A 72,089-nucleotide genomic window follows, 5' to 3' on the forward strand; every position below is an offset into this window, starting at 1 on the left:
GGCATGACATGCCTATATCTGTGTCTCCCCCTCCTTTTACTCCTCCACCTCTTTTCTTTTCGCATGACTATATGTACTTGTCACTTTTCCATGTGTTAGTTGTGTCTTCTGAGCAGTTTGTCAGCTTTTGGACACCTTTGAAGGTGTTTTCTATGTGTTTCTATGTGTTTTTGTTTGCCTGCCATTGGTTTCAACGGTGTTCGACGAACAGTTCGGCGAACATACGGGTGTTCGACGAACCGAACCGAAATCGAACACTACGGGTTGGCTCAACACTAGTTACGAAAGCAGGCAGCTAAGCATGATAGCACACCCCAGCTGGAGGGGGTTAATGTTGAAACCACTTGGCTAAATTGTATGCAGTGGTTAATAAAGGAAAACAGGGAAATAGACAAGAAAAGGGCGTTAGGAAAAGATAATAGCCGAATAGTGGCTTTATGTAAAACAGTAGAAGTTTTTGATCAGTCCATTGATAGATGTCCTGCAAGTCAGCATGTTAATGTGATCACCCAGGGACAGGCTGTGTTCAGAGCAAGAGTAGAACAGCTGGATGAAACTCTAAAGCAAGCAGAGATAATACAGAAATATGGGTATGAATACTAGGCTTTGCAATTAGTCATTGATTAGATGGGAGATGTAGCAGAGGAGCAGTAGGTTAACGGGGATAAGATTGACGACTGGAGACTTAGGATAGCAGAATGTGATGACAAGACATCTTGAAAGCAGGGAGGAACAGTTTAGGAAAGCGTTTATGGGCCCCAGAAGTTCTCCAGACCCCCCATGGACTTAGACCGCCGTAGCCAGCGGTGAATGACCCTAGGCAGTATCAGCAGTATAATGGGTTAACCCTTTCTCTCAGTAGCCTTCCACTCCAGCAGTTCCTAGCCATTCAGCCCAGAGATCAATGCTATTCAGAGAGGAGATATTCCTCCTTGTCCCTGTTCTTCATTAATGAAGGAGCTGCAGGAGCATGAGGACGTGGGCTCTTACTGATGGTCTCTTTGGGGCAGAGGTGGAGGCTATAGGATGGAAAACTTTCTCAGATGAGGAAACTCCGACTGATGAGGTGCTCCCCCTGTTCTCCTTGCCCTCCTTGCCCCTCTTTCCCTTAGGAGGGAGGGAAGACCTTATGTCAGAGGGACAATAGAGGTTCTGCCGTGGGAAGACATTTTCATCGATACCGGAGCCTCAGTTTCAGTAACAGGATACAAATTGCAGTCACCCCCTGGACTGCCTGAGACTACCACTTTGGTAGGATTTGAGGGCTCCTGTATTCAAGCAGAAAAAAGTCTTCCAGTGAACCTGAGATTTCAGGACACAGGGGGATCGAAGAAAAGGGGTTTGTTTCAACTTTTGGGTAAATCCACAGTTACGGTCCACTATTCGGGGTACCAATGTTTTGGGAGCAATGTTGTTGATTTGTCTAACAAAGTTCTGTGACAAAACAAAGAAGTAATTATTTTTTCCATAATTGTATCTGTGGAGGGGGAGTTGGAGAGTCACAAATTACCCATTGCCAGTCTAGGTTTATGTACTGATGAAAATGTTGAGAATGATGTTCTAAAAAATGAATTGAAACAAAGGTTGCCTGAATTGTGGGTTTCAAAGAAAAGTTATTGTGGATTAATACAAACTCAAGTTAAAGTTGATGGTGAAAAGCAATCACCTTTCCAACACCAGTATTGAATTCCTGAGGACGCAATACTTTACATAAGGGTTGTGATCAGTGAATTGGAAAAACAAGGCGTTGTTGTAAATGGTAATTCACCATGAAACCGTCCCATTTTACCTGTGAAAAATGAAGATGGTAGCTTTGAAAGAGTTGTAGACTTGAGACTTGAAAATAAGTAAACTCCCTCAGCTGCTCACCTTGTTGCACCTGTCCTTGAAGTTATGTCACAACTAAGGCGTGAGTGTAAAGTGTTTTCTTGTTTGGACATTGAAAATGGCTTTTTCTCAGTACCCCTAACACCCAAATCTATACTCCGCTTCGCATTCACCTTTGAGAATGTGCAGTACTTGTTCATGCGGTTGTCCATGGGATTCCACAGTTCCCCTGTCTATTTCCATCAGGCATTGGCTCAGGTTTTAGAACCCTTCAGTTATGGAGACAAAGTCTTACAATATGTGGATGATTTGTTAATTCAAACTGTTAAGGATGTGAATATATTTGTTGAAATAATATATATTAATGCATTTCGATATATTGAAGATATCCAAAATACAAAATGACTTTTACATGCTGTACCATGTCTAGGGACCGCTCCCAGTCCAAAGACAATATGCATTTGCCTGTGTGGACAGCTAATCTGATTGTTCCGTAACTTGCTAATAGATTTTAATAGCTCGGAACCAATAACAGGCTAATAAAGATAATTGCTTCAAACCCAATAAGGTTAACTTGACCACACTGATTAAACATTGAACTAAAAACATGTGACATTTGTATAATCATAATGACTTGGCATATTGGAAACCCAATCCTTTGCTATATACTGTAATCTTCTGTAATAGGCTCAATAAACAGAATTCACTTATGACTCCATCTGGTAGTCATTTGTCTTGATTTCTGGCCTGTGTAAAACTTATACCTTATTTGGCAGAAGACAATTAAGAGCTTCAAACACCTATTGAGTGTGCCCTAACATAACTGTTGATGAATATGAACACAAAGAGACCCTTGAAACTGTGTGTCAAGCCCTGCATGATGCAGGACTCAAAATGAGCCTAGATAAAGTACTATTGATCAAGTCAAAGATTACATTTTTGGGTGTGTCAATTTCAGCAGAAGGAAAAAAACAATGCATGACAGGGTTAATGCTATTCAAGCTGTTTCCATATTAGCTAATATTATTGACCTTAGAAAATTTTTGGGTCTTGTTAATTTTTACAGAGAATTAATGAAGACTTTGCTCATCTGGTTATACCACTCTATGATTTGTTAAAAGAAGTTGATAATGATTACGCCTCTGTGATAATAGAGGTAGAAGCCTTGGAGGCTCTTGAAGGATTGAAGCATACCTTTGCCTGCCACTGCATTGATTAATCCTGACCCTCCCCAGCCCTTTTACATCCCATCCCACACCGGTGATATATCTATTTCCTCAGTGCGTTTACAAAAATTGCCCAAAGATTGTCCTGAAGTGTCCAGTCAATTGTATGCCCTGGGTTACTACTCCAGGTTGCTTACCCCTTTGGAGAAAGGTTTTACTCCGTACATGAAGCACTTACTGGGTGTGCACTAGACTATGAATCAAACAAAACATATAGTCGGACTGGATCCCTTAATTTTACAGACCCCACTGAAAAATACAATGATTCTTAATTTATTAAAGGAGCTCAGGTTATGATTAAAAATTTCAGAAAGACGGGACCTTGGGAAGCTAATTGGGAAGGTTCCTTTGTTGTTAGTCAAATAACTCCCCACAGGTTTAGGAGTGCGCTGTGTTAACAAACCAAGGGACAAAGGAGTTAAAATTGTTCATACTGATCAGTGTAGACTTTTTAATTATCTTACTGAGATTTCTAATAAGGATTGATACGAAGATTTTCATATTTGACTCCCATGACCATGATCCTACTGATGATCTGGGGATTGTGTTTCACACTATACAGAGGGACTCTGATAGTGTGCAGAGGGAGAAGACCCAGAAAATCCAGAAACCTGAGAATGAGAAGAAGCAGTGAAGACAGGGATCAAAAGACTTAATTAGTATGGGACTTATTATTTTAGGACTAATACTTTAATGATTTTTTAATATGTTTTTTGCTTCTTTTTATGGATTTTTGCCCCTCCAGACACAGGTTTATTAAATGATGAATTACCTCGATAATCCTGTCTATAACAGTTCACCTTCGCATATTACATAAATGTAATGTTGTACTTTGGACAGAGTACAAGAGGGGGACTTGTAAGAGAATGAGAAGTCCTAATATTCTGAACAGCCATGTTAAACCTAGCAGCCATCTTGGAAAAACTTTCACTAACTAACCTTTGCAGCTAATGAGATGCAGTTCTGGGTGCTCTAGCCACAATGAAGCCATAAAATCATATCAGATCCATTAGTAGAAATTAGTTGGCATAAACAAAGGTTAATTGGAGCAGCTGCAGGGCATTGTGAAAGTAAATATTACTATTAGTAGAGGGCCAGCAGTCGTCCCTCACTATTGTTAGAGGGCCATCAGCCGGCTATGCTTTGTTGTTCCCATTATTAAGGAGTGGGTCTCCTATACTGTTATTGTGTATGCAGTGACTACAAGGGCTGCCAAAAATTAGGTCACACTCTAATACCCCTTTGAAGAGATGAATAAACGGTGGCCCACCTTATGAAGCTGACCGCTCCATGGTGTCTGGTCATGAGTACCAGACCCTTGGCCGGTTATTGCCTACTCATATAACAAATGTTTTTTAAGAAAGGAGAAGACATGAGTTGTACAGCATGAAGAACATAGTTTTATTAAATACAATATACACACAAGTGCATACAAAGTCATGTCATACAAATTACAATACAGGGGAAGTAAAGTGCATAGTGCCAGGAGTCAGGGGATCTCACGGGGGATGCACCAGCCGGGCTGAATATACATGAGTTATTATGTAAACAGGTTTGGGGTGGGTGTATGGACATACAACCGAAGTGCTAGACTGCTAATGCACATAGTACCAGATTGCAATAAAAAATGCAAGCAGTCTCATGCGTTGCCCAGCCCATCCCACATAAATCAGTGCAACCTCATGTATAAAACTCACCTAGGTTCAGTGTCCGCACAGTCAGCACATCAATGAGACCCCCACACCGCTGGTATAGATGAGAGTAGCACGCCTCGACACGCGTTAAGCAAAGCTCTTTCTCAAGAGGCGCGTATACTAGAGCACCTGCAGGACCTTCTATAAATACGCCCACAACCCCTTATGTGATCATGAGGGGCGGGGACGCCCATTGGAGCGCATCGGCACGTGCGCCATGAGTCCCACCCCCCCCGCCGCTCGCGCCTAAGCCATCATGCCCAAGGGGACGCGTCCAGGGGCGTGCTAGTGAGCATGCCCCCGGAGGCGAGCCGCGGACATTCAGACAGCCAGGCGCAGGCACGGGAGAGCAGGAGACAATTGCGCAAGCGCACAGCTCCCAGGCAAACATACGGGAAAGTAATCATCTCTTGGAGGTATGTTAGATAGAGGGGAGAGGCAATCAAACGGAGTATGCAGAAAACTATGAAAACTATGCAATAAAGAAAGAGGGGGAAACAAGACTCAAGCACCACATCTCATTATATTGACATTGTTCCTAGGGTGCACACTGTCCATATACCATACATCTATGAAGTCAGCATCATAAAGGGGCACAATTGTCGCATCCCAATACTCAATAGAGAACAGAGAAAACAAAGACAATGAGCACTCATCAAACACACAGGGTCTTCAAAAATGCCACCCCAAGAAAAAGGGGGGACATACAGGAGTATCCCTGTGAGATAGGCCAATCCAATACAGGTAATAAGAGATGTGTGAAGATTTCACATAAATGTCAAGTTAGTCCCGATACGGAATTGTGCTTCTCCTGGTCCTCCTTAAAATGAGATATAGCATATTCCAAGGTCTGAAGGTGGGCCAGACTAAGGTACTCAGAAGTTTGTTAGTGTGAAGGCACTATATAACGGAAAAAGTGAAGGGGAATAAAGAAGAGAAAATTAAAAATCATGAAACAACAGAACAACAAACTAAAACAACATCATAACCAGGTAAAAGAACCTATCCGGACGAGGGGGGAGCGGGAGAGCATCACAGGTCCAATTGTTATAGGAACGATGAAAATCCCAGATTCTCATTTAGGCCACGTGGAGCCAAAGTATTCAAGACAGCAGTCCATCGGGCCTCCTTTTGTGTCAGACACTGTTTAGCGTTGCCCCCACGGGAGCCTAAGTGCACCACGTCTATACCACGTTCACGAAGGGTGCATGGATCGCAGTTGTGAACTGCTTTGAAGTGACGTGGTAACGTTTTGAGCTCCCGTGGGTCCATCACTGATTTGGCCGCGCCAATGTCACGTACATGCTTCCGCATTCTAATTCTCATTTCTCTAGTTGTTAATCCTACATATATCTTATTACAGCCACATGTGGCATAGTACACCACATGGGTTGTACTGCATGAGATAAATTTCAAGATTTTAAAAGTACGGGAGCCGTCAGATGAAGTAAAAGACGTACAGCGAGAGATATTGGCGCAGGGGTCCCGTGGGGGCAACGCTAAACAGTGTCTGACATAAGGAGGCCCGATGGATTGCTGTCTTGGATACTTTGGCTCCACGTGGCCTAAATGAGAATCTGGGATTTTCATCGTTCCTATAACGATTGGACCTGTGATGCTCTCCTGCTCTCCCCTCGTCCGGATAGGTTCTTTAACCTGGTTATGATGTTGTTTTAGTTTGTTGTTCTGTTGTTTTATGATTTTTAATTTTCTCTTCTTTATTCCCCTTCATTTTTTCCGTTATATAGTGCCTTCACACTAACAAACTTCTGAGCACCTTACTCTGGCCCACCTTCAGACCTTGGAATATGCTACATCTCATTTTAAGGAGCGCCAGGAGAAGCGCTATTGTGGAACCCCAGGGGTCTGGTTACCACAGTAATAGCAATATTACGTCTGTGAGCAGGTGGGAGGTCTCCTGGTCAGGAATCCTAAGCATGCAACATCTCCTGCCCAGTCCTGGGAGGGGAAGAACTTCCCCTATATAAACTGGGGCTGAGGCGGGGTTAGGGAGAAGAAGAGGAGTCCCAGACAGAGACACAGTCTGGTCTGGAGTGGAGCTGATACAGGGAGAGCAAGATCAGGAGCTCTGTGGGAGCAGTGATAAAAGGGGTCAGAGACTGGAAGCTGTAGAGCTCGTCCTGACTGAAGAGATCTCACCGGACACGGAGTCCGAGGTTGTGGGGACTGAGCCATACCCAGCAGCAGAAACCGACCGGCAGGGGATTTCAGGTCCTCTGGCCAAGAAACCCGAAGGCACGGTCACACGCAAGGGACCAGCACCGCTGTCGTGGAGCGGAGGCTACCAGAAGGCCCCGAGTCACCGGCCATACGGGTGAGCACCACACGGTACACTCAGGGACGTGGGCTACTTTTACCCGCTTCTAGCAAGGTAGCCAGGAAGAGTACAATTAGTGGGGAGGCCTACAACTCCGCCTGGCCAGGGGAGATCCTATCTGCTCACGGACTGACCAGGCCCCGATCGCTAGCCAGTACTCCCGGGAGGGTCTACCTTTGCCACCAGTAAAGACCCTGAACTACACCGCACCGTCTCTGAGTGGTTCCTGGTGCCTGCGAGCAATTCTACTATCCCCATCATCCACATCCGCTGCCCTGAGGCCATACCCCTCCCGTTGGGGGTTATACTATCCACGCTGCACAACCGTACCACCGGCCTCAGCGGTCTGCCCTGCAGCGGCGGTTTCATAACCGCATTCAACGGGTGGCGTAGTCGAACACTATAACATCTTATACTAAACTCCGCTGCTTAGTTTGACACCCTGGGCACGGACCGGGTCACCGCCACGAGGACTACTACCCCCAGCAGATCCGGCTCCGGGTATCCCCCTGCGCAGCAGAAGCAGCACAGGCCCAGGGGGCGCGTCAACTTTGGCGTAGTCGGCAGGATTTCGTGCCCGCAACCACCGGGTACTGCGTGCCTGAAAAAGACTGTTAAACTTACCTGTGGTGAAGATTCCCGCCATCCGACGCCATCTTTTGCCTTCTTCCCGCCATCCGTGGAGTTTTCCCGCCATCCGACGCCATCTTTTGCCTTCTTCCCGCCATCCGTGGAGTTTTCCCGCCGTTGGACGCCATCTCGAGGACGCCGCGCGGGAAGAAGAGGGGCGTGGACTCCGAAAGCGCGCGAGAACTGAAGCCCCGCCTCACGTCCGGACGTTGCGTAAGGTCCTGGAAGGAACCCAGCAGACGCCGACGTCACAGGAGCGCGACGGAAGGCCTCAACCCTGACGATCCACTGCGGAGCCGCGGCCTACGGAATAGGATCATCGCAAGGTAGGCCACGGTCCACTAGGGGGGAGGAGGATGTCGGATACGGAGGAGAGCTTCACTGCCACAGCCACCGCCAGCACCACCGCTGCTGCGGTCATGCCTTTCACCATGCCCTACATCCCGGGGGCAGCCTGGCTACCCCAGTACTCAGGGGAGTCACATACCCTAAATGACTTCAGAGAAAGGCTGGATAGCCTCTTCCAGGTGTACCCCCTCACAGAAGAGCAAAAAGTGAGCATCCTGGTGGCTCAATTAACAGGGGCAGCCCAAAGGGAGGTAAAGTCCTGGCCACTTGGGAGGAGGAGGGCTGTCGCAGAGATACTAGCCCGGCTGAAGGACACCTTTGATACCCGTACCTCAGCCGAGATCAAGCTTAGATTCTACGGGTGCAAGCAGCGAGCACATGAGAATATAAGGGACTATGCACTAAACCTACAAGAGGCCCTGAGAGCCATTAAGCAGGCCGACCCTGACGGCGTAGGGAACGAAGACAAGCTGTTGACTGAACAATTTATAGAGGGTCTACATTGCAATGCCCACCGAACCCAGTTGCGGGCAATGGCCTTACAGGACCCTCATCTGGACTTTGCACAGTTCAAGGACAGAGCCATCCGGGTGCTCCGAGAACCGGCACCAGGTGGCGCTGTGACCCACAAACGCCCTGCTACCACTTACCACCAGGAGACGGCGCCCTTGTCGGCAGGGCCTGTGGGAGCTGATGCGCAGGCTTTAAACAATGACCCGGCTACAGACCTGCACCATCAGGTCCAAGAGCTAACTAAAAGCGTTGCCGCGCTAACCCGAACTGTGCAGTCCTTACAGGTTTCTACTCCAGGGAAGATCCAGCTGGCATCCGGACCGGAGGATATCCCGTGGCGCCGACCAAGGAGGACCCCACCGGCCAGAGGAAGACCCAGCGACCGATACAACGAGGACGGACAACCCATCTGCCGCCGCTGCAATCAACCCGGACATATGGCAAGGTACTGTCCTTTAAACTGGCACAACCTGGGGTAGAGGGCCAACCCCTAGGAATAAGATCACCAGGCCCATCGAACTGGCGTGACAAATACGTGGGAGGACGTCCAGTCTTGCCTGTGGTACTGGATGGCATTCCTATGAGTGCCCTACTTGACACCGGGTCACAGGTCACCACCATCCCGTACGTGCTCTTCAAGCAGTACTGGAATGACTCGGATATAACCCGCTACCCAGACGACGACTTGAGTATCATCGCCAGCAATGGTCAGCCCGTGCCACAGATCGGATTTAAAGAGATGACCATTAAAATCGGTAAAGTCGAACTGGCAGCACAGGGACTGATCATTGTAGACATTGACAAGCGTGAGAGTCACCCAAAGATAACTCTAGGAACTAATGTGATTGAAAATTGTCTTGCAGAGGTGATTCTCATTTTACAGCAGGTTGCCAAGAACGCCAGCTCCGGTCAGCAGCGGGTGCTCCAAAAAGAGATCCGGGCACTGATGCGACGGCAACAAGTGGAACTCTCCGGTGGTGAGATAGGTAGCGTGAGAATGTGTGACCCGTTCCCTATTGCCATGCCCCCAAAAAGTGAGATGATGATTTGGTGCCGGGCAGCTATTGGTCTCAGAGGTAGAGACTACCAAGCAATGGTAGAACCCGTCTACTCAGACAGTAGGCCCACCATTTTGACAGCACGGGGGGTGGTTGATGTACGCCATGGGAGGGTGCCCGTTCGCATAATAAATATCGGGAAGAGGGAAGTGTACCTGCCCCGGTATGCTACGCTAGCCAAATTGTATACCATCAACCAAAATTCTGTACAGTCCGTGGAACCCTTGCCTCCATCTCATCCAGAGGAAGGTAACGGCTCTAAGCAACAAATGGAGGACTGGTGTCAGCAACTGCATTTGGGTACTGACTCCACTCCCTCACACCAGAAACAGGGAGTCTATCGGGTGGTTCGAGAGTACGAGAGAGTGTTTAGTAAACACCCGCTAGACTTCGGGCGAGTAAAGGGGGTAGAACACCACATCCCCACGGGAGACCATCCTCCCATAAAGGAGAGATACCGACCCGTACCCCCTGCACACTACCAACACGCCAAGGGGATGCTTAGAGACATGAAGGAGGCTGGGGTAATCAGGGATAGCTGTAGCCCCTGGGCAGCTCCACTAGTCTTGGTTAAAAAGAAAGACAACACTATGAGAATGTGTGTAGATTACCGGAAAATCAACCGTATCACACACAAAGATGCGTACCCCTTACCAAGGATAGAGGAGTCTTTGGCTGCTTTAAAATCTGCTAACTTCTTCTCCACTTTGGATCTCACTAGCGGGTACTGGCAGGTTCCTGTAGCGGAGGCGGACCGGGAGAAGACCGCATTCACCACCCCGATGGGACTTAGCGAGTTTACCTGCATGCCGTTCGGACTCTGCAACGCACCAAGAACCTTCCAACGATTGATGGAATGCTGTCTGGGACACCGGAACTTTGAGACGGTCCTGCTGTACCTGGACGATGTTATAGTTTATTCCAAAACCTACGAGGACCACCTGAAACACCTGGCGGAAGTGTTTGAAGCCCTGGCAAACTACGGTCTGAAGGTGAAACCGTCGAAGTGTCACCTGCTAAAACCAAAAGTGCAGTACCTGGGACACGTGGTGAGTGCTGACGGAGTGGCCCCCGACCCTGATAAGATCACCGCGATTAAGGAATGGCCAAGACCCTCCAGCGTAAAGGAAGTGCGGCAGTTCCTCGCGTTGGTAGGCTACTACCGAAGATTCATTCCCGGTTTCACCAAAAAGGCAGCTCCTATGCAGGACCTCCTGATAGGCCAGTCCAGGAAGGCCAAGAGCCAGAAGCCGCCCTTCAGATGGGAGAAGCTGGAAGAAGAGTCCTTCCGCCAGCTGAAGATGGCCCTCACGGGGGATGAAATCCTGGCGTACCCTGATTACAGCCAGCCCTTTATCCTCTACACCGACGCAAGTAACATCGGGCTGGGAGCCGTACTGTCCCAGATCCAGCAGGGGAGAGAACGGGTAATTGCTTACGCCAGCCGAAAACTGCGACCCACCGAAAGAAACCCTGAGAATTACAGCTCATTCAAGCTAGAGATCCTGGCAGTGGTGTGGGCAGTCACCGAACGCTTTAAGCACTACCTCGCCTCTTCCCGGTTCACCGTGTACACGGATAACAACCCGTTGACACACCTGGACACTGCAAGACTCGGTGCCCTGGAGCAGAGATGGATGGCCCGCCTGTCCAACTATGAGTTCACGATCAAATACCGGGCAGGACGCTCCAATACCAACGTGGATGCCTTGTCCAGAATGCCAAACCTACCGGACGTAGGGGAAGATCCAGAGGAACTGGAAGAAGTTGAACTCCCCGCGTTTCACCGTCATGGGACTACCCAGTATTCCCACCATGTAAGGGGTAAGCAATCCGCTACGTTCAACCCCTTACCTCATTACAACTGGGCAGAAACGCAAGACAGTGACCCCGCCGTCCGACTGGTGAAGGAGATGCTGACTCAGCCAGATGCCCGCCTTGACCCAGACGCTCCGGAGGAGACCAAGCAACTGTGGGCTGAGAAGAGTCGACTGTTCCTTTACAAGGGGAAGTTGTGCTGCAGAATGGTTAACTCCCGGACGCATGAACTGGTCTGGCAAGTAGTGGTGCCAAGAAGAGACGCGGCAATGGTACTGGAGGCATACCACGACGGAGCTGGGCACTTCGGATGGAAGAAGCTGGAGTTCCTGCTGCGCGGGCGGTTCCACTGGGTAGGGATGAGAGGAACCATCGAGAGGTGGTGCAGAGACTGTGGCCCATGCAACCTAAGAAGGAAGGACCGTGCCAGCCAGAAGACTCCCCTGCAGTCCATCATCACCAGGCAGCCGTTGGAACTGGTAGCCTTGGACCATGTAAAACTGACCCCCAGCAGAAGTGGCTACGTCTATGCGTTAACCATCGTGGATCACTACTCCCGGTTCTTGGTTGTAGTCCCCGTCAAGGATTTAACGGCTCAAACAGCAGCTAGAGCCTTCCAGCAGCACTTCTGCCGTCCACACGGATACCCAGAGCAGGTGTTGACGGACCAAGGACCTGCCTTTGAAGCGGAAGTCTTCCAGGAGTTCTGCACTCTGTATGGCTGCCGGAAGATAAGAACAACACCCTATCATCCGCAAACCAATGGACTCTGCGAGAAGATGAACCAGGTGGTGATAGACCTTCTGAAAACATTGCCCCTGGAAGAACGCAGTCTGTGGCCTGAGAAACTGCCTGATCTTGTGGACCTATACAACCACATCCCTGTAGGTTCTACCAACTGTACCCCGGCTTACCTAATGAGAGCAAGACCTGGTAAGCTGCTTGTTGATATGGATATGGGAGTCCTGACACCCGAGGACACTTCACCAGAAGCAGACTGGGACACAGAGAGGCAGCAGCAGTACCGGAAAGTACAGGAGAGCGTTGAGCGAAGTCTCTGTCAAGCAAGAGAAAGACAGGAGAAGACTTACAACCAGCATGCTCCCGCTGTTCCCCTGGTACCTGGAGAGCAGGTCTTGAAGAGGAAAAGACGGCTCCACAAGTTGGACGACCAGTGGGAGAAGGACCCGTACACCGTACTGCCATCAAGCCATGAAAACCCAAAAATCTGCACAATCAGTAAGGATGGAGGAGAAACCACAGCCATTGTCTCCCGAGATCACCTGAAGAAGTGTCCCGAGCAACTACGAAACCCTGAAGAAGATCACGAAAACCCTCGACCCGCAGAGGAAAGGGAAGAGATGGTCAGTACTGTACTCGGAGACTTCCCTCGGTCTTGGACACAAGTAAATGGCGCTGTTGTGGTACCCGTCCTCACCTTCCTCCAGCCAGCATCCCAAGTGACTACGGAAAAACAGGTAGAGCTGGAAGAGCAGCCGGTCCAGGAGGCAGAAGACCCCACACAAGCAGACCAGGAGAATCGACCCTCTGCTTATAGTGAGCCTGCCGTGCCCCTAGTGAGCCAAAGAGTCCGTAGACAGCTGCCCAGCTTACCTTTGACAGCTCCTACACCCTGTAGCTCAGGACCGGTCAGTAAGCTCCGTAGGTCTACTAGGGCCAATAGAGGCCAGTTGCCCGTACGTTGGAGGATCTAAAGTGTTCAGACTGTTTTATTGGTATTTACCTGTTTACTGTTGCTTGTAAATAATTATGTTTTTTCTAGTTATTTTATAGGTGTCTTTTGTGGATTAACCGGAACTCTGTTGTATATATGTTTGGAGCGTAACCCAGGAACGGACTAAAGACTGTTAAAGACTCGGGGCAGAACAGACCCCTACCTGGTTACGGCTCCCTGTTCTTTGGTGAAATGGACACCCTTTTTGCTTCAAAAATTGCACCCGGTTGCGGACACGCCGTGACCACCCTAATGTGTTTTTCCTTATTGTATTGCTCCTGTTTATACCCTGTTATGTTTTCAAAAATATGTTTAGTCCCGGAGTACTAAATTTTACTAGGGGGGAATGTGGAACCCCAGGGGTCTGGTTACCACAGTAATAGCAATATTACGTCTGTGAGCAGGTGGGAGGTCTCCTGGTCAGGAATCCTAAGCACGCAACATCTCCTGCCCAGTCCTGGGAGGGGAAGAACTTCCCCTATATAAACTGGGGCTGAGGCGGGGTTAGGGAGAAGAAGAGGAGTCCCAGACAGAGACACAGTCTGGTCTGGAGTGGAGCTGATACAGGGAGAGCAAGATCAGGAGCTCTGTGGGAGCAGCGATAAAAGGGGTCAGAGACTGGAAGCTGTAGAGCTCGTACTGACTGAAGACATCTCACCGGACAAGGAGTCCAAGGTGTGTGGACTGAGCCATACCCAGCAGCAGAAACCGACCGGCAGGGGATTTCAGGTCCTCTGGCCAAGAAACCCGAAGGCACGGTCACACGCAAGGGACCAGCACCGCTGTCGTGGAGCGGAGGCTACCAGAAGGCCCCGAGTCACCGGCCATACGGGTGAGCACCACACGGTACACTCAGGGACGTGGGCTACTTTTACCCGCTTCTAGCAAGGTAGCCAGGAAGAGTACAATTAATGGGGAGGCCTACAACTCCGCCTGGCCAGGGGAGATCCTATCTGCTCACGGACTGACCAGGCCCCGATCGCTAGCCAGTACTCCCGGGAGGGTCTACCTTTGCCACCAGTAAAGACCCTGAACTACACCGCACCGTCTCTGAGTGGTTCCTGGTGCCTGCGAGCAATTCTACTATCCCCATCATCCACATCCGCTGCCCTGAGGCCATACCCCTCCCGTTGGGGGTTATACTATCCACGCTGCACAACCGTACCACCGGCCTCAGCGGTCTGCCCTGCAGCGGCGGTTTCATAACCGTATTCAACGGGTGGCGTAGTCGAACACTATAACATCTTATACTAAACTCCGCCGCTTAGTTTGACACCCTGGGCACGGACCGGGTCACCGCCACGAGGACTACTACCTCCAGCAGATCCGGCTCCGGGTATCCCCCTGCGCAGCAGAAGCAGCACAGGCCCAGGGGGCGCGTCACTATTCCGTATCGGGACTAAGTTGACATTTATGTGAAATCTTCACACATCTCTTATTACCTGTATTGGATTGGCCTATCTCACAGGGATACTCCTGTATGTCCCCCCTTTTTCTTGGGGTGGCATTTTGAAGACCCTGTGTGTTTGATGAGTGTTCATTGTCTTTGTTTTCTCTGTTCTATATTGAGTATTGGAATGCAACAATTGTGCCCCTTTATGATGCTGACTTCATAGATGTATGGTATATGGACAGTGTGCACCCTAGGAACAATGTCAATATAATGAGATGTGGTGTTTGAGTCTTGTTTCCCCCTCTTTCTTTATTGCATAGTTTTCTGCATACTCTGTTTGATTGCCTCTCCCCCCTATCTAACATACCTCCAAGAGATGATTACTCTCCCGTATGTTTGCCTGGGAGCTGTGCGCTTGCGCAATGGTCTCCTGCTCTCCCGTGCCCGCGCCTGGCTGTCTCAATGTCCGCGGCTCGCCTCCGGGGGCGTGCTCACTAGCACGCCCCTGGACGCGTCCCCTTGGGCATGACGGCTTAGGCGCGAGCGGCGGGGGGATGGGACTCCGGGCGCACGCGCCGATGCGCTCCAATGGGCGTCCCCGCCCCTCATGATCACAAGAGGAGTTGTGGGCGTATTTATAGAAGGTCCTGCAGGTGCTCCAGTATACGCGCCTCTTGAGAAAGAGCTTTGTGAAATGCACGTCGGGGCGCCCTACTCTCATCTATACCAGCAGTGTGGGGGTCTCATTGATGTGCTGACTGTGCGGGCACTGAACCTAGGTGAGTTTTATACATGAGGTTGCACTGATTTATGTGGGATGGGCTGGGCAACGCATGAGACTGCTTGCATTTTTTATTGCAATCTGGTACTATGTGCATTATCAGTCTAGCACTTCGGTTGTATGTCCATTCACCCACCCCGAACCTGTTTACATAATAACTCATGTACATTCAGCCCGGCTGGTGCATCCCCCGTGAGATCCCCTGACTCCTGGCACTATACACTTTACTTCCCCTGTATTGTAATTTGTATGAAATGACTTTGTATGCACTTGTGTGTATATTGTATTTAATAAAACTATGTTCTTTATGCTGTACAACTCATGTCTTCTCCTTTCTTAAAAAAACATTTGTTATATGAGTAGGCAATAACCGGCCAAGGGTCTGTTACTCATGACGAGACACCATGGACCGGTCAGCTTCATAAGGTGGGCCACTGTTTATTCATTTATGTTCTTCTGTCTTTCCACAGTCTTTGGCCTAATATGGACTTCGTGCGCGAGACACTACTTGGCTCGCACAATTGAATGAATTATCTAATGATGGGGAAGCGGCGGTGCCGGATTTGGATCGGGAGGTGCGTGAGAGCATTACAAGGTTCAAGACTTTACTTAAATGCAGGACCCGTATCTGGTGGAATCATGCTTTCCTAAATAAATATATTGAGAAGGCATTGATCCCCAGGGGCCTGCGGATACAAATTTTCCCTTCCTTTAATATGGATGATGATTCCTTTAAGGATAGATGGGAGGCATTGGTTAATACCTGCTCCCTGGGATTCTTAAATCTCCTCAAAGAACACAATGAGAAATCCCTTTGTGAAATGGAAGCGGAAATTGATTTACTTCAGGGCCAGATCAAGAAAGATTTGACCAACGATGCGATTAAAAAATTGAACAAGGAAATTGATTCTGAATGCCAGAAATGGGTAAAAGAGATACAAATGACCAAGGGCAAAAATTTCCAGCGTGATGTTCAGGATAAACAGGCCCAGAAAATATATAGATGGAGATCTCCTATGGAAAGAGTGGGGCAAAGATCCAGAAACAACTCACACTCACGCTCCAGATCCACATCTGTTGCCTCAGGCACCTCTAATGAGGATTCTGGAATAATTAATGGCTCGCAGCTCCACGCCGGACCATCTAAACAACCACCCGCGCAAACTCAAATCAGACCGAATGGTAGGAGAAAACTTACTACCCCATTTCAGGTGTGTGATTCCCGGGTGGGGGGGGGGGCTCCTTGTTATTAATTTAACGACACATAGTCTTACCGAGACTCAGATGGAGGTCCTAAGTAGGGGCCTGTCGTTCGCACCTACCAATGAATTTGATTACTTCACGGCCCTTAAGGACCTCCATCTGTTTTCTCGAAAATTAATACTTAAAAAACTTCATTCCAGGTCGGGTGGTGACCCTGGACTCATGACGGCGACGGAGAGGGAGGCCCTACGGGATCTGGAGGATCTCCTTCAGGAGCAGACTATTTCCCATACAGGTGGGTCGCTCCAGACAAGGACTCCGAAATCGACGAGATTCCCTCCCTTGTCTATAAGTCCGGCGGTGGAAATTTTCGTGCAGCTTGTCGCGGCAGATTTCAAACAACTCCCTACGTGGAGGAAGTTTGATAATCTGACCTTCGCGCAGCGCACCATTATTATATCAACTTCAATCACTTAATGACACTGTCATTAAACCGGCCGACAAGAGAGGAAATATCGTTTTGTGGCCGTATCTGAAATATGAGAGGGAGGCCTTACGACAGCTGACAGATAGAGACACATACTCTAGGCCAGGGGTCTCAAACTCGGCTGGGTATATGGGCCGCACATGGAAAAAATTAGAATTTGGGGGGCCGCATTCTTTGTTCAATGTGACATTTTTAGTGATACCATTTTTTTTGTATACACCTTTTGAACATTTTTGCCGTGTTTATTTTTTTATGGCTTGAGTCGTTATGGATGTGGCGATAATAAACGTGCACTTTTTTGTGTTTACTTTAGTTTACATATAAAACAGCATTTTTAGTGCCCAATATTTTTTCATGCTTTATTTTATTTTTTATTTTTTTTACAATTTTATTTCCCCCAATTGGCCACATACAGTAATATTGTCTTACAATTAGCATCATATAGTAATAATGGAAAACATCTTGTAGTAATGTTCCCCATCCAAGTCCCCATCTTGTACTAATGTGCCCCATCCAGGTCCCCATCCTGTGGCTATGTGCCCCATCCAGGTCCCCATCCTGTGGCAACGTTCCCCATCCTGGCGCCCATCTTGTACTAATGTGCCTCATCCAGGTCCCCATCTTGTGGCTATGTGCCCCATCCAGGTCCCCATCCTGTGGCAACGTTCCCCATCCTGGCGCCCATCTTGTACTAATGTGCCTCATCCAGGTCCCCATCTTGGGGCTATGTGCCCCATCCAGGTCCCCATCCTGTGGCAATGTTCCCCATCCAGGTCCCCATCTTGTGGCTCTGGTCCCCATCTTGTGGCTCTGTGCCCCATCCAGGTCCCCATCTTGTGGCTCTGTGCCCCATCCAGGTCCCCATCTTGTGGCTATGTGCCCCATCCAGGTCCCCATCCTGTGGCAACGTTCCCCATCCTGGCGCCCATCTTGTACTAATGTGCCTCATCCAGGTCCCCATCCTGTGGCAATGTTCCCCATCCAGGTCCCCATCTTGTGGCTATGTGCCCCATCCAGGTCCCCATCTTGTGGCTATGTGCCCCATCCAGGTCCCCATGTTGTGGCTCTGGTCCCCATCTTGTGGCTCTGTGCCCCATCCAGGTCCCCATCTTGTGGCTATGTGCCCCATCCAGGTCCCCATCTTGTGGCTATGTGCCCCATCCAGGTCCCCATCTTGTGGCTATGTGCCCCATCCAGGTCCCCATCTTGTGGCTCTGGTCCCCATCTTGTGGCTCTGTGCCCCATCCAGGTCCCCATCTTGTGGCTATGTGCCCCATCCAGGTCCACATCTTGAGGCTATGTGCCCCATCCAGGTCCACATCTTGAGGCTCTGTGCCCCATCCAGGTCCCCGTCCTGTGGCTATGTGCCCCATCCAGGTCCCCATCTTGTGGATATGTACCCCATCCAGGTCCCCATCCTGTGGCTATGTGCCCCATCCAGGTCCCCTCTTGTGGCTATGTGCCCCATCCAGTTCCCCATCCTGTGGCTATGTGCCCCATCCAGGTCCCCATCCTGTGGCTATGTGCCCCATCCAGGTCCCCATCCTGTGGCTATATGCCCCATCCAGGTCCCCATCCTGTGGCTATGTGCCCCATCCAGGTCCCCATCCTGTGGCTATGTGCCCCATCCAGGTCCCCATCCTGTGGCTATGTGCCCCATCCAGGTCCCCATCCTGTGGCTATGTGCCCCATCCAGGTCCCCATCCTGTGGCTATGTGCCCCCTGTGCTGTTCTTCACACACATAAAATAGAAAAAAAAAAGATGATTCTCACCTGTCCTCCGTTCCCTCGGCGGCCTTCCTGCAGATGTGGCCCGCAGGCACCACAGAGTCCGACCCCTTGACGATCCCGACCTGGTCCAGGAGGAGCCGCCGACAGAAGCGCTGCATTGCCGCACAGAGACTGTTTCCCAGCACAGCATTTTCAATGTCAGCCGCCGGCCAATCAGAGGCCAGCAGCTGACATCTGCATATGGCAATGATGTCATACTCGCTGCGCCGACACGCAGATATCAGCTGCTGGCCTCTGATTGGCCAGCGGCTGGCATTGGAAATGCAGTGCTGGGAAACAGTCTCTGTGTGGCAATTCAGCGCTGCTGTCGGCGGCTCCTCCTGGACCAGGTCGGGATCGTCAAGGGGTCTGTGCCTGCGGGCCGCATAAAGCAGCCTCAGGGGCCGCATGCGGCCCGCGGTCCGCGTGTTTGAGACCCCTGCTCTAGGCTGTCTCATAACCCTACGGGTTCCTTCTCCGCCGCCCTCCAGGGTATCTTGGCCTGTGCCTGCGAGTGGGGTATTATAAATAAGAGGACTGTGGAGGCTTTAACTGTGCGCTTTCCCAAAACAGCTACTTTTTATTTACTTCCTAAAATCCATAAAGACACCGTCAACCCACCTGGACTCCAATCGTGTCTGGTTTGGGAGGTCTCTGTGGTCCTATCTGTGAATATATTGATAGCCATCTGAGACCACTAGTAGAGATTCTCCCATCATATATTAAAGACACGATGGACGTCCTAACCAGGGTTTACGGTGTCATGCTGGAACCTGGGACACTTATGGTCATGGCCGATGAGGTAAATCTGTACACTTGTATCAGTCATGATCTGGTCCTTGCAGCAGTCCGCCTCTTCCTGGGGACCTCCGACCTGGACAGCCCTTCACGCGAGTTTCTCCTTGAGCTTCTCCACTTCGTCCTCTGTCATAACTATTTCCTTTTCAAAGACACGGTGTATCTGCAGCGACGTGGCACGGCCATGGGGGCGGCCTGTGCGCCTTCGTACGCCAACCTCTTCCTGGGCGCCTGGGAGAGGGAGATTTTTGGCGACAAGGGTGCGCGGGGAGCAGCTCAGGTCGTGACATGGCTCAGATACATTGATGATGTACTGTTGTTTTTGGCGGGGGACGGTTAAAGGAGCTCGATGAGTTCATGCGACAGCTTAACACGAATACGTGGGGCATCAAACTCACATATTCCTGTCATCACCAACGTATGGATTTTCTGGAAGTCACTCTGGAGGTGGACTCACACTCCTCCATCCAGACTGACGTATACAGAAAACCCACTGCGGTCAATTCGTTGGTACACGCTGCCTCTGCTCATAATTCAACGACGATTAGGGCCGTTCCGATCGGACAGTTCCTAAGGGCGAGACGGATATGCTCAACTGACTCTAATTTTGAGAAACAGGCCGCAGATCTGACTGACCAATTCAGACAGAGAAGATACAGTAATCGATCCATCGGCCGTGGCTATGGTAGAGCGCGCAGGACACCCCGCAATCACCTTTTACACCCCGCTCTACGGGCCCGGCCTCAGATCCCTGAGAGGACCCGCTTCATCTCCACATTCAATCATGAGGCGGATCCTCTCCCGACACATTCTTAACACTGAGCCCTCCCTAAGGGATCAGGTGGGGGAATACCCATTGATGACGGCCAGGTGAGCCAGTAATCTTAGGGACCTCCTAGTCTCCAGTCACTACGTCCCTCCTCCATCGAACCCTTTTGGGACACGTGGCCCCATGGGTGGATCTTTTCCTTGTGGTCACTGTGTGGCCTGCGCCAATGTCTCTCGCTGTACGTCTTTTACTTCATCTGACGGCTCCCTCACTTTTAAAATCTTGAAATTTAACTCATGCAGTACAACCCATGTGGTGTACTATGCCACATGTGGCTGTAATAAGATATATGTAGGATTAACAACTAGAGAAATGAGAATTAGAGTGCAGGAGCATGTACGTGACATTGGCGCGGTCAAATCAGTGATGGACCCACGGGAGCTCAAAACGTTACCACGTCACTTCAAAGCAGTTCACAACTGCGATCCATGCACCCTTCGTGTATGTGGTATAGACGTGGTGCACTTAGGCTCCCGTGGGGGCAACGCTAAACAGTGTCTGACACAAAAGGAGGCCCGATGGATTGCTGCCTTGGATACTTTGGCTCCACGTGGCCTAAATGAGAATCTGGGATTTTCATCGTTCCTATAACGATTTTACCTGTGATGCTCTCCCGCTCCCCCCTCGTTCGGATAGGTTCTTTTACCTGGTTATGATGTTGTTTTAGTTTGTTGTTCTGTTGTTTTATGATTTTTAATTTTCTCTTCTTTATTCCCCTTCACTTTTTCCGTTATACTGTGTAGTGCCCTCACACTAACAAACTTCTGAGTACCTTACTCTGGCCCACCTTCAGACCTTGGAATATGCTATATCTCATTTTAAGGAGCACCAGGAGAAGCGCAATTCCGTATCGGTACTAAGTTGACATTTATGTGAAATCTTCACACATCTCTTATTACCTGTATTGGATTGGCCTATCTCACAGGGATACTCCTGTATGTCCCCCCTTTTTCTTGGGGTGGCATTTTGAAGACCCTGTGTGTTTGATGAGTGCTCATTGTCTTTGTTTTCTCTGTTCTATATTGAGTATTGGAATGCAACAATTGTGCCCCTTTATGATGCTGACTTCATAGATGTATGGTATATGGACAGTGTGCACCCTAGGAACAATGTCAATATAATGAGATGTGGTGTTTGAGTCTTGTTTCCCCCTCTTTCTTTATTGCATAGTTTTCTGCATACTCTGTTTGATTGCCTCTCCTCCCCTATCTAACATACCTCCAAGAGATGATTACTCTCCCGTATGTTTGCCTGGGAGCTGTGCGCTTGCGCAATGGTCTCCTGCTCTCCCGTGCCCGCGCCTGGCTGTCTCAATGTCCGCGGCTCGCCTCCGGGGGCGTGCTCACTAGCACGCCCCTGGACGCGTCCCCTTGGGCATGACGGCTTAGGCACGAGTGGTGGGGGGACGGGACTCAGGGCGCACGTGCCGATGCGCTCCAATGGGCGTCCCCGCCCCTCATGATCACATGAGGGGTTGTGGGCGTATTTATAGAAGGTCCTGCAGGTGCTCCAGTATACGCGCCTCTTGAGAAAGAGCTTTGTGAAATGCACGTCGGGGCGCGCTACTCTCATCTATACCAGCGGTGTGGGGGTCTCATTGATGTGCTGACTGTGCGGGCACTGAACCTAGGTGAGTTTTATACATGAGGTTGTACTGATTTATGTGGGATGGGCTGGGCAACGCATGAGACTGCTTGCATTTTTTATTGCAATCTGGTACTATGTGCATTAGCAGTCTAGCACTTCGGGCCTCATTAAAAAAATGTTTCCATTATAAAGGAGTGGGATTCCTATACTGTTATTGCGTATGCAGTGACTGCAAGGGCTCCTAAAAATTAGGATGCACTGCAATATCCCTTTGAAGAGACATAGAGGAGGTCCTCGTTAAAAAAATTGTTACCATTGTTAAGGAGTGGGTCTCCTATACTGGTAAGTGCTAAGTGCATGGGCTGAAAAACATTTACCCATGGGGGATATACATTAACATACTGTATAACATACAGAATGTTAGAGGTAGGCCTCTAAAAAATATTCCTGTGGGCATCATAAACACCCTTGCATCAGTCACCCTGGTGATATGGTGATGGAGGATGAGGAGAAGGAGGAGGACAACAGAAAATATACAAAATCAGGAAGAGTATACCCATATCTGGGTGTGAAGAGGTGATTGGGAATAGACCCCCGCCAAAAAACCACTGGATTTGACTTTATGTTCCGCTGCTATTATCCGGTGGTGTCGAGAAGTCTGGCCCAATCCAGCCCTTGTTCATTTTGATAAGAGTCAGCCTGTCAGCATTTTCAGCTCCACCCCTGGAAGAAGGAAAAAAAACGAAACCTGCTTAGGGACATTAGAGTGAGGCGCTCTGGGCTTTGGGTGAGTGTCATTTTTAAACTATTATAGTATCAACTGAGACACCATTACTTATATGCTAGCTGGGAGATGATCTGATATAGTCTTTTTATCCCCACTGGAGACTACAGCCCCATCAAAGGATATAGATCACTGTATCTGCATTCATATAATTTTTTCACATAGGTGAGGCTGTGTGCAACACTGGGGATACAGATCATCGTGTTCCACTTCTTTTATTATAGTCCACCCTCTCACAGTGATAGCATTGGTTCTGATTTAGCTTTGAGCTATTTATTTCTAAACCTCATTGTATACTATTGGGAAATTTCCCTGTCTGAACATGGCTATTCAGCGTGCTCAACATTTTTTAATCATGTTTTGTATATGGTATAAATTAATAAAATTTGTGATGTTTTTGATCCAACTTTGGAAGTGACAACGACTCCTTTTTTCAGGTTGTTTCTAATATGTATTCTGAGTCGTCTTCATTTATGATGCATAGTGTTGTTCTGGGATTTTGTTCTTTCAGGACCACCAAGGTGTAGAGTGACAGTTCATGCCACGTGTGTGTAGTAGAGAGCAACAAACCATCAGGCGGATTCTTGCAGGATGTGCCAGAGATGAGGAAAGATTGCCATCTGCTGGACAGGCGAAATAAAGTGGAACCAAGTTATGCTAGAAGAGTTGAAGAGGGAACAAATTCAGATGCCGGACCTAATCAGGTTACCTCCAGGAGGGATTTCCTGGATATAAGAGTCCAGCGCGCCAAGACACAGGGAGATTTGGTGCCAGGCTGCAGAGTGGAGCAGATGTGCTCCAGAGGGACCACAGAACCCAGCACGACAAAGCTTGGCACCGCTTGAAAGGCTTCGGACCCCTTACAAAGGTGCCCTGAGCCATGCACATGTTGGCCAGAGTCAGGACCTGCGCCCCACACTGAGTAAGTTCCTGGGACCCGACGCCACCTTTCAAAAGCCGAGGTCTGGATCCCCTTACCCCAAGCGTGAGAGACTACCGTCGACGGTCAAGCCGAGAAGAGCTGAATGAGAAGTCCGACAGGAGAGACACGCCGGAATCGTGCAAGTGAACAGGGCCGTCACATCCAACTCTCACCTACGGTATCATGGACAGTTGGGATTAGGATTTCAGGTGGGAAGGGGGCCGGGTGGTACGTGGGAGGCTAAACAGGATTTGATAAACTTAATCCAGAAGAGGCTTGCGGCCTAGCGGGAATAATTGGTGACCCCCGCTAGGGCCATATAAAGAGGACTCACGTGGTGACTCCCACGACTTGGTGCATCACACTTTTGCAAAGAACTTTACTGTTATTTACTAAAAGATATTGATTATTGTTATTCCAAGTTGCTGTTTATTACCCTTGATACTAACCCCCTGAATTAATAGTTGTTATACATATAAAGTGGTTATATCAACCCCTGACTCTTCCCGCCTTGTGTCTCTGTGCATTGCGTTCTGGCACCTGTGCTACATTTGGCGTAGTCGGCTGGATGCAACATTCAGACACAGAGATGGTGGCCCAGTCCTCTGCCGAGTTCGGCAGGAGGCATATACCCTTGGGGGCTATGCTCAGCAATCTTCCTAAGTTTACAGGGAGCAGCGTGTTACTGTGGGACTGGGTAGAAAGAATGAGAAGTATGCTTCGCATGTATCCCCTGATCCCTCTCGCCCAGGCTGATTTGGCCCTCCTAACCCTTTTGGGGAGGCCCGGCAGACCGTGATGTACCGCCTGCCTGGGAACCGTGATACCATGGATAAAGTGATAAAAAACTTGGAGGACACGCACGGTGATACCACGGATCTGCGGCACTTACGTCACACTTCTAACATGCGTCCCACGGTGGAACGTACTCTGACGTCATTTCCGCTCCTGTGCTGCGACCTTTGGGTTGCGCCGCGTGACACGGAAGTGGCACCATGCGTCCCACGGTGGAACGCACCCTGACGTAATTTCCGCTCCTATGCCGTGACGTTTGGGTCACGTCACGTGACACGGAAATGGCGCCAGTGCTTGTGGACGGCCCCGCACGATCACCTGTTGCGGGGGACCGTAACCACTTGCCTCAATTCCATTGGCCAATGGATTCTATTTAATGACCCCACACCCATGCTCCTATCATCCCTCGTTAAAGCCAGCAAAGGCAAAACGCGCGTCGGGATACGCAGGGTTCAGTGCCAACACACTGGTGGTAAGCATGCTTATCTCATTTCATCCTTTATCTGCTCCCCTTCTTACCATATGAGGGGTTCACTGCTCTAATTGTGGGTATTTTACCTTAATCTATAAATTGTTTTTTCTTTATTTATTTCTGCATATTTGCACTTTACTTGCATTGTCACTTTATCTTTTTACCACTAGGGGAAATATTACAATTATTTATTCCACAATTTTGTGATTTATGTAAATTTTGAAGAGCTTTTCCTCTTTTCATTCATAGTTCCACTTTTTGAGCCTTTGAATATAATTATTTATTGGTATTTAGATCATGCATTTTGCGGTTTTGTCAGCATTTACCCACCATGTGGAAATTTTAAATACATTTTCTTGGGTTTTTCATGTCTCTAAGCATTAATTGCTATTTATAGCATATCGTACATGTCCCCATGATTTTGTGTATTTGTTTATTCATTCATCTATCTTGGCACTTTACCCTATATACAAACACCTGTTGGATCCTGTACCATTCCATATTTGTCTGTCTAATTTTATTCAATAAAGTTTTTTGATTTTCATTATTGTCTGTTGTGCATTCTAGTTGTAGGGGATTGTAGTCGGCAGGATGCAACATTCAGACACAGAGATGGTGGCCCAGTCCTCTGCCGAGTTCGGCAGGAGGCATATACCCTTGGGGGCTATGCTCAGCAATCTTCCTAAGTTTACAGGGAGCAGCGTGTTACTGTGGGACTGGGTAGAAAGAATGAGAAGTATGCTTCGCATGTATCCCCTGATCCCTCTCGCCCAGGCTGATTTGGCCCTCCTAACCCCTGTGGGGAGGCCCGGCAGACCGTGATGTACCGCCTGCCTGGGAACCATGATACCATGGACAAAGTGATAAAAATCTTGGAGGACAAACACGGTGATACCACGGATCTGCGGCACTTACGTCTGCGGTTATTTCAGCCGGTCCAAGGGAAAAATGAGACCATAAACCAATATGTTAATGCATTGCTCGAAGTGTCGGCCCATATTGTAAAGAAGGTTCGAGATGAGAACCAGGCACTAGGACCATTAGATGAAGTGTTGCGCGACCAACTGATTGCTGGCTTGAAGGATCCCTCTCTGAAACAGATTCTAAAGGAGCGATTGTACTTGAGTCCTGATCTGGGCTTCCTGGATGTTGGTGCCGAAGCTAGAGTCCTGGAGAAAGAGGTTCCTGTTCTCAAAGCCGCAGTCCAGAGATATGAAGTGACTATTCCTAAATTCATCCACAAAGAACCCGACTGGGTGTGGGAGATACGGAAAGAGATTCAGGATATATGAGGTGAGCTGCACAATATTAAAGGAACCGCCACTGCCCTCTCCCTGGTGGGCCGCACAGCCCCATGTGGACGGTGGTCAGAGCGAGAGAAGCACTCCTACCGTACTCCACCACGTCTTATACCCAGCCCATCAGAGGAGCGAGGGGCAGAGTGTTGGACCTATGGAGGCCCATCATCTGGGCTGAGTTTAATGGGTGATGCATTCGTTGTTTAATGGACACAGGGTCTCAAGTGACTACTATGCCTGAGGCATTTCCGAAGTTTCTCGCTCCTGGAAAGAACCCACTGTCCGGCTGGTGGCATCTAATTAACTACCTATTCCAGTAGCAGGAGTAGTATGGATGACTGTCTGGGCGTGCGGAAAGGATCTTGATCGAAGAGGGATAGTGTTGACCACGGGGTCTGGAGGCGAAGGACCCATTGTAACCTTGGGCATGAACATGCTGAAAGAGGTCGGGCAGTTCTTAGCCGAGGGATCCAACAAAAATAATTGGACCCGCGCCACTTGTGATCCGGTCAGCAAGAGAGTATTCCAGCATCTCGTGCGAGTCAACCAAATTCAGAAGCTACCTGCTGCCTCCCAGTATCTCGGTAAAGTATCGATACCGTCCGAAGCCACGGTGACACTGTCAGTGGGACAGACTGTACTCGCTATACCTGTACATGCACATGTATCTTTAGAGGGTGTAGATGTCCAATGGAGGGAGAGGAGGCACCCTCCGGACTCTTAATTGCTCGCACTCTAGCCATGGTCTGACAGGGGCGGTTGCCCATATGTTGCATCAACCTAAGCGGGGCAAGTTTGCAGTTATTACCCCAACAAGAGGTGGCTCGAGTTTATATAATGCCAGGGGACCTCCCCAAAGCTGACACTATAGGACTGACACCCATGAAAGGAGAACCATGGACCCTAGAGGTGTCACTCAACAGTCAAGAGAATGGAAGAGAACCACTGGCTGGATGCCATCTCTTAGAGCAAATTGAGGCTAACCTTACTGAGTTTTCCGCAAGCCAAGTCAGACAGGTTGAACTGTTACTACAGCGATACCAGGGGGTGTTTGCCCAGCATGAAGACGACTTTGGGTGCACCCAGGACATTCAGTAGGAAATACCTATAAGGAATATCGCTCCCATTCGAGAGAGGTATCGGCAGATTCCACCTCAGATGTATCAGGAAGTGAAAGAACTGTTGGCTCACATGTTGCAGAATGGCGTGATACACGAAAGTCAGAGCCCCTGGGCAGCCCTATCATGTTGGTCCGGAAGAAGGACGATACTTTAAGGTTTTGTGTACACTACCAGAAGCTCAATGCATGCACTGTGCGGGAGTCCCATCACTCGGAGAATCTCTATCAGCATTGGGAAATGCCAAATTCTTCTCTTCCCTCGACCTAGCTAGTGGCTATTGGCAAGTCCCGGTAGCTGAGAAGGCCTGTCCGAAGATAGCTTTTGTTCTCCTGATGGGCTTGTTCGAGTTCAACTGAATGCCATTCGGGCTAACAAATACGACAGGGACCTTCCAAAGGCTGATGGAAAGATGCTTGGGGGATCTTAACTTTGAAGCTACTTTGATATACTTAGATGATATAATTATCTAATCTGCTACGTTTGAAGCTCACCTCCGCCGATTTGAACGACTTCAGAGACACAGATTGAAAATCAAGCCTTGCAAGTGTCATTTATTCAAGCGGGAGATTGAATATCTGGGACATTCTGTGCCCAGTGCAGGAGTGCACCCCACCGCAGAGAAAGTAGCTGCAGTACAGAAGTGGCCCACATCTACCAACCTGAGAGAGCTGAGGGCATTTCTGGGGCTCGCAGGATACTACCGCCGATTCATGAAAGACTTTGCTAAGATTGTGGTACCACTCAATGAGCTGCTGAGAGGAATGGCGGGGAGAGCTAAGTGACAACCTATTCAGTGGGGCCCATGACAAGAAGAAGCCTTCCGAGCATTGAAGATGGCACTAACGGATGCCCCAATTCTGGCCTACGCTGATTTTTCACAGCCCTTCATGTTGTACACTGACGGAAGCATGCATGGTCTGGGAGCAGTATTGGCACAAGTACAAGAAGGAAGAGAGTGGGTGATCACGTATGCCAGTCGGTCACTGTGGGATATGGAAAAGAAGGCAGACAATTACAGCTCGTCCAAACTGAAGTTACTGGCATTGGTATGGGCCATGACTGAGAAATTTGCAGAGTACTTGTCGGGGTCAGAAGTACAAGTGAGGACAGACAAAAACCCCTTGGCCCACTTAGAGAATGCAAAGTTGGGCGCGTTAGAACAGCGTTGGGTCGCAAGGATGTCTAAGTACCAGTACAAGATCAACAATCGGTCTACGGCCCTGAACACTCATGCAGACGTCTTGTCCCAAGTCATCCAAGCGGGGCTGAAAAGAGATATAGACGAAGAGCTTGAAGGCAACGAGATCCTGGATTTCAGTCAGTTTGCCGCTGCTGTAGTAGACGCCCTGGAGTCCGGAGGAGAGCCCAGACTCACTCAAATTCTAAGCTGATTAAAAGACGAGTGGATACATCTATAGCAGTCTGACCCAGAACTGGTGAAACTGAGAGAATGGGTCGCCCTGGGGGAAAAACCCGACCAGGAGGCAAGGGCTGCTTCGCTCCCAACAACTCTGCAAATCTTGGGCCAGTGGGATAGGCTCTTTCTGAAAGATGGTTTGCTATGCCGAAGAATCCAATTACCTCGGGAGTTCGACATTACCTGGCAAGTATTGGTTCCAGAAGCACCAGTGGTACAGTTGGCCAAGGAAGCTCATGAGAGGGGTGCTCAATTTGGTGTGGAGAAGACCTTCCAGTTGTTACAACGGCTGGTGTATTGGCTCCAACTGCATCAGGAAGTTGAAGGAGTTTGCAGGAAATGTGACCAATGTTAGCTAACGTGGGGCTTCAGAGCCCAGTGTGACAGGCCTCAGCCGCAGGCCTGCGTCGCACCAGAGCTGGACACCGCCTGAGAGGCTCTGGACCCCTTACAGAGGCGCCTTGAGCCCTGTGCATGTTCGTCAGAGTCAGGACCTGCACCCCACACTGCGCAAGATCCCGGGACCCAACGCCGCCTGTCAAGAGCCTAGGTCTGGATCCCCTTACCCCAAGCGTGAGAGACTACAGTCGACGGTCAAGCCGAGAAGAGCTGAGAGAGAAGTCCGACAGGAGAGACACGCCAGCAACCGCGGAGGAATCAGGCAAGTGAACAGGGCCTTCACTTCCAACTCTCACCTACGGTATCGTGGACAGTGGGGATTAGGATTTCAGGTTGGGAGGGGGCCGGTTGGTGCGTGGGAGGCTAAACAGGATTTGTTAAACTTTATCCAGAAGAGACTTGAGGCCTACCGGGAATAACCAGTGACCCCCGCTAGGGCCATACACTGTGTGCGGAATTATTAGGCAAGTTGTATTTTAGAGGATTATTTTTATTATTGATCAACAACTATGTTCTCAATCAACCCAAAAGACTCATAAATATCCAAGCTTAATATTTTTGGAAGTTGGAGTGGGCTTTTTTTCGATTTGACTATCTTAGGAGCATATCTGTTTGTGCAGGTAACTATTACTGTGCAGAATTATTAGGCAACTTAATAAAAACCAAATATAATCCCATCTCACTTGTTTATTTTCACCAGGTAAGCCAATATCAGTGCACAAAATTTAGAAATAAACATTTCTGACATGCAAAAAAAAGACAAAAAAAATTAGTGATCAATATAGCCACCTTTCTTTATGATGACACTCAACAGCCTTCCATCCTTAGATTCTGTCAGTTGCTTGATCTGTTTTCGATCAACATTGCGTGCAGCAGCCACCACAGCCTCCCAGACACTGTTCCGAGAGGTGTACTGTTTTACCTCCCTGTAGATCTCACATTTTATGATGGACCACAGGTTCTCTATTTGGTTCAGATCAGGTGAACAAGGGGGCCATGTCATTATTTTTTCTTCTTTTAGGCCTTTACTGGCCAGCCACGCTGTGGAGTAGTTGTATGCATGTGATGGAGCATTGTCCTGTGTAATGCACACGCACCGGCTGAGCGGCGTGTGCGTGTGATTTCACCCGATCCGACCAGGGTCGCACAACGGCATACGACGCCAGTGCACCAAGGAGGAACCGAGCAGAGGGACCAGGTGCTACTCCAGGACAGACCCCGGACATGGCTGTTGACCCACAGGGGAATACAGGAACAGACAGGTTAGGCTGGCACACAGACTGGTGGGTATAGGCAGGCACGACTGGTATGCAGGCAGGCGGGTATGCAGGCAGGGGGGTACAGGCAAGCACGGCTAGAGTGCAGACAGGGAGGCACTAGTAGGTTGGAACACAGGCGGGATAGCACCCAGTACACACTGGGACTCAGGAACAGAACCACAGATGTGGTGGACAAACACAGCGGAGTGAGACCGCCTAGAGCGGTGAGCGAGAGTAGAGCAGGACGAGGCCGCCTGGAGTGGTGAGCAAGAGTAGAGCAGGACGAGGCCATCTGGAGCGGTGAGCAGGACGAGGCCGCCTGGAGCGGAGAGCAAGAGTAGAGCAGGACGAGGCCGCCTGGAGCGGTGAGCAAGAGTAGAGCAGGACGAGGCCACCTGGAGCGGTGAGCAAGAGTAGAGCAGGACGAGGCCGTCTGGAGTGGTAAGCAAGAGTAGAGCAGGACGAGGCCGCCTGGAGCGGTGAGCAAGAGAAGAGCAGGACAAGGCCGCCTGGAGCGGTGAGCAAGAGTAGAGCAGGACAAGGCCGCCTGGAGCTGTGAGCAAGAGTAGAGCAGGACAAGGCCGCCTGGAGCGGTGAGCAAGAGTAGAACAGGACAAGGCCGCCTGGAGCGGTGAGCAAGAGAAGAGCAGGACAAGGCCGCCTGGAGCGGTGAGCAAGAGAAGAGCAGGATAAGGCCGTCTGGAGCGGTGAGCAAGAGTAGAGCAGGACAAGGCCGCCTTGAGCAGTGAGCAAAGGGTCAGAGCGGAGCGAGACTGCCGGAGCAGTGAGCAAAGGGTCAGAGCGGAGCGAGACTGCCGGAGCAGTGAGCAAAGGGTCAGAGCGGAGCGAGACTGCCGGAGCAGTGAGCAAAGGGTCAGAGCGGAGCGAGACTGCCGGAGCAGTGAGCAAAGGGTCAGAGCGGAGCGAGACTGCCGGAGCAGTGAGCAAAGGGTCAGAGCGGAGCGAGACTGCCGGAGCAGTGAGCAAAGGGTCAGAGCGGAGCGAGACTGCCGAAGCAGTGAGCAAAGGGTCAGAGCAGGCTAGAACCGCCGAAGCGGTGAGCAAAGGCAGAGCAGGCTAGAACCACCGGAGCGGTAAGCAAAGGCAGAGCAGGCTAGAGCCGCCGGAGCGGTGAGCAAGGCAGAGCAGTCTAGAACCGCCGGAGCGGTGAGCAAGGCAGAGCAGGCTAGAACCGCTGGAGCGGTGAGCAAGGCAGAGCAGGCTAGAACCGCCGGAGCGGTGAGCAAGGCAGAGCAGGCTAGAACCGCCGGAACGGTGAGCAAGGCAGAACAGGGGGGACAGGGCTCTGTACACACGGAACAGGCAGGAAGGGAAAGGCAGAACCAGATACCCACAGGGTACTTGCAGTGAAGTAGCGAGTGGACCACAAACTCACAAACGGAAGTACAGTGACAACGAGCAGGAGTTAGGTATGAGTTCAGACTCTGCAGAAAAAGGAAAGGTACGGACATAGAGAAACACAGAAAACAGGCTAGAAGAGTATACAGACAAGAACAGACACAGTAGCAAGATACAGGAGCGGGTCTAGGTATGCATCCCCTAGAAAGCGGGAGGACCAGGCTAGGAGCGTGTTCAGACAGGACAGACAAGATACAGGAGCGGGTCTAGGTATGTGGCCCCTAGAAGGTGGAACGAACAGGCAAGGAGCGTGTTCAGACAGGACTGGAAATACAGCCTACAAGAAAGGCAAGCAAGCAAACACAGAAAGGGACCTGGCATATTCAGAGTGAGAGAGCACACTGAATGAAACACAATGCTCAGGCATGGGTTAATTGTAGCAGCTGGTTTAAATACCAGGTGACAGACAGCAATAGGCTGAGGACGCACAAGGGGTGTACCTGCAGCAGGTACAAAAAGCAGGAAGTGATCGGGCGCCTCCCTTAAGCAGCAGAAACAGAATCAAATAGACAGCATGGAGGGAAGCCAGAGAGACATTCTGGATTGGAGATCAAGTGCGCGCTCTTGCACAGTGGGAGATGGACCACTATGCAAGGACGCCGCCAGGTATGTTACATCCTGCATGAAAATCATGTTTTTCTTGAACGATACCGACTTCTTCCTGTACCACTGCTTGAAGAAGTTGTCTTCCAGAAACTGGCAGTAGATCTGGGAGTTGAGCTTCACTCCATCCTCAACCCGAAAAGGTCCCACAAGTTCATCTTTGATGATACAAGCCCAAAACAGTGCCCCACCTCCACCTTGCTGGCGTCTGAGTCGAAGTGGAGCTCTCTGCCCTTTACAGATCCAGCCTCTGGCCCATCCATCTGGCCCATCAAGAGTCACTCTCATTTCATCAGTCCATAAAACCTTTGAAAAATCAGTCTTAAGATATTTCTTGTCCCATTCTTGACGTTTGATGTTATGTTTCTTGTTCAAAGATGGTCGTTTTTCAGCCATCCTTACCTTGGCCATGTCACTGAATATCGCACACCTTGTGCTTTTTGATACTCCAGTAACATTGCAGCTCTGAAATATGGCAAAACTGGTGGCGAATGGCATCTTGGCAGCTTCATGCTTGATTTTCCTCAATTCATGGGCAGTTATTTTGCGCCTTTTTTGGCCAACACGCTTCTTGCGACCCTGTTGGCTATTTGCCATGAAACGCTTGATTGTTCGGTGATCACGCTTCAAAAGTTTGGAAATTTCAAGACTGCTGCATCCCTCTGCAAGACATCTCACAATTTTGGACTTTTCAGAGCCTGTCAAATCTCTCTTCTGACCCATTTTGCCAAAGGAAAGGAAGTTGCCTAATAATTAAGCACACCTTATATAGGGTCATTAGTCAACATCCCTCCTCATTACAGAGATGCACATCACCAGATTTACTTAATTGGTAGTTGGCTCTCAAGCCTATGCAGCTTGGAGTAGGACAATATGTATAAAAAGTATCAAAGTGATCAAAATACGCATTTGCCTAATAATTCTGCATGCGGTGTATAAAGAGGACTCATGTGGTGACTCACATTTTTGCAAAGAACGTTACTGTTATTCACTGAAGGATATTTATTATTATTCCAAGTTGCTGTTTATTACCCTTGTTACTAACCCCCTTGCATAATAGTTGTTATACATATAAAGTGGTTATTTTGATCCCTGACTGTTCCTGCCTTGTCTCTCTGTGCGTTGCATTTCGGCACCTGTGTTACATGTCCAACTTGGATACCCAATAGTTATAAGGCACAGAGGAATTACGGAGGGCATTGGTACGGTCAGCAAGGTACTCTTTCAGCATCCTCCAAAACATTTTCCTCCTTGTCAGAGTACCCTGCGCATCAGGGCCTGGGCGCTGGGAGGGTCTGAGAAAACAGTCCCACACCTTTGACTGTGTTCCCCTGCCTCTACTGCATCGTGTTTGTGTCTCCCTCACGTGTTTTCCTTAGTTGTCCAACGAACTGTGACCTCTGCCACCAGCGTTTTCAAATGGGAATTTTTTTAATAATTCCTCAACAAGGACCTTCTAGTGCTGCAACATTTTATTAGCTCTCTCCACCATGGGAAGGAGAGATAGAAATTACTGTCGCCCAAAATGTGTACAATGCGAGGGTCACGGGAAAGGCAGCGGAGCATAAAGTCAGCCATGTGTGCCAGACTGCCAACAGCCAAGACTTGAAAAAAAGTTGAAGAAACCAGCTTCCAAAAGTGCAAATATTCATGGAAGCAAATCCACGCAGTTTAAAAATTTCCAAATTACATCGGGGAATCTCACATGGAAAAAACAGAGCTGTGTCACTCTCATGTGACCAAGTATATCGATCTGATTGGTTGTTATTGGATATAATACTATAGTGTGTCATATGCATGTCAGCTTTGACAAAGAACACAGCTCAGTGTTCGAAACGCGTTGTGTTTTTTCCATGTGAGATTCCCCGATGTAATTTGGAAATTTTTAAACTGCGTGGATTTGCTTCAATAAATATTTGCACTTTTGGAAACTGGTTTCTTCAACTTTTTTTCATGCAAACACGTGAGGTCACACGTACCTGTGCTTCCTTCCAAAGCCTACAGCAATCAGGTGAGCTGAATCTACTCTCCTCTTTTTTCAACAGCCAAGACTTCCCTGTCCTGACCAAGGGGACAACTGTCCATGCTCTCCTCCTCCTCATACTCCTCCTGGCCCTCCTCCACGTTCTCCCTCTCCTCAAGCCATCTATGCTGAACAGACGGTATGACTGTTGTGTGGGTAGTACCGTCTGTAGAGCAGGAAACAGCTCCTGTTAATCCTCCTTCTCATTATCACCCAATACGCGTTGAGATGAGATGAGGCTTGGCTGTGTGGCATCACCCTATGTGGTTCCTTGTTCCATCTCATTGTGCTCCGCCTGCAATGCCTCCTCTTTAATTGTGAGCAGCAAGCGTTTCAGTAGACAGAGAAGCGGGATGGTGACGTTAATTATGGCGTCGTCGCTGCTCACCGTCTTGATGGAGTCCTCAAAGTTTTGGAGGGTGGCACAGGTGTCAGACATCCATGCCCACTCATCAGCTCTTATGTGCGGAGGCTGACCTGAATACCAACGGGCATGTTGAAGCTGGTACTCAACAATTGCCTTCTGCTGCTCACAAATCCTTCCTAACATATGCAACGATAAGTTCCAATGCGTGGTGACATCGCACACCAGTCGGTGAACTGGAACAAACGCTGCTGAAGCATGGAGAGTGCGGCGGAAGCTGTAGGTGAATGGACACACACGTGACGTACTTTCACAAGCAGATCAGGCAGAATCGGGTAGGTTTTGAGAAACAGCTGAACCACTAGGTTGAGCACATGGGCCAGGCATGGTACGTGTGCGAGCTTGCCTAGCTTCAAAGCCACCACCAAGTTCCGGCCATTGTCACACATGACAATGCCTGGCTGTAGGTTCAGCAGTGACAGCCACAAATCTGCCTGCTCTGTTACGTCTGTCAGCGGTGTGCGGTTTGTCTCCTAAACATATTAGCTTCAGCATAGCCTGTTGCCAATTGGCTGAGGCTGTGCTGCAGTGCTTCCTGCTTCAGACTGATGTGGTCATTTTGGAGATGGAGGCTGAAGAGAAGGAGGTGCAGGAGCTGTAGAATGCAGGGGCAACCATGATTGACCCAGGGTCTGCAATCCTCGGCGCCAGGAGGATGTGTTCCGTCCCAGGGTCCACTATATTAACCCAGTGTGCCATCAGCGAGATGTACCATCCCTGTCCACAAGCACCAGTCCATGTGTCCGTAGTTAGGTGGACCTTCCCAGTAACTGCTTTGTTGAGTGCACAGGTAATGTTCTGGGACACTTGCTTGTTTAAGGCGGGGATGGCTCACTAGGAGAAATAGTGGCGGCTGGGGACCGAGTACCGAGGAATTGCAGCCACCATGAAGTTGCGGAAAGATTCCATCTCCTTGAGCCTAAAAGGCAACATTTGAAGAGCAAGCAGTCGAGAAATGTGGCAGTTTAGCACTGTGGACTGTGGGGCATTGGCTGCGTATTTGCACTTGCGTTCAAAGGACGGGGGACAACTTCACCCTGCGCTGGGACAAGGACATGGACGTGGTTGCTGATGGTGGTGGTTGCAAGTGTGCAGTGACAGGTGCAGGGCGGGAGGCATCTTTGCCTGCACCATGGACAGGGGATTGACGTGCACGCACAACAACAGAATAGGCAGTGGTGTCACCCACAGACACTGTTTCTGGACCCTGGCCTTCGGCCCAACTAGTCGGGTGCTTTGCTGTCATGTGCCTGAGCATGCTGGTGGTGGTCAGGCTGGTAGTTTTGCTGCCCCTGCTGATGCTGGTATGGCAGATGTTGCAAATGGCCTTTTTGAGTTATCTGGACAGTCTTTAAAAAAGAGCCAGACTCTGGAAGACCTAACAGTTGAACTGGCAACTTCCCTCATGTTGGTGTTCCAGGGAACAGTTGCCCGCCTTGTGTCTGGCCACCTCACTGCTTGTTCCTGCCTGTTGTGGTGCTATGCATCCCTTGCCCTTGGTGCTGCTGTCCTCGCTATGCATGTCACTTTGCCAGGTTGGGTCAGTGACTTCATCGTCCACCACCTCATCTTCCACGTACGCACCCTGGGCCTCCTCCTGACTTGCTGCCAATTGTGTCTCATCATTATCATCATCCATCTCTTGCACTTTCACACTGTCATCTTCGTGTGACCGTGGCTGCTCAAATATTTGGGCATCGCTACATGTGATCTCTCCTTGCTCTGCTTGAAGGCCGGGCGAGAGACCCGAATCTATATGTCGGAAAGTGAACAGCTCTTCGGAGTGTCCAAGTGTGGGATCACTTGTCTCAGGGCATTCGGCATGGTGGGAGGAAGGAGGATCAGGGTGAGGAATATGTGGTCCAGACTCACGGATACTGAGACTGGACCATGTGGAAGACAGGGTGGTGGTGGTGGCAAACTGACTGGAAGCCTTATCTGCTATCCAACCAACAACCTTTTCACATTGCTCTGGCTTCAAGAGTGGTGTTCTGCGGCCCCCTAGAATTTGGGAGAGGAAATTAGTTAGACATGATGTGGGTGTTTGTTGTGCTCCCTCAGCAGGCACAGTTTCATCTTGCCCATAGCCTCTGCCCCTGCGTGCACCATCAGCATCACGTCCACTTCCCCATCCCTTGCTATGTGCCTTGCCCATTTTAACTGGAGTGTAATATTTGGCACGCTACAAAAAATGTGACGATTATTACCGCAGTAATATCGGATCACGTCTGATGACCACAGTTTTAGGCAGTGGCCTTATAGATATGGTATTGGTCAGCGACCAAGTGTAGAAAAGGTTGAACAACACACAACTGGCAGACTTTAACTGGAGTGTAATATTTGTCACGCTACAAAAAATGTGACGATTATTACTGCACTAATATGGGATTACGTCTGATGACCACGGTTTTAGGCAGTGGCCTTATAGATATGGTATTGGTCAGCGACCAAATGTGAATAGGTTGAACAGCACACAACTGGCAGACTTTAACTGGAGTATAATATTTGGCACGCTCCAAAAAATGTCACGATTATTACCGCAGTAATATCGGATCATGTCTGATGACCACGATTTTATTCAGTGGCATTAGAGATATGGTATTGGTCAGTGACGAAGAGTGAATAGGTTGAACAGCACACAACTGGCAGACTTTAATTGGAGTGTAATATTTCGCACGCTCCAAATAATGTCACGATTATTACGGCAGTATTATCGGATCACGCCTGATGATCATGGTTTTGGGCAGTGGTGTTATAGATATGGTATTTGTCAGCGACTAACTGTGAATAGGTTGAACAACACACAATTGGCAGACTTTAAATTAGAGTTTAATATTTGGCACGCTCCCAAAAATGTTACAGCAGTAATATCGGATCACGTCTGATGATGGACAAGTTTCTCTGCTTCCAAAATACAGCAATGCGAATAAAATCAAACAAACCTGGCTGTATTCTGTTAACAAGCAAATGGAGCAGTAAAATGGTGTACTATATTGCTTTTTAAACAAATAATCAGGATTAAGAGCAAAAAAAATTAACCCTGACATCTAGGAATATGGATATCTGTAACAGCAGCAGACAGAACGTGCAATTGACCATATTCTGCTCTATACACTCTCCACAAACTCTGCCTGCCTAACTCCTGTTATCACCAGGAATAATATATGCAGCTGGATTAAACCTTAGAAGAACTGTTGGTTCAGATTTGTATATATTGCTGTGGTGGAATACCTAATACCTCACCAATAAACCGCCAATTCTCTCCCTAGCGCAGCAGCACCTCCCCCTATTCTGCTTGTCTGAAGGGTAGACTGTGACGAGCATAGGGTCACCGGGTCTGATATAGACCCGATGATGCTATGCGGCCAACCAATCACTGTAATGCCAGAACCAACATGGCTGAGGCATTGCAGTGAGTGGCAGGTAATCCCCGCATGTTTATTCACTGTCTAAACAGAGCCAAACATGCGAGGTGGGGGACTGGAGCTCCCACCCGAGCATTCTGGGAGTACTCGCCGAGCATCTCGAACAGTGAGATTCTCGAGCGAGCACCGTGCAGTAGCGAGCACGCTCGCTCATCACTACAATACAGTTGTCAATATGTAGAGAATTATGGGGATAATGACATTAGTTAAAAGGGACATGGGGATTTATGGATTCTAATGGAGTTTGGTGAAAATACTCATAAATATTGACATGTTGTATGACCACTTTTTTTGTTGTTCTGCAACCCCTGGCAAAAATTATGGAATCACCGGGCTCGGAGGATGTTCATTCAGTTGTTTAATGTCGTTGAAAAATACAGCAATGCGAATAAAATCAAACAAATCTGGCTGTATTCTGTTAACAAGCAAATGGAGCAGTAAAATGGTGTACTATATTGCTTTTTAAACAAATAATCAGGATTAAGAGCAAAAAAAATTAACCCTGACATCTAGGAATATGGATATCTGTAACAGCAGCAGACAGAACGTGCAATTGACCATATTCTGCTCTATACACTCTCCACAAACTCTGCCTGCCTAACTCCTGTTATCACCAGGAATAATATATGCAGCTGGATTAAACCTTAGAAGAACTGTTGGTTCAGATTTGTATATATTGCTGTGGTGGAATACCTAATACCTCACCAATAAACTGCCAATTCTCTCCCTAGCGCAACAGCACCTCCCCCTATTCTGCTTGTCTGAAGGGTAGACTGTGACGAGCATAGGGTCACCGGGTCTGATATAGACCCGATGATGCTATGCGGCCAACCAATCACTGTAATGCCAGAACCAACATGGCTGAGGCATTGCAGTGAGTGGCAGGTAATCCCCGCATGTTTATTCACTGTCTAAACAGCGCCAAACATGCGAGGCGGGGGACTGGAGCTCCCACCCGAGCATTCTGGGAGTACTCGCCGAGCATCTCGAACAGTGAGATTCTCGAGCGAGCACCGCGCAGTAGCGAGCACGCTCGCTCATCACTACAATACAGTTGTCAATATGTAGAGAATTATGGGGATAATGACATTAGTTAAAAGGGACATGGGGATTTATGGATTCTAATGGAGTTTGGTGAAAATACTCATAAATATTGACATGTTGTATGACCACTTTTTTTGTTGTTCTACAACCCCTGGCAAAAATTATGGAATCACCGGGCTCGGAGGATGTTCATTCAGTTGTTTAATGTCGTTGAAAAAAAGCAGATCACAGACATGGCACAAAGCTAAAGTCATTTCAAGTGGCAACTTTAGGGCTTTAAGAAACAGTAAAAGAAATCAAGATAAAAATATGGTGCTCAATAAGGGTAAGTTTTTTCAGACCAAGCAGAGGGAAAGAATTATGGAATCACTCAATTCTGAGGAAAAAATTATGGAATCACCTGTTAAATTTTCATTTCCAAAACTAACACCTGCATCAAATTAGATCTGCTCGTTAGTCTGCATCTAAAAAGGAGTGATCACACCTTGGAGAGCTATGGCACCAAGTGGACTGACATGAATCATGGCTCCAACACGAGAGATGTCAATTGAAACAAAGGAGAGGATCATCAAACTCTTAAAAGAAGGTAAATCATCACGCAATGTTGCAAAAGATGTTGGTTGTTCACAGTCAGCTGTGTCTAAAATCTACACCAAATACAAAAACATGGGAAGGTTGTTAAAGGCAAACATACTGGTAGACCAAGGAAGACATCAAAGCGTCAAGACCAGAAACTTAAAACAATATGTCTCCAAAACAGGAAATGCACAACAAAACAAATGAGGAATGAATGGGAGGAAACTGGAGTCAATGTCTGTGACCGAACTGTAAGAAACCGCATAAAGGAAATGGGATTTACATGCAGAAAAGCTGAACATAAGCCATCATTAGCACCTAAACAGAAAGAAACAAAGTTACAATGGGCTAAGGAAAAGCAATCGTGGACTGTGGATGACTGGATGAAATTCATATTCAGTGATGAATTGCGAATCTGCATTGGGCAAGGTGATGATGCTGAAACTTTTGTTTGGTGCCGTTCCAATGAGATTTATAAAGATGGTGCAACAAAATACTAGTGATGTATTGTAATGTTCTTTTGTGTCTTACAGCAAGGAAAGTGAAAAACCTGCAGCACCTGCAAGCAGCTGCAATAGTCAAAGCAAAGCTGAATATGTACAATGCAGACACCTAAATAGGACTTGGTAACATTTCAGGTGCAAAAGCTCATAAAAAAGTTTAAACAGTCCAAAATAACCTTAAGAAAGAAAAATGAGCTGCACTCACCAGTCCTTAAAAGCAGTATCTTTATTCCATGAGGATAAAAAGTCCGGCAAGCAGGGAGAGCGAGGAAGAAAAAAGCAGACAACAGTTGTTTCGCGTGAAGACGCTTCTACAGGTCTGTGTTACACACAAAACATGACATCACATCCTTTATATGCAAATTAATCAAGAACACATGATCAGAAAAATAAAAAAACACAAATCAGAACAGAATCATAAAAACATAGAAAAATCCAGACGATCATTTAAGCCCAATGGACCATTAGCATTCAGGCGAATGATCCATTTAGTTTCGATTTGAAGCAGCAGCTTAAAAATCATACATTTCTTCCATTTCAATTCTGTTGCAGTGTGTCTGTGCAGCTATTCACAATAGGTCTCCATGTAGAATAATATTAGTAAATTACAGGCTTACAATTTAAAGCCATTGTTCTTTGTCAGACATATCACTGAAAAGACTTCTACAATCATACATTTCTTCCATTTTCTTTCCGTTGCAGTGTGTTGGTGAAGCTATTCACACTAAGTCTCAGTGTAGAATAATATTAGTAAATTACAGGCCTACAATTTAAAGCCGTGGTTCTCTATCAGACATATCACTGAAAAGACTTCTAAAATCATACATTTCTTCCATTTTCATTCTGTTGCAGTATGTCGGTGAAGCTATTCACACTCGGTCTCTGTGTAGAATAATATTAGTAAATTACAGGCCTACAATTTAAAGCCATGGTTCTCTGTCAGCCATATCACCGAAAAGATTTAAAAAATCATACATTTCTTGCATTTTCATTCTGCTGCAGTGTGTTGGTGACGCTATTCACACTAGGTCTCAGTGTAGAATAATATTAGTAAATTACAAGCCTACAATTTAAAGCCGTGATTCTCTGTCAGACATATCACTGAAAAGACTTCTAAAATCATACATTTCTTCCATTTTCATTCCTTTGCAGTGTGTCGGTGAAGCTATTCACACTAGGTCTCCGTGTAGAATAATATTAGTAAATTACAGGCCTACAATTTAAAGCCGTGGTTCTCTATCAGACATATCACCGAAAAGACTTCTAAAATCATACATTTCTTACATTTTCATTCCTTTGCAGTGTGTCGGTGAAGCTATTCACACTAGGTCTCCGTGTAGAATAATATTAGTAAATTACAGGCCTACAATTTAAAGCCGTGGTTCTCTGTCAGACATATCACATATAACTGCGCTCCAAAATCAGCCATTTCTCATGAACGTGGAAAATATTGTCCCTCATTTAAAATGGGAAAGGTGCGTGGCAAGGGACGGGGAAGTGGACGTGATGGTGAGAGTGCATGCAGAGGCCGAGGACGTGGCCGTGGGCAAAATGAAATTGTGCCACAACAAACACGAAGATCTTCTCACTCGACCTTCCTGTCCCAATTACTAGGGGACCGCAGAGCACCACTATTGAACACAGAGCAGTGTGAAAAGGTTAATGGTTGGATAGCAGATAATGCTTCCAGTCACTTGGCCACCACCATCTCCACCCTGTCTTCCACACCGTCAAGTCTCAGTAGCCGTGAGTCTGGACCACATATTCCTCACCCTGATCATCCTTCCTACTGACGCGCCCCCTGGGCCATGTTTGAGGAATACCCGGAGCCGGATCTGTTGGGGGTAGTAGTCCTCGTGGCGGTGATCCGGTCCGTGCCCAGGGTGTCAAACTAAGTGGCGTTATTGGTATGATGGTATTAGTGTCCGACTACGCCACCCGTTGAATGCGGCTATGAAGCCGCCGCTGCAGGGCAGTCCGCTGAGGCCGGTGGTACGGATGTGCAGCGTGGATGGTATAACCCCCAACGGGAGGGGTATGGCCTCAGGGCAGAGGATGTGAATGATGTTGGGAGAGATGGTGTGTATATCCCAGCACTGATGGTACCGGTGCGACAAGGAATCACTGAGACTTGCAATTGCAGTTTTCACAGCTTTACTCACAGTTCTTTATCAGGTCCCTTGTGCACAGTTAAGACCACCTGAGCCGTGCTGCGTCCACCAGGTGCGGGACTCGGCCAACTCCCAGGCAGTTCCAGAGCGTGGTCCTGAGCTCCCCTCTCTTCCTTCCTACTGGCCGTCCCCACCAGGGACCCACCTTTGTCCGGCTCCCTCGGGCCTTCTGATGGTGAAACCTTTCCCGGTTTCCCTGACCCTATATGGTATGCCTTCCTGGTGGATGTGGTGAGGGGTCGCACCAAAACTTGACCACGACCTCCGGTTCCTGGCTAAGGATAATTTGCCTCCACCAGCTTGGGATCCGGTACCCTGTTCTGCCAACCCTTCACCCGATATTCCGTGGGATCTTAGGGTTCCCTCTTTCCTTGCGTCTCTGGGCCTTTCCTGGTGTTTCTATTCCTTCTTCCTCTTACTTCTCTCTCTCTCTCTGCCTCAGGCCTCCTCTCCAGGCCTGGCTCTGGAGCTGGGCCCAGACTGAGCCACAGCTCCCTGTCAGCCCTCTCTGGCTGAGCTCCTCTCTGAACAGACCCAGAACTAAGATGGTGCCCACCTTATATACTCCCTTCTGACACCCGAGCCCAGGTGACCAGCACCCAATGGGCTCCTACCTATGCCCAGAGTCCCTCCCCTGTCTGCTCCTACACCACTGGGATATTCCTCCCCCCTCCCCACTCCAGCCAGGGACAGAAGCTGTCGTACCTGCACATCTATCTGGTGGGAGTACCATTGGTCTGTCCCCCGGAAATGGGGTGAGTGTAGTGCATGCAGCTAACTGAGCTATGTTCCACACTCCATCCTTACCCGGGAGTGGAATACCACACCTCTGGTTCGAGGTGCAATACCCCTGTAGCAGCCGAGTCCTCGGGGTGCTACACTACCACCATGCCGAGTGCCCAGAGACAACTGATCCTACACTTGGACACTCAGAAGAGCTGTTCACTTTTCTATTTGTAGATTCGGGGCTCCCTCCCAGCCAGCTTCAAGTGAGTCAAGAGGAGAATGCGTGTAGCGATGCCGAAATATTGGAGAAGCCACGATCCACAAAGACGATGGTGATAAAGTGCAATTACTGTCGTAAGAGGTGAATGATGATGATGAGACACAGTTGCCAGAAAGTCAGGATGAGGACCAGGGTGCGGAAGTGGAAGACAAGGTGGTGGATGATAAAGTAACTGATCCAACCTGGCAGGGGGACACACAGAGCGAGGACATCAGCACACAGGAGGAGGGAGGCGTAGCCCCACAACAGGCAGGAAGAAAGGCGGGAAAGCGTTCCTCGTAACGCCAACACAATGGAAGTTGCCAGTACAACTGTTAGGTCTTCCCGAGCCTGGTTATTTTTTAAAGACTCTGCAGATAACCCCAAAAAGGCCATTTGCACCACCTGCCAGGCCAGCATCAGCAGGGGTAACAAAACTACCAGCCTGACCACCACCAGCATGATCAGGTGACGCACCCCTGGGCCTGTGTCGCGCAGCGTTGCGCACGCGGGGGCTTACCCGGAGCCGGATCTGTTGAGGGTTGTAGTCTCGTGGCGGTGACCCGGTCCGTGCCCAGGGAGTCAGACTAAGTGGCGCTGTATTAGCGGTAGATGTTGTACGACTACGCCACCCGTTGAATGCAGCGAAGGAGCTGCCGCTGCAGGGCAGACCGCTGAGGCCGGTGGTAGGATTGTGCAGCGTGGTAGTATCACCCCCAACGGGAGGGGTATGGCCTCAGGGTAGCAGGAACCACTCGGAGACGGTACGGTGTAGTTCAGGGTCTTTACTGGTGACCAAGATAGACCCTCCCGGAGTACTGCTAGCGATTGGGGCCTGGTCAGTCCTTGAGCAGATGGGATCTCCCCTGGCCAGGCGGAGTTGTAGGCCTCCCAAACTGACTGTACTATTCTGGCTACCTTGCTAGAGGCGGGTATAAGTAGCCCACGTCCCTGAGTGTACCGTGTGGTGCTCACCCGTATGGCCGGTGACTCAGGGCCTTCTAGTGGCGTCCGCTCCACGACGGCGGTGCTGGTCCCACGCGTGTGACCGTGCCTTCGGGTTTCTTGGCCAGAGGACCTGAAATCCCCTGCCGGGCGGTTTCTGCTGCTGGGTAAAGATTAGTCCCCACAGCCTCGGACTCCGGGTCCGGTGATAGCTTCTCAGTCAGGGTGAGCTCTGCAGCTGCCAGCCCCTGACTCCTTATAGCACTGCTCCCACAGAGCTCCTGATGTTCTTTTCCTAGATCTGCTTCTCTTCTCTGTCTCTACTTCTTCTCTACTCACTAACCCTGCCTCAGCCCTAGGTTAATATAGGGGAAGTCCTTCCCCTCCCAGGACTGGGCAGGAGGTGTGGCATGCATAGGATTCCTGACCAAGAGACCTCCCACCTGCTCTCAGACACAACATTGCTGTTACTGTGGAAACCAGACCCCTGGGGTGCCACACAGGCACATGGCAGCAAAGCATCCGACTAAATGGGCCAAACCCCAGGGTCCAGCAACATTGTCTGCGGGTGACAACACTGTCTGTTCTGCTTTGCTCGGACCCAGTCGGACCTTGGGATGGAACACGTACTCCCGACGCCGAGGATTGCGGGCCTTGGGTCAATCAGGGTTGCCTCCACATTCTACAGTTCCTGCACCTCATTCTCCTCCTCCTCTTCAGCCTCCATCTCTGAAATGACCACATCAGTCACAAGCTGGAAGCACTGCAGCACTGCCTCGGCTAAGCGGCAACAGGCTGTGCAGAAGGTAATATGCTTAGGTGACAAAGGACACAATACTGAAGAGTTGTGGACAGCTCTGAAATAGCAGGCAGATCTGTGACTGACACCGCTGACCCTACAGCCAGGCATGGTAGTGTGTGACAATGGCCGGAATCTGGTGGCGGCTCTGAGGCGAGCTCACACACGTACCATGCCTGGCCCATGTGCTTAACCTCGTGGTTCACTGGTTTCTCAAAAGCTACCTGGATCTGCTGGATCTGCTTGTCAAAGTACGCCACCTGTGTGCCCATTTTAGAAAGTCAGCTACAGCTTCCGCCGCCCTTGCCTTGCTTCAGCAGCGTTTGCAGCTTCAAGCTCACCGACTGATCTGTGATGTCCCCACACGTTAGAACTCTACATTGCAGATGTTGGGAAGGATTTGTGAGCAGAAGAGGGCAGTTGTTGACTACCAGCATCAACAAGGCCATTGGTATTCAGGTCAGACTCCACACATAAAACCTCAGGAGTGGACATGGATATACCATCTGTACCATCCTTCATAACTTTGAGGACTCCACCAAGATGGTGAGCGGCGATGATTGTCTATCTTCTGAAATGCTCTCTGCTCTCAATTAAAGAAAATGCATTGAAGGCGGAGCACAGTGAGATGGAACAAGGAACCTTACAGGGTGATTACACACTGCCCAACCTCATCTCATCCCAAACGTGGAATGGGTGACAATGAGGAAGAGGAGGAAGAACAGGAGCTAGTTTCCTGCGCTATAGACGGTACTACCTGCACAACTGTCATACCGTCTGTTCAGCGTGGATGGCCTGAGGACAGGGAGGAGGAGGAAGAGGAGGAGGATGAGGAGAAGAGAATAGTCAGTCGTCCTCATGGTGAGGACATGGAAGTCTTGCCTCTTTGCAGTCTTGCACACATGGCTGAGTTTATGTTACTCTGCATTTCCAGTATCCCTCGCGTTGTCCAAATTTTGGGTGACAGTCATTTCTGGTTGGTGACGCTTCTAGACCCACACTACAGGGAGAACTTTATGTCTCTTGTTCCCTTGCAGGACAGGCCAAATAAAATAGTGCAGTACGAGAAGGCCCTTGCTGTGTAATTATTAAAAAAATTCACATCTGAAAATGCTGGCGGCAGTGATCACAGTTCGTTGGACAACCAAGGAGTACAAGCGAGAGAGACACAAATTCAATCCAGCAGAGGCAGGGGAACACTGTCAAAGTTCTGGGACAGTTTTCTCAGACCCTCCCATCACACAGGCCCTGAGGCGCGGGGTACTCTCACGAGGAGTGCAAAGTTTCGGAAGATGGTAAGGGAGTACCTTGCCGACCATACCAATGTCCTCCGTGATTCCTCTGTGCCTTATAATTATTGGGTATCCAAGCTGGACACATGTCATGAACTGGCTCTCTACTCCTTGGAGGTCCTTGCCTGCCCTGCCTCTAACATTTTGTCAGAGTGGGTTTTTAGTGTTGCCGGTGGAATTATAACCAACAGGCGCATCCGCCTGTCAACTGAAAATGCTGGCAGGCTGACTCTTATAAAAATGAACAAGGGCTGGATTGGGCCAGACTTCTCAACACCACCGAATGATAATTGTGTAACATAAACTCAAATAAAGTGTCTTTTTTTGCTGAGGTCTAACTCTAGTCCCATGCACCTATGTCTTCACACCCAGACACGGGTATACGCTTCCTGATTTTGTCTATTTACTTTTGTCCTCCTCCTTCTCCGCATCCTTATCCTCCACCACCATATCACCACCATATGTATTATATCAACATATCTACGTCTCTTGCAAGGGGCATTGGAGTTCTTCCAAATTTTTGGCAGCTGTTTCTTCACTGCATAGGCAAACAGTATGGGAGACACACTTCCTAATAATGGGAACATTCTTTTCAGGAGGCCCTCCAACCTCTACGTCTCTTGCAAAGGGGCATTGGAATTCCTCCAAATTTTTGGCAGCCGTTGCATTCACTGCATAGGCAAACAGTGTGGGAGACCCACTTCCTAATAATGGGAGTATTTTTTTCAGGAGGCCCTCCGACCTCTAAGTCTCTTGCAAGGGGCATTGGAGTGCCTTCAAATTTTTGACAGCCATTGCAGTCAGTGGATAGGCAAACAGTATGGGAGACCCGCTCCTTTCTAATGGTAATATGTCATTACTGAGGCCCACTGTTAGAACCCTCCTGTTTGTTTTTTCCATCTTGTGTTTTGAGGTCACGTGACCATCTGCCTTTATATTCCAGCTTTTGGTTGTGCTGGACTTCAGTGTTTGACTGTTTCTCTAGCCAGCTGCTTCTGTGCCTTTCTCTGTCAGTTCGCTTGGTCCTTCTGGGACCTCTAGTACCTTTTTGTCAGTTTGTCTTTTTGTGTTCTGCAACAAATTCTCTGTTTAGGAGGTGTCCCATTTTTTGTCCCAGTCCTTAGTTATTTTAGGGACTCCTCCCTTTATGCTATAGGTCTTCGTTCAGACAAGCCGAGGACTAAGGCGGGTCTGTTCGCTAGGAACAGGCAGCCCGCTACATCGTAGGGATTCAGCTTAGTCTTACTGTAGGGACGGCTTTCCCCTTTCTTTCCTTAGTTCATGTTGCAGATCATAACACCCACCTCTGTGTCTTTAAATTGTTATTGGGGTTTTTCCTAAATTTTGGCAGCTGTTGGACTCACTTCATACCCTATAACTGTATAGCAGACCCTCTCGTTTCTAATGGGAACATGTCGTTACTGTGGCCCAGCTCTATGTGTCTTTAAATTGTTAGTGTTTTTTTTCCCAAATTTTGGCAGCCCTTGCGGTCACAGCATGGGCATTACCACTATAGGAGACCCGTTCCTTTATAATGGGTACATTTTTTTACTGAGACCCTCCTCTTCATGGGTATTGGGATGCATCCAAATTTTTGGCAGGCCGTGCAGTCACTGCATGCGCAATAACAGTGTAGGAGACCCACTCGTTAATAATGAGAACAACAAAGCATAGCCGGCTGATGGCTCTCTAACAATAGCGATGGTCGACTGCTGTCCCTTTAACCCCTTTACAACCCAAGCTGGTTTGCATGTTAATGACCAGGCCAATTTTTACAATTCTGACCCCTGTCACTTTATGAGGTAATTACTCTGGAATGCTTCAATGAATCCCCCTGATTCTGAGATTGTTTTTTCATTGCATATTGTAATTTATGATTTTGGTAAAATTTCTTCGATATCACTTGTGTTTATTTGTGAAAAAAACAGAAATTTGGCGAAAATTTTACAATTTTCAAAATTTGAATTTTTATGCCCTTAAATCAGAGAGATATGACACACAAAATAGTTAATAAATAACATTTCCCACATTTCTACTTTACATCAGCACAATTTTGGAACCAACATTTTTTTTATTAGGGAGTTATAGGGGTTAAATGTTGACCAGCAATTTCTCATTTTTCCAACAAAATTTACATAACCATTTTTTTAGGGACCACATCACATTTGAAGTCACTTTGAGGGGTCTTTATGACAGAAAATACCCCAAACTGACACCATTCTAAAAACTGCACCCCTCAAGGTGCTCAAAACCACATTCAAGAACTTTATTAACCCTTCAGGTGCTTCACAGGAAGTTTTGGAATGTGGAAGAAAAAAATTAACATTTAACTTTTTTCACAAAAATTTTACTTTTAACCCAATTTTTTTAATTTTTGCAGGGGTAACAGGAAAAAATGGTCCCAAAATTTGTTGTGCAATTTCCCCTGAGCACGCAGATACCCCATTTGTGGGAAGAACCCACTGTTTGGGAGCACGGCAGGGTTCGGAAGTGAAGGAGCGCCATTTGACTTTTTGAATGTAAAATTTGCTTGAATAATTAGCGGACGCCATGTTTGGGGAGCCCCTGATGTGCCTAAACAGTGGAAACCCCCCACAAGTGACACCATTTTGGAAACTAGACCCCTCTGGGAACTTATCTAAATGTGTGGTGAGCACCCTGAACCCCAAACTGCTTTACAGAAGTTTATAACATGGAGCCGTGAAAATGAAAAAAATCTAACTTTTTTCACAAAAATGATATTTTAGCCCAAAAATTTTATTTTCACAAGGGTAAGAGGAGAAAATGGACCCCAAAAACTTTTGTGCAATTTCTCCTGAGTATGCCAATACCCCATATGTGGGAAAATACAGTGTTTGGGCGCATGGCAGAGTTCAGAATGGAAGGAGCACTGTATGACTTTTTGAACGCAAAATTGTCTGGAATCGAGAGCGGACGCCATGTCGCATTTGGAGAGCCCCTGATGTGCCTAAATAGTGGAAACCCCCCACAAGTGACCCCATTTTGGAAACTACACCCCTCAAGGATTTTATCAAAGGGTATAAACATGCGGGGATCGCTCATGCATGGCAGGCAATCCTTGCGAGTTTTTTTTGGCCGCGAATGCATATAGGTCGGAGACTCAAGCATGTCACTCGAGCACCCGCGATACTCAGTGCATACCCGAGCACTCGATGCAAACTCAAGTAGCGAGCACTTATGCTCAACACTAGTCGCTATATCGTCATCTTTTTTTCTTCTACTTTTGAAAAAAATCCCAACCCTAACCCTAGCCCAACCCTAACCCTAGCCCAACCCTAACCCCAACCCTAGCCCAACCCTAACCCCAACCCTAACCCTAAACCCAACCCTAACCCTAACCCTAGCCCAACCCTAGCCCAAACCTAACCCTAGCCCAACCCTAACCCCAACCCTAACCCCAACCCTAGCCCTAACCGTAGCACAACCTTAGCCCAACCCTAACCCTAGCACAACCCTAGCTCAACCCTAATCCTAACCCTAGCCCAACCCTAACCCTAACCCTAACCCCAACCCTAACCCCAACCCTAACCCTAGCACAACCCTAACCCGAGAGTTTATTTTTTACGCCGTTCCTCTTGCGGTATAAGTGATTAGACAACTTTATTCTTCGGTTCGGTGCGATTACAGTGATACCAGAATCATATCGGGTTTTTATGATTGACAGCTGTCACACACTAAAAGACGCATTTTTTTGTAAAATCTATTTTTTGCATCGCCATATTTTGAGAGCTATAATTTTTCCATATTTTGGCCAACAGATTGTGACAGATTGATTTTTGCGGAATGAGTTGACTTTTTGCGGAATGAGTTGACTTTTTTATCGTTTCCATTTTCAGGCATGTGACATTTTTTGATCGCTCTCTATTCCGATTTTTGGGAGTCAGAATAAACAAAAAACAACAATTCAGGAATTGTTTTCTTTTTTCATTTTTTATGCTGTTCCGCGTGTGGTAAAATTGATAAGGTAGCTTTATTCTTCAGGTCAGTACGTTTACAGCGGTACCACATTTATATTGTTTTTCTATGTTTTGGCGCTTTTACACAATAAAAGCTATTTTATAGAAAAAATTATTTTTTTTGCATCGCTTTATTCTGAAAGGTATAACTTTTTTATTTTTCGGCTGATGGAGCTGTATGGCGGCTTGTTTTTTGAGGGACAAGATGACATTTTCAGCGGTACCATTTTTATTTATATTCGTCTTTTTGATCGCGTGTTATTCCATTTTTTGTTTGGAGGTATAATGATAAAGCATTGTTCTTTGCTTGTTTTTTTTCTTGTTTTTTTTACCGTGTTCACTGAAGGGGCTAACTAGTGGGACAGTTTTATAGGTCAGGTCGTTCCGGACACGGTGATACCAAATATATGTACTTTTATTGTTTTTTTTTCTTTTTTTTCATAATAATATTTATTGATGGGTACATTATAATTTTAGTTTTGGTGGATTTTTTTTATATATATTTATTTATATTTTTACAATTCTTTTTTTTTTTTCACTTTCTGACACTTTTTTTACTTTTATTCTTTCTCTCACTATGGGACTTTCACTTTTTTTATTCTGATTGCCTGTATAGCATCCCTGTGCTATACATGCTGTCAGCGCTGCAGATGCAGAATACTGCAGATGCAGAAGACCAAAATATCTTCCTGCTGTCTGGTGACCCGGATGTTGTCATGATGACATCGGGTCGTCATGGCAACATCCGAGAAGCCGCGGCAGACATCGCTGGACGCCGGCTCGAGAGATGAGTATCCCGATCACCTCCCCTCGCCCCCGCAATGCTATGATCGACTTTGATCGCAGCATTGCGGGGGTTAATGTGCCGGGAGCGGTGCGGGATCACTCCCAGCACATAGCACCGGGTGTCAGCTGTGACAATCAGCTGACACCCGGCGGTGATCATGCCCGCACAGCCTGTGTGCGGGCGCGATCGCAAAGACGTACTAATACGTATCAGGCTCTTAAAGCCCAGGGCGCAGATACGTATTAGTACGTCTTGGGCTTTAAAGGGGTTAAGAATAGTAGGGCCGCATGATGACCCTATAAAAATAGGCTTTGTGACTTTCAGAGTCCCTCCATCATAAATGAAACAGGATGTGTCTAATGATGTGTCACACACCACAAGGCCAGATAAGGTTGTAAAATGTTAAAATTACATTTCCCGGTGAATGCATTTGTCTTAAAAAACAACGTAAAATAAATAAATAAATAAAAAAAACACAGTAGGATATTTGTTTAGTATAAAAACCAGAGTCGCCAATGTAACCTCAATCTAATCACATTGTTCAGCTCCTGCACCTGCTCGTCCAGTTCGGCCTCCATCTCCGAAATGACCACATCAGTCACAAGCTGAAAGCACTGCAGCACTGCCTTGGCCAAGCGGCAACAGGCTGTGCTGAAGATAACATGCTTAATGCTTAGATGACAAACCGTCCACCGCTGAAGAGTTGTTGGAAGCTGTAAGACAGCAGCCTGATCTGTGGCTCTCACCGCTGAACATACAGCCAGGCATGGTCGTGTGTGACAATGGGCAGAACCTGGCGACAGAGAAATGACTGCAGGAGTAGATACGGTTTCCCTCTATGCCAGTCCTTTCACCGAGCTAAAGAATATGTCTGTGGTGAAATACAACTCCCACTGAGAAGCAGTTTCAAACTGAAAAACAGTTTCAAACTGAAAAACATTGGGCCCACCAGAGGATTTGATTCTGTGGGCTCACCTTTCTCCCCCACTCAAGAGTCCCATAGCTGCTGCAAAATTTGCGCTATCATGAACTCTCCTGATGGAGAAGCCAGGGCCCACCCGAGGATTCTCTGGTGGGACAGTCCAACCCTGCCAAGAAGCAGTCCTGGCTAAGAAAAGTGTGTGGGAAGATTCCCGGACACTCTATGGCTCCTTTTTTTACTGGGGTGGAAACCCACGCAAACACGGGGAGAACATACAAAATCCTTGCAGATGTTGTCCTTGCTGGGATTTGAACCCAGGATTCCAGTGCTGCAAGGCTTCAGTGCTAACCACTGAGCCAATGTGCTGCCACTAACCCTCTGATATCTAACAGGCTGGAGAAACTTGCATGTACTGCCACTCTATCTTCAGCTCCTTTGTGAGAAACTAATGTATTTGGGCAGCCACTCAGTCTACCAAATAAAATTCCTGAGAAGGAAATTGGGGATGGCTTTGCTACTGGTACTGGGGCAGTGCTAATACCATGGCGTCATACCATAGTTCACTGGAAATATTACAGGCTGTTAGGAGGCAAGCAGATTCCCATGAAAGAGTACCAGCAGTAATGTTCAGGGACTCTTGCTTGTGGAAGGCGGAGACAATACTGGGAGAAGTGGCGGTGGCTGGAGACCAAGTATGGACACCCGGCCGCCGCCATGAGGTTGTGAAAAGCTTCTGCCTCCACGAGTCTAAAATAGCACATTTCAAGTGCAAGCAGCTGCCCAGAAATCTGACAGTTTACTATTGTGGCCTGTGGGTGGGTGGGTGGCTGGCTGCATACTTGTGCTTGCATTCCAAGTAACAGAAAACTAAGCAGATGGTGGCCTCTATCATCATCATGGCCTTACCTCGGCACTATGAACTCTCCTGAAGGAGAAGCCAGGGCCCACTGGAGGGAGTCTCCGGTTCTCTGGTGGGCCCGTCCAACCCTGCCGAGAAGCAGCCCTGGCTAAGAAAAGTGTGTGGGTGTGGGAAGGTTCCCGGACACTCTATTAATGCTTTTTTAATGTGGATTGGACGTGCTTATGCATGTTATTTCTCAAACCGCATTGCAGATCAGGCCATTGCCCAACTCTGTAGTCATGAAATTAAAGGTGCAAAGAAAGATATTTGTGTGTCGAAGTACCACCGACAAGTGCGAGCTGATGTTGGACGGGCTGCCATTGCTTATGCGACAAGCTGCATTTGAGGACTTCCTAGGAGAAATGACAGCTGGAGTAGATACGGTTTCCCAAGCCCTTTCACCAAGCTAAAGAATATGACTGTGGTGAAATACAACTCTCACCGACAAGCTGTGGACTGGCTCTGTACTGTCCCTGGCCACATTCACCTGTCCACGTGTTTGTGGTTAGGCGGTCCTTCCTAGTAAGTGCCCTGGGGAGGGCACGGGTAATGTTGTAGGACCCGTGCTTGTGGAAGACGGAGATGACACCGGGATAAATAGTGGCTGCTGGGAACCGACTATGGACACCCGGCCCCCACCATAAGGTTGTGGACAGCTTCCGCCTTCACGATCCTAAAAGGCCACATTTCAAGTGCAAGCAGCTGTCAAAAATTTAGCAGTATAGTATTGCAGCCTGTGGGTGGGTGGCTGGCGGCATACTTGCGCTTGCATTCCAAGTAACAGAAAACTAAGCAGATGGTGGCCTCTATCATCATCATGGCCTCATCTTGGCACTATAAACTCTCCCGATGGAGAATCCAGGGTCCACGGGAGAAGTCTCCAGTTCTCTGGAGGGTCCGTCCAACCCTGCCGAGAAGCAGTTCTGCCTAAGAAATGTGTGTGGGAAGGTTCCTGGACACTCTGTGGCTGCTTTTTTTAATGTGGATTGTACGTGCTTAATTGCATGTTATTTCTCAAACTGCATTGCAGATCAGCCCATTGCCCAACTCTGTAGTCATGAAATTAAAGGGCAAAGAAAGATGTTTGTGTGTCGAAGCACCACTGTGAAGTGCGAGCTGATGTTGGACGGGCTGCCATTGCTTATGCGACAAGCTGCATTAGAGGACTTCCTGGGAAAAATGACAGCTGGAGTAGATATGGTTTCCCAAGTCCTTTCACCGAGCTAAAAAATATGGCAGTGATGAAATACAACTCTCACCGACAAGCTGTGGACTGGCTCCGTGTAACATAGTAACATAGTAACATAGTTTTTAAGGTTGAAGGAAGACTAAGTCCATCTAGTTCAACCCATAGCCTAACTTGTTGATCCAGAGGAAGGCAAAAAAGCATCGGCATCTCTGCCTCTGGCCAGGCAGAGACACCGTCCCTCTCACCTCCTCTCTCCCCGCGCTCCCCGCTCTCCTTCTCTTCCTGCTGTCGTTGTGCGCAGTTCCCCAGGCACTGTTCTTTAGCCTCTCTTAAAGGGGCCGTGCGCGCCGTCCTAAGGAGTCCCCGGCCAATAGCCGAGGGTCCTCCCATATATAGGGCACCTCCTCCAAAATGGAGGTGCCCGAGCAAAGTTGTTGCACAGTGTTACTTATCTCTGCTTCAGCCCTCAGGTTCCGCTGCTAGCCTGACTTCTCGTCCTGCCTGCCAGCCTGTTACCTGCCGTGCCTGTCAGTCCGCTCACCTGGGAGCGCTCGCCTGTTACCTGACGGTTACCTTCCGTGCCTGTCAGCCCGCTCACCTGGGAGCGCTCGCCTGTTACCTGCCTGTTACCTTCCGTGCCTGTCAGCCCGCTCACCTGGGAGCGCTCGCCTGTTACCTGCCTGTTACCTTCCGTGCCTGTCAGCCCGCTCACCTGGGAGTGCTCGCCTGTTACCTGCCAGTTACCTGCCGTGTTTGTCAGCCCGCTCACCTGGGAGCACCCGCCTGTTACCTGCCTGTTACTTTCCGTGACTGTCAGCCCGCTCACCTGGGAGCGCTCACCTGTTACCTGCCAGTAACCTTCCGTGTCTGTCAGCCCGCTCACCTGGGAGCGCTCACCTGTTACCTGCCTGTTACCAGACCGTCCATCTAGAGACTTCTGCCTGTCACTTGCCGTTACCACCTGACAGCCTACCCAGAGGCTCCTGCCTGTCATCTGCCGTGGCTACCAGTTCATCCTCCAGGACCACTCGTCAGCCTGCCTGCTGTGTCATCTGCTATACCGGTCAGTCCCAGTCTGACCCGTGGGAGTCACCTGCTCTCTTACAAGGTCGTCCCAAGAGTAGCACCTGGTCCCTCTGCTCGGTCCCTCTCTGGTCACGGAGGCGTTAGCCACCGTACGACCAGGGTCGGTCCGTCTTGATACTTAGTCACGCCCCTCTGGGTCCCTCCTTGCACCACAGCACAGAGGTTCCACCACCCAGGCCCGTAACACTCTGTACCGTCCCTGTCCAAATTCACCTGTCCAAATTCACTTGTCCACGTGTTTGTGGTTAGACGGTCCATCCCAGTAAGTGCCCTAGGGAGGGCACGTGTAATGTTATGGGACCCGTGCTTGTGGAAGATACTGGGAGAAAAAGTGGCGGCTGGGGACCGTGTATGGACACCCGCCGATGTCGCCATGAGGTTTTGTAAAGCTTCTGCCTCCAAGAGCCTAGAAGGCCACATTTCAAGTGCAAGCAGCTGTCCAGAAATCTGGCAGTTTACTATTGCGGCCTGTGGGTGGGTGGCTGGCTGCATACTTGCGCTTGCATCCCAAACAATGGGGTAGGGTCAACTGAACGCTGCGCTGGGACAAGGACGTGGACGGAGATTGTTGCAAGTCTGTATCGACAGAGGCATCTTCGCATGCGCCAAGGATCACTTGTGATGGGCACACTTTTAGGCAGTGTTCTGGGAGTCAGAGATGCTTCCAGGGGTCTTCCCCATGCTGTTCCCATGTCTTTTCAGCACTGTATGCATGTGTCTGATGATGTGTCACACACCACATGGCCAGATAAGGTTGTAAAATGTTAAAATGACATTTCCCAGTGAATGTATTTGTCTTGTTTGAAAGCAATGCAAAAGTGCAAAAACACATCAAAAACGCAACGTGTGAACATAGCCCAAGGTGTGGAGGAGCATTTTTGTTTTTGTTTATTTATTTTGACTTATATACAAGTCATTACCCTGGAAAGGATGTTCCTTAACATTTTTCCCAGAAAAAAAATCCATTTTGGTTTAGTTTTTGCATGTTTTATTGTGAGTCCGTAAAAGTGGCGTAATACCTCTGACAACATTGTTGACAGCAGTGACATGGGCATCCGAAATACTTCCAGGGGTCTTCCCCATGCTGATCCCATGTCATTTGATTCGATTTGTTCCCATCGATTTGGCCAATTTTTAGGCCCTCTGCAGATCGCCGGGGGGAGCAGCTGGAAAAATGCTCGAGTTTCCCATAGGCTTACATTGGGCTCGTTACTCGGTCCGAGCACTCGAGCATTCCAATTTGCTCGACCTGAACAACGAGTACATTTTAGTGCTCGCTCATCACTAGTTATCATGCATACACTCTTTGCCACAATATGTAGTTCCTTTTTCTAACTACAGTGGGGAAAAAAAGTATTAAGTCAGCCACCAGTTGTGCAAGTTCTCCCACTTAAAAAGATGAGAGAGGCCTGTAATTGACATCATAGGTAGACCTCAACTATGACAGACAAAATGAGAAAACAAATCCTGAAAATCACATTGTCTGATTTGGAAAGAATTTTATTTCAAATTTTGGTGGAAAAGAAGTATTTGGTCAATTACAAAAGTTCATCTCAATACTGTGTTATATATCCTTTGCTGGCAATGACAGAGGTCAAACGTTTTCTGTAAGTCTTCACAAGGCTGGCACACAATGTTGCTGGTATGTTGGCCCATTCCTACATGCAGATCTCCTCTAGAGCAGTGATGTTTTGGGGTTGTCGCTGGGCAACACGGACTTTCAACTCTATAGTTTTCTATAGGGTTTAGATCTGGAGACTGGCAAGGCCACTCCAGGACCTTGAAATCCTTCTTACGAAGTCACTCCTTCATTGCCCTGGCGGTGTGCTTGGGATCATTGTCATGCTGAAAGACCTAGCCACGTTTTATCTTCAATGCTCTTGCTGATGGAAGGAGGTTTGCACTCAAAAACTCACGATACATGGCCCCATTCATTCTTTCATGTACATGGATCAGTCGTCCTGGTCCCTTGGCAGAGAAACAGCCCCAAAACATGATGTTGCCACTCCCATGCTTCACAGTAGGTATGGTGTTCTTTGGATGCAACTCAGCATTCTTTCTCCTCCAAACACGATGAGTTGTGTTTCTATCAAACAGTTGTACTTTGGTTTCATCTGACTATTGACATTCTCCCAATATTCTTCTGGGTCATCCAAATGCTCTCTAGCAAACTTCAGACGGGCCCAGACATGTAATGGCTTAAGCAGGGGGACACGTCTGGCACTGCAGGATCTGAGTCCCTGGCGGCGTAGTGTGTTACTGAAGGTAGCCTGTGTAAAGTTGGTCCCAGCTATCTGCAGGTCATTCACTAGGTCCCCCCGTGTGGTTCTGGGATTTTTGCTCACCGTTCTTGAGATGATTTTGACCCCACGGGTTGAGGTCTTGTGTGGAGCCCCAGATCGAGGGAGATTATCAGTGGTCTTGTATTGTATGTCTTTCATTTTCTAATTATTGATCCCATAGTTGATTTCTTCACACCAAGCTGCTTGCCAATTGCAGATTCAGTCTTCCCAGCCTAGTGCAGGGCTGCAATTTTGTTTCTGGTGTCCTCTTTGGTCTTCACCATAGTGGAGTTTGGAGTGTGACTGTTTGAGGTTGGGCACAGGTGTCTTTTATACTGATAACAAGTTCAAACAGGTGCCAGTACTACAGGTAATGAGTGGATCACAGAGGAGCCTCTTAAAGAAGTTGTTACAGGTCTGTGAGAGCCAGAAATATTGCTTGTTTGTAATTGACCAAATACTTATTTTCCATCAAAATTTGAAAAAAATTTCTTTCCAAATCAGACAATGTGATTTTCAGGATTTGTTTTCTCATTTTGTCTCTCATAGTTGAGGTCTACCTATGATGTCAATTACAGGCCTCTCTCATCTTTTTAAATGGGAGAACTTGCACAATTGGTGACTGAGTAAATACGTTTTTCCCCACTGTATATATAAAAAAATCCCTGGTACTGTTGTTTGGGTCAAGTTCATCGCCACAACATCGCCACACCATGGCCAAACCACTGCCAGGTATCCCAGCGTTGTTTTGCTTATCTAGACACCTGCGCGTCAGTGTACTTTGCCTGCCTGCATTCTGAACTGTTCTGTCGCGTATCTCTGAATGAGGCCATGGAGCCAAAAGCAGGAGAATTGGTGCACTTGTTTCTATTACACCTTTTCTCTGATTGTTCCACAACTGGTTTTGGCTCACACTCCTGAGAAAAAATACTGACTGAATACTGACTGAATACTGACCAAATAGTGATAGTGGGGCTGTGGCCTAAACTTCACTCTCTGCTTCAAAGATTTGTCTACAGTGTCTTCTTGGCTCTTCCATCTCTCATAGTGGTTTCCTCCTATTTCTAGCATGTTTATTCCCAAAGGGTATATATTGTGCACAGGTCCTATTCAGAATGTTAATAAATGTCTCCCATTTGCTTTGTGTAGCTTTATGTCTCAGGATATCGTCCCAGTTTATTGCACTAAGATCATCTCTCAACCATTGGAAATTTGCCTTCCTGAAGTTTAGTGTCCTTGTAACCCCTCTACTACACATCTTATTAAAGGTTACATGAAAACGTATTATTTTGTCATCACTATTACCCAAGTGACCCCCAGCTCGTATATTTGATATGCGGTCTGGCCTATTGGTTAATATTAGGTCTAGCAGTGCCCCTCTTCTTGTTGGGTCCTGAACCAGTTGTGAAAGGTAATTGTCTCTCATAGTTGTCAAAAACCTATTACCTTTGCTTGAACTACATGTTTCTGTCCCCCAATGTATTTCAGGGTAGTTGAAGTCTCCCATAATAGTGACTTCTCCTTGAGTCGCTGCTTCATCTATTTGCTTTACGAGGATATCCTCCTCTACTTCCATTATTTTTGGAGACTTATAACAAACCCCTATCAGTAATTTATTATTTTTTCCCCCTCCCCTTATCTCCACCCACAGGATGATTTTACATATAAACACACTCCCCCCCTCGCTTGTTTGTACGGTCTTTTCTGAACAGACTATAGCCCTGTAAATTAACTGCCCAGTCATGGCTCTCGTCCAGCCAAGTCTAAGATATCCCTACCATGTCATAATTATTTTCCAACAAAATGAATTCTAATTCCTCCATTTTGTTGGTGAGGCTTCTGACATTAGTGTACATGCATTTTATGTATCTCTCTGTACCTCTATTCCTTCTTACTTTATTGACTGTTCTAACCCCACCCCCAATTTCTTTATTTGTGCCCAGGTCACTATCTGCACTATCTTCCCCACCTATAAAATGAATACCCTCCCCCCCAATCCCTAGTTTAAACACTCCTCCAACCTTCTAGCCATTTTCTCCCCCAGCACAGCTGCACCCTCCCCATTGAGGTGCAGCCGGTCCCTAGCGTAGAGTCTGTAGCCAACTGAGAAGTCGGCCCAGTTCTCCAGGAACCCAAATCCCTCCTTCCTACACCAGTTCTTGAGCCACTTATTTTTCTTTGTGATAAGGGCAATCTGGGCTAGCACCGGGGCCTGAAACTCCGGGGAGGGGGCATGGCCAGATTGCCCTCATTATAATGTTATGTGCACGCGCCGCCCACATGACAATGTAGCAGACGCGAACACGCAGTGCGCTCTGAGTGCCCGCGTCTGCTGTACTCACATGCAGAGCCCCTGGGATTCCCGGCTGTCGATTACTGCACTGCAGCTCCGTGTGGTGCTCTGTACTGACTCTGACTCCCTGATCGTCTTGTGCTCAGTGCTGCCTTTCAATACTTCCAGTTCCCTCCTGCTGGCAGCTCCTGGTGATGGTAAGAAGCAAATAGCTTCATCCTGTTCTGTGAGAGTGACTTGGGCATGTCACCATGGGGGCCACAGGGTATGTGACCATGGGGGGTCACAAGGTATATGACCACGGGGGGAGGCGCCCAAGGTATGTGACCATGGGGGCTGCAGGGTATGTAACCTAGGGGGGGCTGCAGGGTATGTGACCAAGGGGTGGGGGGCTGCAGGGTATGTGACCAAGGGGGGGCCGCAGGGTATGTGACCATGAGGGGGGCCACAGCATGTGTGACCATGGGGGGGGCGCAGGGTATGTGACTGTGGGGGCTGCTAGTGACTGCATAGTATATTATCTTGGGGGCTACAGATTCATGTTATCCTGTAGGTTTGGGGGCTGCAATGAGCTATGTGGGGGCTCATACTATATATTGGGAGCTATGTGAGGACACATACTGTATGTATATGGCTGTGTGGGGGCTCATGTTGTATGTAGGGGGCTCATACTGTATGTAGGGGACTATGTTGGGGGCTCATACTGTATATTGAGGGACTGTGTGGTGTCATTGTATGTAGGGGACTTTGTGGATCCATACTGTATAAAGGGAGTTATGTGGGCGCTCATACTGTATCTATGGGGCTGTGTGAGGGTTCTTACCGTAACTATGCAGGGGGCTCATACTGTATGTATGGGGCTATGTTGGGGGCTCATACTGTATATTGGGGGACTGTGTGGTGTCATTGTATGTAGGGAACTTTGTGTGGATTCATACTGTATAAAGGGAGTTATGTGGGCGATCATACTGTATCTATGGGGCTGTGTGAGGGTTCTTACCTTAGCTATGTAGGGGCTCATACTGTATATTGGGGGTTATGTGAGGGCTCATACTGTATATTGGGTGCTGTGTGTGGACTCATACTGTATGTGGGAGCTCATACTGTATATAGGAGGCTATGTGGAGGCTCATGCTGTATATTGGGGGGGCTGTGTGGTGTCATATTGTATGTTGGGGGCTATGTGTGGATTTATACTTTATAAATGGACTTATGTGGGAGCTCATACTGTATCTATGGGGCTGTGCAAGAGCTCTTACCGTATGTAGGTAGCTATGTAGGGGCTCATACTGTATGTAGGTGGGCTGTGTGTGGGCTTCTACTGTATGTACAGGGCTATAGGGGGCTCATACTGTACAGGGCTGTGTGTGGGTTCATACTGTATATAGGGGCTATGAGGGGGCTCATATTGTATGTAGGGGGCTGTGTGGGGGCTCATATTGTATATAGAGACTTTGTGGGGGCATATTGCCTGGACATGTAAGCTGTCATTCTCATTGCAGTACGGCTTATGGTCTCCTTTTCTTGTCCTGATTGAAGCAATTCCAATATGGAACCCTGAATGACTAAAGGAGGAGAAAAAGCGTTGGAAGAAGACGCCATTGAGCTAAGTACACAACTGTTCAGGCCATATAGGGTCTATATATACAGTGTTGCATCTGCTGTTAGACATATGCAACACATGCAGGATTGCCTGTTTGTTAAGTGCTGTGGTTGTCAAAACAAAACAAACAAAACATGCAGCCGCAGGGACTCGAATATATACAAGATACTCGGATAACACCCGAGCGTGCCGGGATAAAATGTTATCTGAGCACTTTCGCTCATCACTAATGTCTTTATGTATTGAGTTTTTTAAAAAAAGAGAATTTTTTTAGGGTGTTTTTTTTAATTTTTTTTATGGTTAACATGTATGAAGGCCCCATAGGTTGATTGCTTTGGTTGTTGATTGAGGGGGCTATGTGGGGGCTCGTCATGTATATAGGTTATGTCAACAGATTAATTTTGCTCAATATTAAATGATACAAATAATATTAAAAATACTTATAATTAATATGTTAATATTGAGCAGAATTAATTTCAGACTATTGTTCGGCCTCCACAACAGTCATGGTCTCTCATGTGGCTCCTCAGGAAAATGAATCTCCCACCCCTGCCCTATTATGTATGGCGCTATGTTATATATAGTTCTGTACATAAGGGAAAAATGTGCGCCCCGCGATACGCTCACTACTATTTCTGTCAGCGGGGGGGGTCCACGCCTTCTAAACTGCCCGGGGCCCGTCTATCCACCCCTGATAACAGCTGGCAGGTGCCAGATAGTGATGAGTGAGCATGCTCACTACTGCTCGGTACTCACCCGAGCATCTCACTGCTCGAGATGCTCAGCGCTCGCCGAGTATTTCCGGGGTTGCTCGACAGGAGTTCGGGTCCCCTCCCTGCATGTTTGGCGCTCTTTAGAGTGCCAATCAACATGCAGGGATTGTCTGCCACACATTTTAATGCCGTAGCCATGTTGGTTTTGGCATTACAATGATTGGCTGGCCGCACAGCGTCATCAGACATCTGTGTCATCAGTCTATATCAGACCTGGCGCCGCCATGCTCGTCACAGTCACTCCGGAATCAGACAGTGTAGGGAAAGCTGCTGCTGAGCTAGGGAGAAATTTGCTTGTTTCTAGTTAGTGTAGGTATACCAGACTATATTAGAGACACATATCCATCTCAACTAACAGTCCTTATGATGACTAATCCAGCTGCACAGATATCAGGCAGGCAGTGTATATAGGAAGGCAAGCAGGGTACATAGCAGACTGCAGTGCACATAGCAAGAGGGTCCATTCCAGTTCTGTCCGCTGGTGCTTTTACAGATATTTGTAGAAATAGGTCCAGGTATCAGGGGCCAGGATTTTTTTTTTATCTTAATCCTGATTATTTGCTTAAAAAGCAATCCAGAGAACACTGTTTATCTGTGCCATTTGCTTGTTGGCACTGCAGAATACAGCTAGGTCCTTTCCATATTACAGCGCTAAAAATCCAGCTATTTAAAACTGTGGTTTGTTCGTCACACTGATCATATATAATTGCGCTGAAAATTTTGCCATTTCTAGCCTCCATTTAAATTTTCTTGCAATGTGTCAGTGAACTGATTGACACGAGGCCAGCGCTGTTAAAAATAGTTACCTACAGGCCAGCTATTTAAAACTGTGGTTTGTCCGTCACATGGATCACATATAATTGCGCTGAAAATATTGCCATTTCTAGCTTCCATTTAAATTTTGCTGCAGTGTGTCAGTGAACTTATTGACACGAGGTCAAATAAATGTTAAAATGTTAAAAATAGTTATGTGGCGCCCCTGAGGGTTCAGTCGCCACAGAGGTACTGCACCTCACCCAGAGGTGTGGTGTCTCCTTCTCTCTGGTAAGGAGGGAGTGTTGCCCGGAACCCCGACACCTGCATCCAACACTACACTGCTCCAGGCCGGATGGAAGGGCAACAAGCATGTGCGCAGCTGCTGAGCCCTGTCCCTAGCTGGAGTCGGGGGAACCCAAAGGTAGGGGGAACCAGTAGTGGGTGTGGGTGGAGAAAGCAGTTTAGGGGAGCATTATAGGGTGAGATATATAAAGGGAAGCCATCTTGGGGTGGCAGTTCAGTAGATGAGTATGAGGGAGAAGTCAGTCAGGGAGTAGAGTCTCTTTAGGAGCTCTGCTCCACAAGTATGGCCCAGTCCTAGAGGCCCAGGTGGGGAGCAGAGGAGTAGGCTCCGATCTACAGAAGGGATCCTACGCCCCGCATCTGTCAGAAGACAGAGGGATCGTAGGCCGCAAGAAGGGGACCAGCCCCTGGTCCAGCCGTGTTACTCTAAGTCTCGGCTGGGAAAACCGGAGGCTTCTGGCATATATAGTCAGTTGCTGAAGCCTCATTCTAATGCCCGTGAGGGTCAAGCAGGTCTGGGAACTCCAACAAGACAGGAGGGACTTCAGAGCACCCGAGCGGGATTGAGAGTGGGAAGCGCAGGGCAGGAGGGAGAAAGACCCAGCGTGAAGACGGTCTAGCTAGGAACGCAAGAAAGTGGGGTTTTGTCAGGTACTCCTAATCTGCCTGAAGAAGTGCTGAACCCCTGCCTGGTGAACGCAGCGTGACGTGGGAGGCTGACACCTGTACAGTGCACCAGTGGAACTGTCATAAGAACTGTGAGTAAAAACTCGGATGACTGTATCGCACTGCCTCCGTCCCTTCTTTCATCTGTGCCATCTCTCCCTCCCGGCACTACAATGCCCAGTGCCACCTACACATCCTACTCTGCCCTGGAGCTAGCTCTACCTGTGGAGAGCCGCACCATCCCTGCTGCCGTAACACCAGCTCCAGTGGACTGCTCTGCAGCGGCGGCACCCATTACCTGCAATCCACAGGTGGCGTCACGAACACTCTCCAAATCCCCTATTAATTTACCCCTTTTTGATTGACCGCCCTGGGCCACGGACCGGGCCAGCCACCGTGATATTCCCCATCGGCATCCACAGAGGCCCGGCTGCCGAATACCCCACGGCCCTGGGGGCACGTCAACCTTGGCGTCACGAACAGGATACGTGACCAGCCCGGTATCAGCGGGTATTGGGTGCCTAAAGAACTGTTTTTCTACATTGAATGTGGCGCCCGCCCCAGAAGAACGGGCGCCATTATGTGCGTGATCAAGGACAACAATATGGAGCCTCTCATCGTGGGCCGGGTCCCAGAATGGCGCCAAAAGCACACCCTGCCCCTTGCAACAGTGACTTTCCGCATAGATGTGTCCATTAAGGCAGGGAGGACGTCACAAGGAGTGACCGACAGCAACCAGCTATGGGACCGCCCCCGAAAGGGGAGGGGAGGAAGACAAAAGTAATGGAGACGGGTGTGGTCTTAACCAGTCTAGACAGACCGCTCCCGGCAGCCAGCATGGACGGACGCCAGGATCACGCCTCCGCCTCTGGCCTGCTGCAGTGGCAAGCGACTCCCCTCACCCTGGAGGGAGAAGCTGGAAAGCTGTCCCCGGAGGATGCAGCGTTCCTCCAGCGTGAGATTCTGGAGCTGAGCCAGCAAGTTGAAAGGGCTCAGCAGGAAGCGGTCACCAGGTGGAGGAGCGAACTACTGGAGAAGTTGGCAGCCCGGCGGAGAGCAGCATCGGATGGCAGCAGCGGCACCCCAGCCCCGGCGGAGCCCGCTGAATCCCAGGAGGCCGTGAGCAGCACAGGAGCAGGTAGGAAGGAATCCCCTGTCCCCGACACTGCAAGCGCCGACCTGCTCCTGGGCCTCCTTCACCAGCACTCCCTGTACCCCGCCATGCCTTCTCTGGAGCAGCTGCTCAGCCCGGAACCTCCACCCCGGGTGCTGAACTGGAGGACCTTCCACCTGGTGCCCTCCAGGAACCTCCATTTCCGGGTGCCGAAGCCAGGGGCCTTCTACTTGATGCCCTCCCAGAGCCTCCACCTCCGGCACCCAAGTGGGTGTATGGCGCGCCGACCTTCGACTGGTCCGCCCGGTTCGAGGACCAGCAGCCATGCCCGCTACTCCCGACACCAGCGCCCCCGGTTGACTGCCCCAGCGGAGAGGAGTTTTGCTGGTACAACCGGGGGGGGGACCTGATGGGGTTCCCGCGGGAGACCCAGGCTGAAGCCCTGCGGAGGAAGGAATTCTGCAGGTGGGAGCTCCAGCAGCTGGAGAAGGAGCGGCGCGCACGGCGGGTGCGTTGCGAGCGTATGGAGGCCTGGTACAAGGCCGCAAAGGCTCAAGTTCGTCAGGCGGAGTCAGCCTACCCCAGCCCCTGCGAGGAAGGACTCGTGGTAAAGTTTGACCTGAAGGCTGGGTGGGACTTTATACGGAATCCCGACTTCGAGAGGGACATTTTCGTAAACCGTCGGGATGTGGAGCCCGAGCTGGAACAGGACCATCCCGACCGGAATCTATACCCCGGTGACCGAGTCACCTATACACGTCACCACGGGGAGCGCAGGTGGTATGCCCTACAAGTGTACCGCGTCATCGAGGACACCCCCCGCAGGACATATCTTATGATCCGGCTGGGTCTGGAAAGAATCAAAAGTATCCCAGGCGGGGACCCCACTATTAGTTTAGCAAGTGGGACTGAACAACATGTAAATAGTCAACCGTACGGGTGCTGTAGTTGAAGTTTGCAATAATGTTTTCTTAGAGTATGTGTTTTCATAATTACCCGTCAGGGTATACAGACTCCAGGCTGGGGACTGTGAACAGCCGAAAACTGATTGTGTAAAAAGTTCTGCACTTCTTAAAGTGCTTCCTATTGGTTTTATAAGTGCAATTCAATGACCTCAGAAGAAAAACCTGTTTGGCTTGGCGGAAGACGTGGTCCAGCACCAGGATCACCTATGCCCTGCAGCCACGCCCAGGGCCTATGCTGAGGGTTTGCGGACGGTTCCCTCATGCTGCTGCATTTGCACTTGTTTACCAGGAAAATGTACACCTTGTTAAAGGAACGTTATGAAAAGTGTTTTTTGATGTTTGATAAATATAACCTATAACGTTAAAGTGATGTGCCTCCCATAAAGGGAAGTAAGTTTTATTATCCTATATGCGAATGCATTCTTAAAAATTTGCATGTCTGTAATATCCCTGTTTTACTCTGTTCCAGCCCGGGGACGTGCTGTGTTTTACCAGGGGGGAGTGTGGCGCCCCTGAGGGTTCAGTCGCCACAGAAGTACTGCATCTCACCCAGAGGTGTGGAGTCTCCTTCTCTCAGGTAAGGAGGGAGTGCTGCCCAGAACCCCAACACCTGCATTCAACACTACACTGCTCCAGGCCGGCTGGAAGGGCAACATGCATGTGCGCAGATGCTGAGCCCTGTCCCTGGCTGGAGTATGGGGAACCCAAAGGTAGGGGGAACCAGTAGTGGGTGTGGGTGGAGGCAGCAGTTTAGGGGAGCACTATAGGGTGAGATATATAAAGGGAAGCCATCTTGGCATGGCAGTTCAGTAGATGAGTACGAGGGAGAAGTCAGTCAGGGAGCAGAGTCTATATAGGAGCTCTGCTCCACAAGTAGGGCCCAGTCCTAGAGGCCCAGGTGGGGAGCAGAGGAGAAGTCTCCGATCTACAGAAGGGATCCTACTAGGGGGTACGGCGAGTGTGGGATGGCACCCGTACAGAGGGATCGTAGGCCGCAAGACGGGGACCGGCCCCTGGTCCAGCCGTGTTACTCTAAGTCTCGGCTGGGAAAACCGGAGGCTTCTGGCTTATATAGTCAGTTGCTGAAGCCTCATTCAGCGTGAAGACGGTCTAGCTAGGAACGCAAGAAAGTGGGGTTCTGTCAGGTACTCCTAATCTGCCTGAGGAAGTGCTGAACCCCTGCCTAGTGAACGCAGCGTGACTTGGGAGGCTGACACCTGTACAGTGCACCAGTGGAACTGTCATAAGAACTGTGAGTAAAAACTCGGATGACTGTACCGCACTGCCTCCGTCCCTTCTTTCATCTGTGCCATCTCTCCCTCCCGGCACTACAATGCCCAGCGCCACCTACACATCCTACTCTGCCCTGGATCTATCTCTACCTGTGGAGAGCCGCACCATCCCTGCTGCCGTAACACCAGCTCCAGAGGACTGCTCCGCAGCGGCGGCACCCTTTAGCCGCAATCCACGGGTGGCGTCACGAACACTTTCCAAATCCCCTATCATATTACCCCTTTTTGATTGACCGCCCTGGGCCACGGACCGTGCCAGCCACCGTGATATCACCCATCGGCATCCACAGAGGCCCGGCTGCCGAGTGCCCCACGGCCCTGCAGGCCAGCTATTTAAAACTGTAGTTTGTCCATCACACGGATCATGTATAAGTTCGCTCCAAATTCAGCCATTTGTAGTGAGCATGGAAGATATTGTCCTCCATTTAAAATGGGCAATGCACATGGCAAGGGATGGGGAACTGGATGTGATGGTGATGGTGATGGTGCATGCAGAGGCCGAGGCCGTGGGCAAGCTGAAATTGTGCCACAACAAACACCCACATCTTCTCGCTCGACCTTCCTGTCCCAATTAATAGGGGACCGCAGAACACCACTATTGAACACAGAGCAATGTCAAAAGGTTATTGGTTGGATAGCAGATAATGCTTCCAGTCACTTAGCCAGCACCACCACCACCTCCATGTCTTCCACACGGTCAAGTCTCAGTAGCCGTGAGTCTGGACCGCATATTCTTCACCCGATCCTCCTTCCTCCCACCATGCCGAGTGCCCAGAGACAACTGATCCCACACTTGAACTCTCCGAAGAGCTGTTGACTTTTCCATTTATAGATTCAGGGCTCTCGCCTGGTCCACTTGAAGCGGGGCAAAAAGAGATCGCATGTAGCCATGCCCGAATATTTGAGCAGCCACGGTCATACGAAGGCGGCGGTGGGAAATTGTCACAAGAGGTGGACGATGATGAGACACAATTGCCAGAAAGTCAGGAGGAGGACCAGGGTGCAGAAGTGGAAGACGAGGTGGTGGATGATATAGTAACTGACCCAACCTGGCAGGAGGACATGAAGAGCAAGGACAGCAGCACACAGAGGGAGGGAGGCAGAGCACCCCAACAGGCAGGAAGAAGCAGTGTGGTGGCCGCAGACAGAAGGCAGGCAACCATTCCCCATAACTAATGTTGAGTCACCCCCGTAGTGTTCGAGTTCGGTTCGTCGAACACCCGTATGTTCGCCGAACTGTTCGTCGAACTGTTTGTTGAACACTTTCGAACACTGTTAAAACACATAGAAACACATAGAAAACACCTTCAAAGGTGTCCAAAAGCTGACAAACTGCCCAGAAGACACAGCTAACACATGGAAAAGTGACAAGTACATATAGTCATGCGAAAAGAAAAGAGGTGGAGGAGTAAAAGGAGGGGGAGACACAGATATAGGCATGTCATGCCCTTTTAAAACCAAAAAAGTGCGAAGCCAACACGGCCAGTCCGTTCCTGCCCGTGCGACCTCCGTGTCGCCGGGTTTGTGCCAGAGCCACGGTGGACCCTGACAGCCAGCCCCCCTCTCCCAATACTGGTGCCTGTCCGCTGGTGGGTCAAGCGAGCCCCCCTGCGGTGGAGGCAGGTCTAATCTTTTCAATTTAAATTGTCCCTCTAATTTGAATGAGTACACTTTAAATCCTTTTACAAGGATCTATTGGAGGGCAAGTCTCATGCCAGCAGCCATGGTAATTCAAGCTCCAGTAGCGTCCACTAAAGCTGCTGCAGTTAAAAAGCTTTTATAAGGATCGAGCTCGGCGGTCCACCGCAAGGCGTCCTACCGCCAGTCCCAGCCCCTGTGCCTTGGGGTGCCTCCCCGATGCTCTTCACTCAGTGTCCAGAGGGCCCGAACCATTTCCTTTGAAAAAATTAAGTGTCCAAACCACAGGTGGTGTAGCTTGCTTAACAGCTGGGATAATCCGCTGACTAGCAGACACTGCTACTAGGCACAAAGTATTTCCTGGGCTAGATGCAGTTAAAAATTTGTAATTAGATACTCTCGTTGGATGCTGAGAAATCATTCCATAGAGTCTCCTGGCACGCCATATATTATTCTCTTAAAAAGCTTGGGGTAGGGGTCTAGGGGACCCTTTTATAGGCAAAATCACGGCCCTGTATCGCAATACATCACCTAGGCTGAAGATAAATGGAACATTTTCATCACCTTTCATAATCACCAATGGGACAAGGCAGGGATGTCTTCTGTCCCCTCTCTTATACATCCTAGTGATGGAGCACCTGCTCTCATCAATTCGCCATAACCCCAATATTATGTGGATTGAGGTGGGAGGCACCGAGTACAAGTGCTCTGCATTTGCTGATGATGTCCTAGTATATATCACTCAATCACATATATCCATCCCTGCTGTTATGGCTGAAATAGATCACTTTGTTACATGGTCAAATTTTAAAATCAATGCAGCGAAGTCTGAGGCCCTCGATGTCTCCCTCCCCAAATCCATACAGGATTCCATCCAGTCCAACTTTCCCTTTGCCTGGCCCTCACAGGGTATCAAATATTTAGGAATTCGTATTCATAGAGACCTCTCCCGTCAATGTTATCTTAATTTTGGGCCCTTTATTGAACAACTCCATACAGACCACGGTTGGCAAGTTAGAACACCACTGGTGTTTTGTGGAAAAGCACATGTACACTGTGTTCCAAATTATTATGCAAAAAGTGTTTAGGAGTGATAAGGTAAGAATTTTTTTGTTTGTCAGTTAAACTCATTGATGGTGATGTGTGTCAGGGCTCTTTACAGTATATCACTGTAAGCAATTGCAGACACCTGTGCTAATTAGTTTGGCAGGTGTGTCCAATGAAAGGCAAGACTACTTAAGAAGGCTGTCCCACATTATTAAGCAGCCTACATTTTCTGCCAAAATGGGAAAGAAAAAGGATGTGTCGGCTGCTGAGAAGCAACAAATTGTGGAGTGTTTAGGTCAAGGCATGACTACAATCAACATTGCCAAGACACTTCAGCCTGATCATCGCACAATCAAGAAGTAGGTAGCTGATTCACAGTACACACGTGTGCGTGCTGTTAAGGGAAAATTGAGGACTCTTTCCAACAGGAAATTACGTCAGGTTAAAAGAGCAGCGGCAAAAAAGCCTTGCCATAGCAGCAGACAAGCTTTTTAAGCTGCTGGTGCCTCCAACGTCCCCCGAACAACAAGATGCAGGGTCCTTCAGTGGTTTGCAGCTGTGCCTAAGCCATCCTGTCGACCTCCTCTATCCACTGTACACTAGCAGAAAAGGCTCCAGTGGGCCAAACAATACATGAAGACTGACTTCAAAACTGTTTTGTTCACCGATGAGTGCCGTGCAACGCTCGATGGTCCAGATGGATGGAGTGGAGGATGGATGGTTGATGGACACCCCATGCAAACACGGCTACGGCGCCAACAAGGAGGAGGTGGAGTAATGTTTTGGGCTGGAATCATGGGGAGAGAGATTGTCGGCCCCTTTAGGATCCCTGAAGGGGTAAAGATGAACTCCATAATGTATGTGGAGTTTCTCAAACAGCACTTCCTGCCATGGTTCAAGAAGATGAACCATGTATTCCGCAGCAAGATCATTTTCATGCATGATAATGCACCGTCTCATGCTGCACATAACACATCTGCATCTCTGGCTGATATGGGCATAAAAGGGGACAAACTTATGGTGTGACCCCCATGCTCCCCTGACCTCAACCCCATTGAGAACCTCTGGAGCATCATCAAAAGGAGTGTCTATGATGGCGGGAGGCAGTTCACATCTAAGCAACAGCTCTGGGAGGGTATTCTGTCTTCATGCAAAACAATTGAAGCAGAAACCATCCAAAACCTGACAAATTCAATGGACGAGAGAGTTCAGAAGCTCCTTTCGAACAAGGGGTCCTATGTGCAAATGTAACATCACCTAGAATAAAGTTTTGAGTTGAAAACTGCTTGATTTCAGTTTCTAATAACCTGCTAATGCTTATAATTTCAAAAATGACAATTTTTTTGTTCTTTATTAAAATGAAAAGGTTGAACGAAGAGTGTGGAGGATCAAAGAGTGTGGCAACCCAGTAGTCAGGATTATTTCGAATTCTGACAATCTGAGGGTCATGTTGCAGGTAGTGCAGCAAGAAGGCACTCATGTGTCTTGCGCATCTAGGAGCCCCAAAATTATTTTCCGGGCTAGATGCAGCTAAAAATTATTATTAATTTGAAATCTGGTGGAGCTTAGTATAGATGGCCTAATAGAATCAGTACTGCAAACTGCTACAAGGCCCAAATTATTTTCCAGCCAAGATACAGATAAACATGATTAGTAATTTTAAATCTGGTGAAGTTTAGTATAAATGGCCTAATAGAATCAGTACTGCAAACTGCTACAAGGCCCAAATTATTTTCCAGCCAAGATACAGATAAACATGATTAGTAATTTTAAATCTGGTGGAG

This window comes from Phyllobates terribilis, unplaced genomic scaffold (genome assembly GCF_046119375.1).
Source record: "Phyllobates terribilis strain yellow unplaced genomic scaffold, ASM4611937v1 Scaffold_327__1_contigs__length_2127877, whole genome shotgun sequence".
In the NCBI taxonomy this organism is placed as follows: Eukaryota; Metazoa; Chordata; class Amphibia; order Anura; family Dendrobatidae; genus Phyllobates; species Phyllobates terribilis.